The sequence below is a fragment of the Natator depressus genome, chromosome 11, assembly GCF_965152275.1.
Source record: "Natator depressus isolate rNatDep1 chromosome 11, rNatDep2.hap1, whole genome shotgun sequence".
Classification (NCBI taxonomy): Eukaryota; Metazoa; Chordata; order Testudines; family Cheloniidae; genus Natator; species Natator depressus.
In genome coordinates, this window is record NC_134244.1 from 42,841,989 (window position 1) to 42,912,589 (window position 70,601).

Sequence of the window (70,601 nt, forward strand, 5' to 3'; positions counted from 1 at the left end):
TCCACCTGTTTTAAAACAACACAGTGGGCATCTCTCTCTCTCTTTCTCTTTTTTAAAAGTCCCTTAAATAGAAACTTTATTTAAAAGACGGAGGAATACAGCCACATGCTTTGAAATATGGAAGTCACCACAATGTGCTTTTACTGTAACGTTTTCCTGTTTTATGAGCAGTCGTATACTCGGAGCGCTGGGATGTGGTTTGATTTTACAAGCAAGAATCTCCCCTTTCCCAGCGGGTTCTCTCGGCAGATTTCAGTTTAATTCGGAAGCCCGGGCTGCTGGGTTTATTTAAACACCCTGCGTCTCACTGATTAAGAAATGAATGGCAGAAATCACTCCAAGGAAGTGAAGAAATAGTTCCCGGCTGTCTCATTCTTGTGCTGCTGGCTCGGGCCACGCCCGCCTGGGATCCTGCTGGGACACAGGCGCAGCTGTCTCCCGGTGGGCTCCTTCCGGGCCGTACAGTTACAGTTTGGATTTCATTGTCTGTTGTTGTTATTGTTGTTGACGATTTTTTTTTTAATCACAGCAGCCCCAGTTTAGCGGATTGATTTACTAGTAGTATTGGTAAATATGATCACGTGGGCTCCACAACCAATGGTTGAGGGTTGCAGTCTGCAAAATACTACGATTGTTCTCAGGGAGGGCATCATACACAGTTAACAGAGTAACCTTTTATATGACTAAGAGGGGAACCTAAAAATGTCGTCTAGTGGCACCATAAGTAACTATTATGTCGATTCTCTCATAGGCCATGAAAGCGAAGAAGTTTACGGGAGTAGATTCGTCCAGGCAGGTCACAGTGCGTCCTCCAGGCCATCAGGTGTTGCAGAGAGTTCAGATTTTTCTTCCTGTAGCTTTGCACCAAAATCCACCGTGTTCTCCACTTCTTGGTCCACGGTCCATCCGCAGCCGTCTGCGGCAATGACAGGGATCTACCATCCCTACATGCACCAGCCCCACTTAGGGGCAGCCGAGACTGGCAGATACGTGCGCTCCTGGATAGAGCCCTTCCCCGGCTTCCCCAGCAGCAGCTCCAGCTCCTCCAACGGGCGCCACTACGGGATAAAGCCTGAAACGGGAGCAGCTGCCTCCTCTTCCTCCTCCTCCTCCTCCTCCTCCACCTCCAAAAGGACTGAGTGCTCCTCGTCCCGAGAGTCTCAAGGGATCAGTGTGCCCGAGTACACGTGCAATTCCTTCCTGCAGGAGACCCGGGAGAAGACGGCTACTTGCAGCCCTAAGGAGCCTCCAGGCTGCAGCCACAACCCCAGCCCGAGCAGCGATCTGAAGGAAGAGAAGCAACAGCAACTTGACCCAAGTAAGTAAAAAAGAAATTGCCCCTTTGATTTATTGCCGAAACCTGTAAGGCTCCAATGTGCAAAACTGATAGTTTTACTAACCTATAAAAACGTCTAGACGCCTACCCTAGCGCAAGCAGCAACAAGCACCCATAAAAGACTCCACATAACCACCTACCATCAAGACATGATTTGTACAGTAAACAGACTGGGGTATTAAGGCTTTTATGATAATTCCTACAAAGTTGTGAAGAGTCCATCCTTCGTTAAATTTAACGACCTTTCTTCCCTCACCCCCGTCTCCCCCTTCTCCCTATATACCTCCCTTTTTCCAGATAATCCGGCAGCAAACTGGATCCACGCTCGTTCAACGAGGAAAAAGCGTTGTCCCTATACAAAGTACCAAACTCTGGAACTGGAAAAAGAATTCCTCTTTAACATGTACCTGACTCGGGACCGCCGTTACGAAGTAGCTAGGATTTTAAATCTCACAGAGAGACAGGTCAAAATATGGTTTCAGAACAGAAGAATGAAAATGAAAAAGATGAACAAGGAGAAAGGAAATAAAGGAGACTAACCCCCGGGGTAGACACGCATTCTTCTTCTTCTTCTTCTTCTTCTTATTATTATTATTATCATTCCCCCTCCAGCACCAGATGCGTTTTTGCAGAACTTTATATCAATCTGATCTTTGAGGTAGAAGGGGAAATGTGATCTATGTCAGGGTTTTTGGGGGGGGAGGGGGGATTCTGTCTTGCTCGCCAATGTGTTTATGAAAGTTGCTTCATTTCCCTCTCTCCCTTTTCCCAAACTGTTTGGTTCATGATATTGTGAGTGCACGTTAGCTTTGGGACCTTAATGTTAAATGTTTTACATGTTTCTTAAAAGGTTATGTAGTGTAGATAGTCACTTTGCCAAAATAAAGGTAAAGGACATAAGTATAATTATGATAATAAATATATATATTGAAGTACACTTGTTTAAATCAATAGCAGTATTGTGTTGTTCATGACTTATTAAAATAATCTATTACCAAAACCTCTGTTTTCAGTCCTGAATTTTGTCCTTTGCATTAGGTGCCAGAGTGAGGCAATGAGAACATTCTTCTTCTTCTTCTTCTTCTTCTTTCTTCTTCTTCAGTGCACTATTAGGCGATTGTGTCATACCTAAAGCAGTTTTCAGTAGGCCTAACATTTACTGATGCCTTGCATAGTTGGAGTTCTGAATATTAGTAAATGTTGTATCAGCCATCACATGTTTCTAACTAAAGACCTGATGTAATTATTGTCAGTTATTCCATAATAAACTCCTACTTGATCAAATGAAATCACTGCAATTATATGCGCAACCCGTGTGCGTTCCTCTTCTTTTGGCACCGCATAATTAGCCGCAATCATATGAAAACAACAAATGCACTCTTTTCTCAGTGTCTGGTATATGCCCCAATAAGCATTTTTATGTATAATACTGGTTAATTTATCGTTAACGCGAGGCTTTAAAAAGGCAGTAGAGACTGTGATCTCTCGGTTATTTCGTACACAGGAATTTTGGAAAAGAAGATTGATGAGCACTGTAGCTCCAAATGAAAACTACTTCAACACAGATACTAACTCAGCCTTATATTTGTAGTTACCGAGATAAAAAAAGATTCATAATGTTTCTACTATAGTCAGCAACCGCCTTCTCTAAAAGTTAATGACAAGGGGGTTTGGCTTAAATTATATATTGTAGATATGCCTGCATCATTTTTCAGAAAACACGTTATACACAAATTGTCTTTCAAAAATCAGTAAAGTTTCACAGGTGACCTCTTGGAGGAATCTAGGAAATATTTGGAGCTCCAAAGCCAAATATTTACGATGATACCTAATTAATTATTTTTTTGCCATTTTAATCTCTGCGCTGTTTAATCTGAACACTAATAGATTCAGAATGGATTAATGCCACTTCCAGGTTATCAACTGGAGGAGAGGGGGAGAGTATGTAGCAACACATCTCATGCCTTCAGCATTTATAAACACACAGGACTTTATCAAGATAATTAAGATGAAGTTCATTGTAAAAGAACCTTGCTTTGTTTAAAGAGCAACCATTAAAATGAAGGATCTGTAAATGTTTATGAGCAGTTGTTTAAGATTAAGGAAAGAGTTGCAGAGACCTGGTACTTAATGTTTTTACCTCTGGAAAAAAAGTGGAAAGGCAGATAGTGCTAAGAAAAGGTGTTGCATTGCTTCCCCATTCATTGTCAACCCTATACCTATAATTCTTTTAAAGCAGGAAGAACCGAGGTATAATAAAACCATTGAGATGGCTAGACGTCTGGACCTAATGAGTTTACGATATGCTATGGCGCTTTTCTTTGAAACTATCTTATTTTGATGTTTGCGGTTGTTAGAAGAAAACAAAAATACAGACAAAACTCGGTCTTAAAATCTGGACTATAAATTGCAGTATGTCACCGTTGGGCCAAGACAACACAGGCAAGAAAAGACACTCAGGTCGAAAAGTTAACAGAGGTTTTAACATTTAATTTATTGTTAAATTATATTTGTAGAAGTGTTAGATGGTGATCAATACTGTTGCGAATAGGGTACATATTTTTGAAAGTAGCCGTTTTTACTGGCTGATCTAAGATGTAAGCTATATTACTGCAATCGGGACGCTTCATTGCATTGATGCCATTACCTACGCTGGGAAGAAACTGCAATCAAACTAAGGCGATATAGGTGGAACCTGATTTTAATATTTGCCAGTCGAAATGGCAGAGTTGAAGTTGTCCTGTTTTTTGGGGGTTTTTTTTGCGTTGTATTTATGTATATTAAATATTGCGTTGTATTTATGTACATTTATTTCCAAATGGTCTGAGGAAAATGAAGGCGTTTCGAGCCACTGGGTAGCCTACAACTTCCATTTAAACAAGGTGCTGTCTGTGTCCAGCAACACGACATTTTAGTTCCTATACGCTGACTGCTTTAAGAATGAAATATAAGAACTGTACTATATACCAATCAGTTAAGTGGGATGTTCGGGGTATTTGAGATAATCAATTGGCTGGATGGTGAAAAGAATAGTCTTTACTTAAGTTTACAGTTACAAAAATAATTAAATCAAAAGCAAGTTCAAGGCAGAAAAATTCTGAACCTGAAAATACCAAACATCTAGTATTACTGATGTAAGATGTCAAGTAACAGGACCAAAAATGGGAGAGCAACGGTCTTCAACATTTAAGCCCCTAGACGTCTTTATTGGCTGCTTTGTCTAAAGAAGACACTTAATTTTACCCGTGCTTAATTATAGCACGGGCAAAAATGGAAAGACTACTGTAAATGTGTTAAAAGATACGGTATTATAAACTATGAATAAAAAGCTTTTTGTGACTAAAGGTATAGAATTCAACCCACTCTATTTCTCAGTGTAAAGAGTGCTGTTCTCTACATTCCTTTGGTTTTGTATGCCTTGCTTAGATAACTTTAGATGTTGAACGTGAAAGATAAGAGCTGCTATTTATATAATTCATGGAAACCAGAGTTAAAACGAGTAAACTACTTTTAAATCAAGGTAGAGTAAGTATAAATAGAGAGAAGTTAAAGCGATTTGGTTGCTGATCACAATTTCAGTTGACCACTAGAGAGCGCTGTTGCTCCATTTTATGATTCTTGAGGTGCCGATGCTTCTGGCTTTCGTGCAGAATGTATTTTTATTAAAATATAGACAATCCGACTTTTAATCATGAATTGTACATTTGTAATCGAAATTAAACAAGTGTAACTGTTCTTTACTATGATCTAAATGGATAACTTAGAAAAACCTTGCGCAATCAGCAGTTTTGAGATGATAGAAAGATTCTCGCAGACTACACCGTATATTGCACAATATTTAATTATATGAAGCCATAAATATATAAACAGCTACGGTTTTTTTCCAGGAGGTTTCAGCTCATTGTATTATATTTAAGTTAAGACAATAAACACAATGATAAAATCCTTTACTTATAAGTTGTTCCCTGGAAAAAAAATAAAAGCAAGAAGTAATGCTGGCTTGTTGGGCCTATTGTCGAAAAATGCTCCCTGTATTTTCTAGGATTTGTTACTGAAACTATAAAATACTTGAAGCTCTTTATGGATATTAAGCAAATGTCTTGTGCATTCTTTCGATTAATTTACAGATTTCAGGAGTATGAACATAAACGTTATAAAGACCAAGGGTAAAAAGAAGGTAAGAAGTTAAGTTTGAACGATATTTCCCATTGTGATCTCTTCCTTGTGTTTTACAAACAAGACGAGGTTTATTAAGGTCAGAACTGGTATATGTTTCATTAAGATAAACCATATACCTATTTTTTCTCTGAGTGATCATCTGTGCATAATAATATTTATTGCTTCAGGGGAAAAAAACCTACAAATTTTACAGGGAATAAAACACATTTATTTTAAAGAACAGTTAGGGACGTAACAGACGGATACACTGTTATGAAATAATATATTGCTATATTTCACAGGCAATCTCTAGATATATTCCTACACCCAATTAGCATAGCAAGGAAAATAAGGTCTGTCTCGATAGCCATACATTTCCATCTCACAAAAGGAATCAATAGGACAATATTTTAGGGACTGACTCCGCTCCCAGTTGCGCTGGTGTAAATCCTAAACGGTGTAGCTCTTCTAAATTTTGGAATTTACCCTGCAAATCAGGTGTGCAGCCTTTTTCACACAAGAAGTATGCGTTGTCATAAGTAAGAGCTGCTCCACTGAATTGGGATTTGCAGGATCGAGACCTACACTTGTAGAATAAGCAATTCAGTATGTTTTTCGAACACACATACTCAGCTGAACACAAGATACTTGTTAGAAGCAATTACAGATTAGAAACCAGAACACCAACAATAATTTGCGTACATATCCTTTAAAACAACTGAGCTGGAAAATAAATTCTCCGGAATAACATTGTATATTTTATGACATTCTATTTCTTCCTTTCCGCTGAAAGATGTCTTAACGTGTTTTATGTTAAACTGGATATTCTGTCTCGGGTTTTTATGCATAGACAAGTTCATTTTGTGGAAGTTACCGCATGTTACCTACATAAACAGAAAAAAAATGGATGTTTATTGGACACAATAACATAAGGGAGAAGTATGTGTGTGAGAGAGACGGTGAAAGATGGGAAAGGATTCTGGAGTCTCTTTTATGTAACCACAAATATTTTTTTCGATTCGCAACAGACGGTCACACATGGCTCTGAGTGGATCTATATAATATTTCACCTAAACGTTATTGTATGTTTAAAACAGGACATTGAGATCATATTCATGTTTATCCTATAAGCTGACTTTTATTTAACGAAACTCTTTTGCCAAAATATGGGAAAATCGGGGGTCGATTCCGCACCGCTTGAAACCAGTGGGAGTTTGGCCAATGACTCCTGTGGGAAGTGGATCAGACTCTCAAGTCTTTGTTTGAACTGAATTTAAAGACAGAATCACTAAATTCGTAGGGAGGGACCTGAATAATCCCCGGTATTTCTTTGCCCAAATAACAGATTAATAACGCAGAGCTTCAGGTGTGGAACGTTGGAACAAACATTGACCAGGCTCTATAATCTATGAATTATTTGGGGGAGTGCTATGGCCTGTGTTATACAACAGGTCAGACTAGATGGCCAGGATGGGCCCTTCTGGCCTTGGAATCTATGAATCTCCCTTGGCATTCTGCTGCAGTGAATTCAGAGAGAGCAGCGTGTACTGTACACCGAGAAATGCAAATGGCCTGCAAGCCCTTCCTTCCTTCCCTGGCCCCTGAGAACCTTCCTACCCTATTTCTTATTCCGTCCCCAAGCGATGCTAATGCTCACCCACACATTCTTCTTTTCTTTTTTCTTTTTCCTTTTTTTTTTTTTTTTTTGCTTCGCTAATGACGTTCACCCAGGGTGAAATGATGGAAAGTATATTCATAGGCATGATTTCCATTCAGTATCAATTAACCTGGGAGTCGCAGCCATGCGTGCACTGCGTCAAGGGTAACTGTGCATCTCATTTCCAATCTATCTGCTGGCTTAGACAATGGCCTGATTCCTGCGGAGGACACCGGGGCCTTTCGCTGTGGCGTGGGTTTACCTGTAGAACTATTATCCCCCTGTTGCATCGCCAGCGGAGGCGGATGGACGGCTAGAGCTCCAGATGATCAGCCCGTCCCTGAGCATGTTATTTTGCTTCTCCGGGTTAGATGCCTTCCCTCGCTTCCCCGGGTCTCCCCTTTGGTTCCCTTGTCCCGTGTGTTAGACAGGCCTGCGCGTTGCACGTTAGCCCTACCATTGAATTTGGAAGAGGCACATTAGCCCTTGGCAGAGCTGCCTGTTTATGGCAGGCGTGGGTGTCTCTGTGTCTCAGGGCAGGCGTCTGGCCCGCAGCGCGCTCTGCCATTGGATCAACCCGCCCCGCAGTTATCTGGGGCCGATCTCGGCCTGCTCCGCGGGGTTTTAAATATGCGCTTTCCGAGCACACCCCGGGGGTGCAGGTGGCGGGGGCGAGGAGGGGGGTATTTGCGCTGTGCCTCGGGAGCGGGACGTGCCAAGCCAGGCCGAGGCTCCCCCTGCCCGGGAGCGCGTGTGCGTGTGTGTGGGGCCGCGGTGTGTGCCTGATAGGAAACCGTAAAAGCAGCGAGGCAGGTCATTCGGGGAGCGAGTCCGTCCCAGCCCGGGCACCGCCGCCGCGCAGAGCAGCAGCCGGACGGCAGCGGCGCCGCCAGCAGCGCGGAGCGGAGCGGGCCGGGGGCGGCCGCGGCAGCCCCTCCCGGGGCCTGGGCCCCCTGCGCCGCCGGCTGCTGCTGTGCTGGCCGCGGGCCCCTCCCCCGGCCGCGGGCAGCGCCCATGAGCTCCTACTTTGTCAACCCGCTGTACGCCAAGTACAAGGCGGCTGCGGCGGCGGCGGCGGCGGCGGGCGAGCCCCTGGGCCCTGCGTACTACGACTGCCCCTTTGCGCCCGAGGTGAGCGGCCGCCACGCCGCCGCCGCCACCGCCCTGCTGTACGGGACCAGCGCGGCCGCCGCCGCGGGCTTCCAGCCGCACCCCGGGCCCGGCGGCGGGGGCCCAGACTATTACCTGCCGGCCGGGGGGAGCCCCGCGGCTGCCTACCAGCCGCCTCCTCCCCCCGCTCCCGCGCCGCCTCCTCCTGCCCCCTGCGGCGGGATTACCTGTCACGGGGAGCCCGCGAAATTTTACGGATACGATAATTTACAGAGACAGCAGCTTTTTACGACCCAGCAAGAGGCCGAGCTGGTACAATATCCTGACTGTAAATCGTCCAGTGCTAATATTGGCGAGGAACCAGACCACTTAAATCAGAGCTCGTCTCCCGCTCCAATGTTCCCCTGGATGAGACCGCAAGGTTGGACGCAGGCAAAAACAATTTGCTTCCATCTCACGTCTGAGTTCTAAACTTCTTTTCCTTCTCTCTCCTCCTCCTCTCCCTCTTCCTGTCTCTGCGGCTCTGTGTGTGCTGGAACCGCGCTGGGGTTTGAGAATAAAGTAACTCAGCGAGGAAACCAAAGTCTGTGCAGTAGATGCAGGAGACACCAGGGTAGCCTTAAACTCTCTGCTCATAGGCATAGGGCGTAAATCCCATGAATACAGGTACACCCGTGTCAAAAAAGCTCTGTGCTTAAATGTAAATACTGGGTATGTTTTTCCAGCGATCAGATCATAAAGTAAGACAGTAAATTCTGATGTGTAATGAAGGCAGAGTAGTGTAAGAAATGTCTACAGCTATTTTTCTGTACCCTTGTACACAACTCCATATCTAAATAGCCACATATCTGTATGTATTCGTCTGTATGCACCTAGATAGTCTCCCAGCTGTATAGTTATATGTAGATGAACAGACACATATAAGAGCCCAGGGCAATGAGCTCTTTGTTTTGAAAAATACTGTGTTTTTGTTTTAATCAGCAGCGCCTGGTAGGAGGAGAGGAAGACAAACATACAGTCGTTTCCAGACGCTAGAGCTGGAAAAGGAATTTCTGTTTAACCCTTATCTGACAAGGAAGAGAAGGATTGAGGTATCCCACGCGCTAGGACTCACCGAGAGGCAGGTAAAGATCTGGTTTCAGAACAGGAGGATGAAATGGAAAAAAGAAAACAACAAAGACAAATTCCCAGCTTCCAGACAGGAGGGAAAGGAAGGGGAGGCCAAAAAGGAAGCACATGATCTGGAAGAAGACAGAGCTGAAGGCCAGACGAATTAAGTTTTGCCTTTAAACATTAATAAAAGACTATTGAAAATAACGATCCACGTATGCTGGGAAACACGGCCGGTTTTCTTTGCTGTAAAGGTCCTTACCTGTGTTTCAAGCTATCCTGTGTCTTTAGGCTTGACGTTTCTGTGCTTTTGGTTTTTTGTTTTGTTTTTACTGTATCAGGCCCAATCTCTAGATCACTTATTCTTATTTACATGGAAATTTGATACCGAATTTGTAGCAATATATTTTGATTGTAATATTCCAATGTTTAAAAGATGGTGATTACTGTCAGCGACATAAACTTCCTAATGATAAGTACCAATAAGCGAGACATATAAAATGCTTTATTAATCAGAACAAGTGCACTTGTACTATTTTAAACTTTTTCCTATATTATGTTGAGTAAGTTAAAGAAATCTAATAATTTTGAAGAAATTATCTTATTAAAATATTTACCTTCTATTATTGATATTGATTAAAATAAACATAATTTTATTCAAATGTAATACTTACCCGTTTTCTTATCTCCCTTTTGTAATTAATTGGCTCGATAACCTTCTGGACTTCTGCAATTACGGTAACTTTTTTCCTTTCATCGTTTCTCACTATATGTGGTATAGCTGGGAGAGCTTAAGTCAAAGACTTAAGGAGCACAGCCGAAAAACGGCATTCTTTTAGACAAAGAACAGGTGACCTGAAGTCTATGGAAACTGCGATAGCCATAAGGTTGTTGGTTGTTGTTTGTTTTTAAATAGGCTTTATCTTGTTCTGGCTGAGTCAATGGAAGCTTGTCATTGATTTCAATGGTAGCAGACTTTTACTTTTTTGCCACAGTTAATTTGAGAGAAAGAACTTTGTGACAATTAAATCGTCTATTGAGTGAATACTTGAAAGGCCGATGATATAATTCAGAAGGCCTGTTCCTGCATTTCTTTTATACTTAGTCTCTTGAAGTCATTGGGGATTTGGGGTGCACAGGTAATGCAGGATCGGGTCCATGCCCATTAACTCTCCAACACTGCTACTGTTTCACAGTTACTTAGAAACCATTCATCTCACCATGAATTTTCCTCGTATTTTCATTTTCAGCTGCTGTTGTAATTTTCATAAATTGCATGTTATTGGTCCATTTACCTTTTACAATATTTGTTTATTGCAGGGTCGCCATATTTATTCGTGTTACCCGTATGGGCCTAGTAAAATCGTTTGATCCATCTTGATTTTTTTCCCCCAGTGGTGCAGGTCCGTACGTCTTCATACTGTTATTCTTGAAAACGGCAATGCCTCTTGCAAATGAATATTGTGATCAGAACTCAAAATAGTAGAACACATCTCTGACTATTTCATAAAATGTAGATCGCTTTAATTAGGCATGTACTGTCTGCATTTCCACAATAATACGTCTTTGTAATACTACAGAACATCAACGGTCAGCAGGGTAATAAAGTTTATTTCCATTTTTTCATTTAGTAAGAAGGGGAATTTGTATAGACATATATATGATACTGCTAAATGACAATCCAGTTTTAATTAAGAGTTTTCAGGTTTCAAAAATCTTATCCATCAACTATTTCAGTCTCTGGCACATAACCGCACGATGCTATTGGACAGGTATACTTTTATTTTATTTTTAAAGGAAAACGCAGCCAAACACAGAACTCCTATCCTGCTAAACCTCACTCATCTGAGTATTCTTTACTCACATGAGTACTCTTGTGTCTACTAGGTTTGGAAGCATGAATAAAAGCTACTCAAGTAAGTAAACCTTTGCAGGATCCGGCCCTAGACCAGTGCAGATCGAGACAAGCACAAATGAAAAGGGAAAGGCCCTTTTAACCCCTAAACAAAGCTACCTGTATATTTCTGATTTTTGGTTTACTCTCATTTCGTGTGGGGCTGTTTGAAAAAAAAACCTTGGGGATTGGTATCGTGTAGTCTCATTAATTCTGAAATTTAGAAATATAAAACAGCCCAGAGGAAAATGTTTATATTTAGAACAGGCGATGTGAAGGGATCTCTCCAAAAAGGCGTAAGGTCCCCAGGATCTCATAAGAAAAGTATACCCCATGCTACTCGTGCTTTTGCTTGAGAGGCAGTTGCAAACTTGATCAAAAAGCAAGTCCCCCTGCTTTAGTATAATGCTTCGATATCTTTTTGTTCAGATAGAGAAAATACTATTTTTCTCCCCCAAGCATGATATTTCGCATGATCTGATCGGACCAAGTGAAAATAATCCTTGTCTGCTGAAGATTTCTATTTCATAGTCTCCATCAAGATTTTGCTTAGAACCTTCTCCTCCCCACAATCCCTCCCACATTACATGAATTATGTTTCGTGCAAAGAAACCACAGGAACGCGCTCAGTGGTGCAACAAATGGCTTCCCGCTCTTAAATTATCTGGTTGATAAACAAACGTGTCCTCGCGGAAGCAGAAATCTAAAATTGTGTAAATACCAGTTGCCTGTAATGTATACTGGGGTGGGGGAGGAGGGTGTAGTGGGTTTCGGAAATGGCCCACACTTCAGCCCAATTTGTGTGCAGCCCTGCGCTGCGCTGTTTGTTCAGACCAAACTGCTCGTTCAGACAAGCCCCGATCCTGCTCCCTTTGATTCAGTGGTGCAGGATCCGCCAGGAGTGAGAACTGTATCAGTGGGACAAATTCCAATCTCAGTTGCTCCGCTGAAAATCCATAGTAATTCCACTGAACGCAGTGGAGTTTTCCCGGATTTGACACGATCTAAGGAGGTGTGAAATATGGCCTAAAGACAGGCACTGGGCAAGGATTTTATAAAATTCAGGTTAACTGGTTTCTTTTACTCCAGTGCACTTGTATACTTCAGACTGAACCTCATCTAAAGAAAACAGCCTTGAAGGACGAGTGATTCAAGCAAAGCTATTGTTCTGATCTATTTTATAAAGGTGAAAAGTTTAATCTCCTACTTGGTTAAAACTCGTAAACGTGTGGAAACTGCAGAAAATCCATGAAGCAAACATTTTGCTGCATGAATTTGCATAAATACACCAGTACCCCCCTAGTGTCAGCAAAGGCTGTGTGATTTGGTAATGCAGACTTAGAGGCAACCTGATATTCGGAAACAGAAAATATATTCTTTTGTTTTTTTTTAATATCAGGGGTAAAAATATACTCCCTGACCGGAGACAACATGAACATCTTTCCTCCGGACCAAAACTGGCTTGACTAAATTATATGTAGGAAAATCCTGTCATAGGGAAAGCCATTTTGAAAGGCCAGGAATGTCTGAACTAGCGTACCAATGACTACCATAGTCTATAAACCCGAATCTTACTTTTTAACGTGGCTATTTATCCCACTGATATGTATCAATCTGGATGAAGACTTTTGTGGACAACTATTTGATTCTAAAATAAATCTATTTTTCAAAGCAGAGAGAATAAAATACAAATATCTATTACAAAATTGCTTGTTCGCATGTTTTTCTAGAGAGGTGTATAAACAGGTTACCAGCAAAGAAAAGGAACTAACGTCCACGCACTCTGTACAATTTATTTGCAGTGGGCTAGCAATATTACCCCCGAGTGTATCCATCTCATTCGTTCTTGGGGAAAGGGGCCCCCCAAAAACACTTTTAATTTTGGCTTTGTGAGTTTATAACGCTATTTCGTACCCTTGGCTCTCGGATATCAATGTGGAATTCCGCTAAATACATCGATGGCACAAAATGGCCCACAGTGTGACAACATACAGCCCCGTAAAATCCGGGTCCTGTGATTTACAGAGGGAGCGGCAACATTTGGAATGAAAAGTGTTTTTGATGTGCTAGTGGATGCAGCGCCAATTCAAACAAATCCCCAAGAGCAGTTTATGAAAATGGCACCTTTTATTTGTGCACAGGTTGTGCGATTTAATTTCAATTTTCAACATCTGTGCTTTACAAGAGTGAATTACAAAATATTACTGCTGTTGATACCTCTATGCATGGACGTTGTTGTGTGTATTGCACTTGCGTGACATTCATTTCGATGTCCCTTTGCTCACCTGTAATTCACTCATGTAGAATATTAAAGAAGGGGGTGTATATATTTCAGGATACTTTATTTTAAACTCTATTTTCCATTTGTGTGCACAATTATCTTGGATGCTGAGAGGGGAGGATTCGTAGCAATGTCCTAATGTCAAAACGTGAAGAGGAAACACCCAGGAATGTCTGGCGGTTTTGCTCCGATCTGCATATGTAGGTCCAGGGACCATTTTTAAGAAATCAAAGTTTTTTCTGAGCAGCAAATGTCATACACATGGCTGTTTTCTCCAAATACAAACGGGTTAATTAAACTCACATAAAAATGAAAAAAGCACGCAGCAGTTGAACAAAGTGGAAGATTCCACCTTCGAATTAAAGAAGCCACTGAGCAACCTGCGTGCATTAAAAATTTGAGGCTAGTTAGGAAGAAATTATTCCAGCTCAGTTTATTTGTAGGCTATCAGGGAGCTTGAGTTCAGTAGTGGGCGCTAAAGCAGTTCTGTTTCTTTTTGTTTGGGGAAAATATAAATTACATAAATTAAAAAACGGATTAAGAATAAATTCCAACACTCCTGGTATATGAAAACCGAGAAATTTAGATAACAGGTAGGGAAGAGGATCTCCCCTTTGTATAGCGCTGGCACCAGAACTCTGGGAGGACTCCAGAGACTATAGGACGCAGGCTTGTGTTTTTGTGGAAATAAACACTCTTCAAACAAACCCGGATTTCTTTTGCATTTTCTTCCATAACTTCTCTGCCTGGGAGTGCGACTCTTCGGCGGGGTTGATTACACGACCCAGTCAGATTGCACAGATGATCTGCCATGCCACAGAAAATAGCGGAAAGACAGGAAATAAAGCTAGAGAGAGAGAGAGAGGGAGAGAGAGCAGGCAAAAGAAACATGGCGCTGGTAAGCAGTATGTGCAAAATCCGCAAGGAATTGCAGTAAATTCCTTTTTGTTTGAAGAAAATTTACAACTTGGTAATAGACCTTTTTATGACCTATTTGGGCTCGTCATTGGCTGAGGCTGGTCATGTGCAGGCAGTGATGGCTTTCATGGCCTTTTTCCTGATTTCCCTGGCGAATTTCCCCCTGCATTCTGCCTTCTGAGAGCCTCAACCCCTCTTTTTCTAACCTTTGTCTCCTGATGAGGTGTATTATAGTCGCTATGATGTTTGTGTACTGATCCATTTTAGACCAGGGCTCTTTAAAAAAAAACTCGCCCGATTCCTGCGGGCTGCTACCTTGTCAGCCTCCAGCTATTTTGAGGACTCATAAGCGAGCATCTCGCTGCCGAGCGGCAAGGTCCCAGTCTGCCAGGCTGGCTCCCGGAGCTCTCTCCCTGTACCTGTTAGCCCCATTGTCTTTTGCCTTTTTATTTTATGCGGCTCGGATTGCTACCAACCCGTCTAATGGATTACAGCGATCCTCCTCGGCTCCCCTGCCTTCTTCCAGTGCAGCAAGCGGGTAAGGAATTCATTCATTTCTGCCTTATTACAGGGCTCCCCAGAACCCAGACGCCACCAGATGACTTGAGAAGTCATAAAAGAAAGTGTTCGGGACAGTAATAGCCGTCGCATTCATTTAGGCACTCAGATATCTTCGAGTCTAGGTCACTAACTGCACTGAATGTGGCTGCTAACTGCCCCTGCCTGTTTTGTCACCTGTCTGAGAGGCATTTTCTGATCCTTTAAGCCACAAGCAAGCACCACTTTCAAAACTATTTCTATTGGGGTGTATTTGGTCTTGTTTAAGGGCTGTCTCGAAGAGCAAGCTCTAGGAAAATGTGGCGAAGGTGATCAAAATACTCTGCTGACTGCCGAAGCAGGAAGTTTAGTTGAAGCAGAGTGTATGCTACTCAAAGATAGAGAACAGACATTTTAGTGTGTGTGATATTCTTTGCTTTGCTCCAAGAAAGGGCTTTTTGACGCATTGCTTAGTCTAATGATTTTGTAGTGTGCTCCAGATTATAGAATTCATTTGCATAACTACAGATTAACAGGTGTTTTTCTGACCAGAATTTTGGTCATTAATAATTTGCAACGCTGAATGCAACATGAAAGTTATCAGTGTTGAGCCTGGATGAATAATGCTATCGGTTCTCAGTTATTTTGGATTTATGCTGTTAGCAATTTACGAGTGACGTTGACACTGAATATAAATATTTTACGGCAACTCTTCTCTCTATGCTTTTAATTATAACAAACCATAAAGGATGTGTATGTGATCTGATTATTTCTTGCTGCTTAGCTTTATTCATCACAAGGCAGAATTTTATAATAATGAAAATATAAGACTCTGAAGTTAATGAATATTTCAGAATTTAAAGAAGCTTTGTAGTAACTGTCTACAGTGTGTTTAATTTTCCAGGGCTATCTAGGGCGATTTTTTTCCAGATCCATATTGTCTTGATTTTATTTTATTAATATATTGTATACCACGTATTATACTGATACAAGGAATACACATAAACGTACTCACGTATATCATTTCTAGAGTTGTAAACATACAATACAATACAATGCAATGCAGTACAACAGTTCTAACGGTACGATTTGTAAATGGTAAAATTACATGTATAAGTTAATTATACTTTTATAAACAGATTAATTTTAAAATATATAGATATTATACACAAATAATATATATTTTCTGTGTTATGCAAATATTTATAATCTACCTATTACAAACTAGATTTTGAAATGTATATGTAATAATTATGTAATTGTTTATCCTCAGTGATAGAAATGTTGTATTGCATCTAATGTTTACAATTCTGGAAAAAGGTCGAGACATGTTATATAATATATACACAGAACATTTTACAACAGCATTATTTAGGTGACAAGCAATCATTTATGATGTCAAATATAAGCATTGTATATAATATTCAGAACTGATTATGAAAATAGAAAGGATTCTACTGGGTTCAGGACAGCTATTTTGAAGCCTTCAGAATTAAATAGTGTTAATACCTCACTGTGTGTGCCTTCCAATAGGTCTACTATCCCATAAGCTTGCTATAAAGAGTAAAGTGAAGACTCTTAACTTTCTGGTGCTTTATATGTATCCTTTCGCAACACCATAATTACGTTTGATTTAAAATGACAGCTTGGGGAAATAACTTCTGACACAGCAACAATTTACAATATCAATTGGAAAAATATGCATTAGCTAATAATTTGTTTCTCAGAATGACTCCTCATGTGATATAGTTATTAGTAGAGGTAATATTATGCAGTCGATTAGTAATAAAACTCTAAAATTTTGCAAAATTCACTCTCTTAAAAATGTTTTCAAATTATTAGCAGCTTCTGCGTGGGTGGGGAGAATGCCCTATAACTTTGCAAGGGCGAATTTTAAAAATATGCTCATGTATATATTATATATACAGACAATGGGTTTGTATTTATATACACACCCTTTGAACAGTTTCTTTGGTATTTTGCGGCTTTTTCCCGAAAAGGGACGGCATTCAATTCTCTTTACCTCTCTCGATATATTTCTGTTCTTAAAATACACACACACACACATGCTCCTAAGTTTGTGTGTGTGTGTGCTTCTAAATTGCAAACATTTTAAAGAAAGTATATGTGTTTGTGTCTATTTATTTGGTTGCAAAGTGTTCTTAATGTAACATGAAGCAGGTGTGAGAAGTACAACGTGAATATTGATTTCTATAATTAATTTCATCTTTGAAAGGAAATAGAGGATTCATTAAATAGACGTTAATGGCGTACACTCTGCAAAGAATAACCATAATCAAGGAAACTGCAACCAGGAACCAGTCGTGCTATTCAGACCTCATTAACACTCGTTTAATATTTAAAGATAAAGTTATAGCCCATGCTTCATTTTTGTAAGTAAATTCCCTCACTTTTTGTCTAGAAGAAAAACACAGATGAATGAGCTGAGTGTGTGTCCGTAAATGCTTGGTGAATATCCTTGGGGGGCGGGGGGATGCGAACATAAAGCACCTAATAGGAAAAATTAATACAAGATTTTTTCCCTGAGCCTTAGAATCCAACGATTTGTTTATTTTCCAATCATGTTTTCTCAAAGAAATATATTTCTCATGGACTGCTTTATGAACTCTTGGGGCAGAAAAAATCAGAACAAAGACAGTATTTCACTCCTTGGCTGGCAGGCAGCTGTTAAAGGTATTTACTGCTCTACTGCAGTGCGGCAGTGAATGCTGCTGGCAGTGTTAGAGGAAAAAAACTGGAAGTTAAAGGAAAAGATGAAGCACAGTAAACATTTCAACCATTCAGCTCGGTACAGTTTGTACTAAGAATCACCAAAGTAGATACGATACAACAAAAATATATTTCATTGATGCACGTTGTCAATTTTGCTTGTTAAAGGGAGAAATCTCAAATCTCTAATTCTAAAAGGGGAAATAACAAAATAATAAAAGCGTTCTACATTCTCCAAGAAACATGTGATTTCCAGTGTCTGAACTTAGTCTGCCAATCAGAGGGAACCAGTGATTATATCAGCTCCCATGAAAAATGGTTTCAAGTGCTTGCAAAGGTGAAGGTGGGAAGAACAACAATTTATTTTAATGAAAAGGAAAACTGCCCAATGTTTCACATCTATGTATGCACTCTTACCTGTTTCATTATTAGGAAAGATGTTATTTTTCTCTAGTTCTCTCTCTCTGTGCATACATACGTGCATTCTGATAATGGGTGTTTATAGTGTATGTGTAGAGATAGATAGACAGATAGATCCATCTACACTATAGGCAGGTATTGGCTAATAAATTTTAAAAATTGAAAAATAAACCCAAGCAAGTTGAAAAAAAAATGGAAAAAAAGCCCAATGCGCTTTTGATTCTATATTTGCTAATGTTGGACATTCTTTCATTTTCGCTGTTTCAAAAGGCTCCCATTATACCTGACATTGGGCCAGAGAGTGTAATCACCTTTAAAGCAGCATCCCGCACTGCCTGCAATGGGGAGGTCTCCTTCAGAGTAGCTGGCAAAATGTGCCCCAGCGTTTACTCCTTTGTCAGGAAAGACACAGGTTTATTTTAAACATCAGTTATCTGTTATTTTCAGTTCTATGCTTTTTTCTCCTCCTGGCATTTTATTAGGCCAGAAATCAATAGAACTACTCGAAGAGTAAGGTGCCACTCAAAGTGAATAAATTGGCAGAGTCTGCCCCTAAGTACAAGGAAGTTTGCTTTTTTTTTTTTTTTTTTTGCAGATGAACATATTCCTTCCATATGTTTGATATTTTTTTTGTCTTTCAAAGCTATACAATCATATTCTGCCTTTTGCATCGGCTTTCTCAGTTTTTGTGTCAAAAATAAACTATAATTCCGATGAGTGTTGGCATGCATAAGCATTGGGACCCCAGAAAACAAGGGCAAGAACCCGCCCCTGCGGGTTATGTGATCCCTGGACTCTTGCTTATCACTTCGTTTGGATACAGCATATAGAAAAATCAAAGAGGAGGAGAGGTCGTATCCCTTGATTTATGTGGTAATGTTGTAAACCATTTGGAGAATTGATATTTTTATGTGTTTATCTGTGTAGTGCGAATTAACTCATCAGACTTTATCTAGGCTACGTCAAAAAGGCCAAGTTTTCAGAAAACATTTTCCCCACAGACCCTCTCCTTCTCCCTCGGTGTCCGCCGTCCGCCCCCGATCATTCAAAGCTGTCTCACTGGGGAACCTGTCCCTGAGAAACCAGGAGGCCTTTCTCCCTGGGTGTGTGTAACCACTTTGTTTTCCGGCCTCTCGTCCAGGAGAAGGCGCTGTAGGACAAGCCTCCGTTTTCTGTCTTTAAGAATTGCCCTTAGCTTAGCCAGAGAGTAAAACTACTGCTATTCCGCAATCACAGGGGAGACCACCTTCTACATGAGCTTCCACCGTGCCTGAGCCTCACAGAAGCATTGCCAAGTGCATATTACGCTCGCCCACGCTTTCATCTGGCAACTAGCAGAAACAGCCATCAAGATACAATTCCTGATGACTATTTACTGTCGGGAAAGACTCAGATGCGTTTTTCCCTTCCTTTGACCCTCCCAGGGAATCGTACAGTGTGCGATGCAAACCTTTTGTAAATGGGAAAATCCGTTTCCTTTATCATATCCATTTTGTCCCCCTCAATCCGGTTCGACAGTGGGTTGGTAGGACCACTGTGATTAACGCTGAGATAGTCACTGATGTAATGAAGTTGTACTGATCATCATCAACTGAGTCATTAAACTCTTGATGCTGACCTTTCTTCAAGCTACACTCAGCCTCCCTTCCCACCCTCCAACATACACCTCAACAGGGGGCCCAATTCTCTGAGTCAAATCTACCTAAAGGATATGAGAAGAGCACTATACGGCCCCATACAAAGAGCTATTCACTGTCTTGCTAGCGCTGCTCAGTCTGCTGCAGGCCACTGACATTTAAAACACTACCAGCCTCCACTATCATCACGTGCTGTCCTCATTTATGAGGGTGTATAGGCTGCCTTTTGTACTATGATTCACCAGTGCTCACGATTAGCTGCTCTCCAGTGTCATCAGCCCGGTCTTTGATGTTGTTCAGTCACCGTTTCCTTTGCTCTCCTTTTGATCTCGGCTACAGCACCCCCTACTGCATTTCCCCTTCATTCTCACTTTGCGCTAGTACCCCCACTTATCTGTCTACCCTCCTCTCTCTGACAGTGGGTGGTAAAAGCCCATTCACCCACAAATCGCCCTGTCTCCTTCTCGTGTGCATCCTTCAGGGTTCAACTTTCACAGTCATGCCACAAGTATTAGTACCAGCACGACCCTCCTGGTCACTTAGCTCCCTCCCTTCTTTCCTCAGTGCCCTTCAACGGTATAAGCACAGTACATGGTGAGCCTGGTCTTCTACAGCAGCTCTCACACCCTGTGGACTCCATGTAGAGCTCCACCTCATCCTCACTGCTAACCCTTACACCGGTTCGGATGTTGAGCCAGAGTCAGCGTGTTTGACCTTTTGATCTTCCTACTCAACTCACTTTCCCCGCTCGCTGGCACTGTTCGCTTTACTTGTTTCCAAAGGCTTGCTGCTGGGGATGAGGACCTGTACTTTCATAGGCATTCATTGAAAGCCCTCACATCTACATTCAAGAGCAGCACACATTCCTATGTCTGGATAAATGTTGATAAAATAATGTAACCTAATTTATTGGCCATCATAAAAATCGCACAATAGGTTGAGCTGAAAGCTTTGACGCAGGTGATATAGTAACATCACAGTTCCTGGTCGCATTTAGATTGTAAATTGCTCGAGGTAGGATCCTTGTCTGTATGTCCACCAATACCATAAACGCCAGTCTCACTCTATACAAATCATTACAATAATCCCACTCCTTTATCGTTACTATTTCCAGTGTTCCATTTTCTCTGTTCCATTTTAAGATCAGCAACATCCGTATCTGAAAAGCAGGTACTATTCGGAATCCTCCAAAATCCATTTTCTCATTAGAACAACAAAATCTGTCTTCCGTATTCACTGACCAGAGCTTTAAAGACACACCAGCATTTCATAATGAGTTCGGCAGGAAGAACATCATATTTCCCTGTTTAAAATCTGTGGACTGGAGCTATTCAGCAGCATGCAAAGTATCTCCATACCCCAGTTAGTAAGATTTATATTCCAATTTACTCTCTGTAGAACTTCTCTATGTGCGCCACCTCCTATCCCCAGTCTCTCCTAGCTCCCAATTTTTCTGGATCTTCTATGCGTCTTTCAGGATAGTTGAATCACTTGATTGTATCCATGCCTAAAATTGTTGCCTCCATTCTGATTTCTTAACTGTTAAGGCTAAATAATGTATGTCTTCCAGCCTTTGCACGTGCATTCTGTCTGCTACACCTTTTTAGCTGCTTAATAGTGGTGTGTTGCTTTGAACGGCACAATTTTTCAATGTTCTAATATTTCACTGAGAACCGTCCAGTTGTGCCATGTTTTCTTCCTGATGATGTTCTTTGCCATCTTAGTGAACACACGCGTCCTGTCCCACAGCTTATTTGGTCTTTTTCCTCTCTTTATAGAGCCAAATTCCACTTTATACATTTCTCTTATATTGTCCGGGTTATTGCAAAAGTAGCTAAAGTGCTTGTCCATGCCGATAGGGAAAATCTTACACTGTTAATTTGTTACACTGTTAATAAATGAACTGAGTTGACTCATGATCTTAACCTGCCAGATTTTTCAGTTTAATACTGTTTCCCCTCTTTTCTGTACCACAGTGATCTCAGTGGATCTCTGGATCTGGCCAGCTCCAAACGCATTTTTCCCTACTGTATTAAGAAAATATTTCCTCTACAACATGATTCTCAGACTCCATGAGTTGGTGCTTTCATTTTTTGACCTGCCTAGACAATGACGGTTCCCCATTAGATTCTGATCTACAATCACTTCCTCCGCCCTTGCATGGAACTATTTGTGATTAGCTCACTTTTGCCTTCAGGTGTCACTTAATAATTACCTGTAGGACTTTCATGTAATTAGCTTTGGATGCTTCAGTTGGTCAGCACTTTTGACGCTTTAGCTGCTGTGCTTTAGTAGGAAGGCTGAAATAAACTTGGTATTGATTGTATTCTTCTAAATCATGTACACAAGGCTCATAATGCTATTTCAGAATGTGTATACTCACAAATACACTGATACATCTCATATAGGGTGTGTGTGATAGTCACTCACCATCAATTCATTACATTGCAGAAAGACCCATAATGTTACAGTGCCCAAGTTATAGTAAGACAAGAACCTGCTTGTACATATCTGAATATTTTGTAGAGATCTGCATTTGTTTTGCTCCCTACAGTTAGCTTTCTGCAATCCCATAGCTGGTTCGATTCTCCATTCCCCGCACCCACAAATCCACTTGCAGTCATTTGGTTTGTTAGGTAGACAGGCGATGTAGCTTCTGGCCTATTCTCAGCTAGAAGGGCTTTCTCTAGGATTTTGTCCAATTCCATTCTATCGGTCTGTCATTCTCAAGGCTGTTGCTCACAGGGTACGATAGTGCCCAGATGAAGATCTGGAAGAAATAGCCCGTGAAGGATATATTTTCTATATGGTAAGCGAAGATTTAACCCTTCCTGTCCTTCTCATGTTAAAACGATGAACATAGCTAAAATCTCACAAACTGTACTGGCTAAGAGTTTATTCTGAACTTCCATTGGTCCATAGCTTTCTTGGAGTAAGATAATATGGTAGTTCCTCTATAATTCGGCCTATCCTTGAAAGTGTGAATATAGCAAACCATCCAGAAGGCTCCTTTGGTCCAAACACAGATAGGATCTAGAAAAATATTATTTTTGGAATGCTTGCTTAGATTTCATTGGTTGATTGATAACGTTTCTTTTGACATTCATTTCTTAAATGCATCATTAAATAGCTGAATGTAATACCAAAAGTGTCACAGTTCTCTCAGGAATCAGAGGCAGTACAGAGCATAAAAAGAAACAAACTATTTCACAGAGTTGTCCTATTGATGAATACACGAAAACTTTATATTTGAATCCAAGTTTTTACCAGGCAAAAGCAGAACAGCAGAGTGCAAAATAACCAGGTGTCAGAGAAAGGAGGCAAGAGAGGAACATTATTATAAATAAAAAAATCAGGACTCCTCATACTCTCTACCTAGTGAAAGACAAATTGTTAAGCCATGATTAGAAACATAGAGACTATTGAGGAAGGTAAGATGTAAATATGCCTTTATTAGGCATATTGAGGACTATGGCACTAGGTTTTGCTTACAGACTATTGGGTTTCCTGACAATAACAAATACTTAATCATTCGTGCTAGACATTATTCTACCATCTTGAATCTATAGCTGAATAATTTTTGATAATATATGTGGCTGCGATGAGGTTCAAATACGCATATGCGTGATTCGGGGAGAGAGGAGCTCCCTTCTCCATTCAAACACTTTTACGTCTGTTGCCTGTTTCTTTTCAGATCTAGACTTTACTAAAGAAAAGGCTCCAAGCCTCTGCCACGAATCAGCAAACCTCTCCATTTCACCAACGCTGCTGTACTTACTACCTGACGTTCTAATCTGAAAAGGACGCGGTAATATATTATTAATTGGTGCCCAGCTTCCCTTATGCAAAGGGAGGCTGGGGGACTGCTAGTGACATTTGACTTCCTGTGCTTAGAAATCCTCATTTGCTCACTCACACCCTGCTCCCTTCACACCAGAGCTGTTTTATTGTTTTATAGCCCTCCTTACAGCTTCAGTTATCAAAGATTTCATTGTGGCAGGCTTCGCGATTTCTCACTTGAGAAAGCCCCAGCCCCTTGCTGTTTTAAGCAGTTTGGTCACTTGCGAACGCCTTTCAGACAAACGTTTCCTAGAAGCTTCATGCATGTGTTGGGAGACTTCAGCCTTCTGGCACCAATCCACAGAGAAACAGTTTAGCAGATTAATCAGTCAAAACCATTTTCCATGGGCGCTTGACCAAAATGCCATAAACTTCCGGTTAAAGAGGGTGGGGGAAAATCCCCTAAATGAACTACGTCTCTTTTCTCCTTACGATTTGCTTCCCAGTCCCTACGCGCTACATACATATTCAAATAAATGTTTGAATTGATACTCACAGAGAAATGTTCCTTCTCCCAATAGCTATTTTGGAGAGCTAACTCCACTTTTAAGTCGTATTCCTTGCAACATACTATTTTAAAGGCCGTCATATTGATACAGCTATGACCTTCCGTGCAGCCTTGATATTTTGAACTATTTACATTTTATAGAACAGTTTCAGCGAACCTTTATTTAGTGAATAAAAGTTTAAAGCTGAAGGTTATTTATGGTTCCATAGAGATAGGCCCTGAGTGGCTATTTAGAGGCACGTGATTCCAATAAACTTTGTTTTATGGTTTGAGAGTTGACAAGCCAAAATATAATTCCCACCATAAATTAGTTTAAGAGCATACAAGTGCAGATGCTTCGGTTCCTGGAAGCAGTAATAGGGAAAGTGTTAGCAGGGAACATTCAGCTTGAATCCGAACATCGAGACATTTCTTCTTTCAGGTCCCCCACTTCCACTGGAAAAGCACACAGTAAGTCCGTTATTACTCTTCGTACAACCAAAAACGTGATCGAGAGGCTCCGCTGTTTTTATGCCTCCTGAAACTAGCCCTGGTATTATAAGGATTGAATCAGATTTACAGTAAACATGGACGGGTACAGTTCCAGTAGCTAGGACTAGGCAGAGAATGGAATTAGGTTGCTTTTCCATGTTTGAGATTTCTGATTATAATGTAGTATCTCATTCTGAAACTAACCCTGTTCTACCCCGGGAAGGTGTTTTTTTAGTTTTTAGCTGCCGAGATTCCACTCTTATTGCAAGTTCTAGCTGTTATGCTTGAAGAAAACCGAGTAGTGCAGAAAAAAAAAAGAGGCGCGGGGGGGGGCGCTTGGAAAGCTATATATAGTGAACTATTATTACCAAGTTAATTGCTTTGTATATTAATAGAACACTTCTCCAAGATGGGATAGCAATGCAATGGATGATGCAAAATAGTTGTTAAAAATAAAACCAGATCGACATTTTCTCCTTAAGCATATATGTTTTAATGAGCATCAGTCTGAATGCACGTAAATTTTGGTTTAAATTACTGTTTAACTCTATTTAATTAAAAAAGAAAAGAAAAGTGAAGGTGAATTCTACTAAAATATACCCTCTGGTAATGCAGACGAAGACACCTTGGTTAATGTTTGGATAATTACTGGCGGTCTTAAAGGGTATTAATATTGGAGTAACTCCTGTCATATTGAAATAGAATTATAGTTCTTTCTAGACTCAGAATGGATATGATGTTTTCGTGACGTGTTGCCACACGTTATAGTTTGAGTTATCAAAGGTGGACCTGAATACCTCATTTGAATGTGAGTGAATTACAAAAGAAAAAAAGGCCTTTGTTATTCTTTTTCCAGTGGTGAAAGTAGAGGGTTTCCTCCCCTTTCCCTCTTATCTGAAATAAAAAGTATACAATATGAACAGTAAATGAACAGTGAAAGTAAAACCAGCACACTTCAGCCATTGGAGAAAGTCATAAAAATCTGGTTGAATATTATTCTTATTTCGAAATGGAATTCCTTTCTACTAGCCTGTTCTCAGAATTTGCCATCACCTTTTCTGCCTATTTACAAGCCTATTTACAAGTATACAAGTCATATGTTTCCATAAATGTTGTAAAGAAATATTATTAATCTATTAAATATAACAAAACCAAACCTTTTTATTGCAACAGGTTCGACACAATGGAAAGACGTCAACAGTAAGTAACTCCTAATTTCTTACAAAATTAGCATCGCGTGAAAACACTGATTCTTTTCCTTAGACTGGGAAAATCAGAGAAGAGATGCCATTTTTACGTGACTACACAGTTGTTTTATTTGTATATAAAGACTCTTGGGCTTCAATTTATTTAAGCCTGTCCTCGTGCATGTTATAATCACATACAATATTAAAAGCTGATGGGCAGTTTCTTTATAGATAATAACAGTGCAGTCCAGGTGCTCGGTGTCATATTATGCTGCTCTTAAGTAGCATAAACTAATTAGCAGTCATACCATTTTAACGTGCTCGAGCTATACAGCGCCTCCCTGTGCAAATCCTGAATGTATCATGTTATACCACAGTTGCTCATAAGCTTGGCTACTCCTCCTCTTTTTCCGGAAAGGATTCAAAATACAGTTGCGTTTGTTATCTAATTTTAAACTCGTTTGGAATGGCATAATTAATGAATGGCATAATGGCATTTGTATGTTGTTAGCATTAGTGAGCTGAGTTGTTTGCCTAGTGATGTAATTATATTATTCTAAGTAGTATCACTGATCCTTTAAATTAAGTCTTTTTGAGCTAGTGAAAATATGACATTTATTTAAATGACACGAGGAAGTGGAATAGAGCTAATATTTGAGTTCAGTGGAGGAACATCAAACGTTATGATTTTCCAATCTTTGATCATTCAAAATGAAATGAAACACAAGGGAATATTAGGGGGGAAAATCTCTGACGAAGACAACAACTAAATCTAAAGTAGAAAACGCTTGTTTTTTGACGCTTTATGACTGAAACAATGGCAAAGGTCTTAGTTAAATGCATTTTAACTTCATGCTTCAGTGGAAGATTGACTTGTTTTTCTAAGAGAAAAATAAAGTCTAAGATTGCTGAGGATTCATTAAACTTAAATTTCCTACCATTTCTGCAAAGCGTGAACGGAATGGGGTAATGTGCAGGAGTGGAACTGTGCTTATTTATATTTTTCTCTGCTTCCTTTCCACGCAATCTGACCAGCGACCTCTTTTACTTCTTAATACCAGGCTGATCGTTCTGATGTTGATTTTTCATGGCAATATCCTCTGCTGTAGGGTTTTTAATTCCCTTCCATAGGTAATTTCTCTTATATAGCTCAGCCCTGGGTTGCATGAATGCTCTTGCCATATAATTCTGTGGCCGACCCTAAATCTATGGATTACTTTCTTTTTACAAACCTACATTTAGCATACTGATTATGAACCAGAATACAAAAAGGCTGATAGATCAAAAGCATTTGTATGGGCAGTTGAACAGGAGGTGAATATTTAACGCTTTTGTTCATCAATAACTCTTTGGCTTTGACCTGTCTGAGCAAGTCGTGCAATAAGGTGAAACGCAGGTCACAGCGTCTAACAAATATGAAAATGGGCACTATTTAACAGAATATGGAGGTGGTTCTTCCAACGCTATCGATCCCTTCTGTTCAACACTATACACGATTTTCGAAAACCAAAACTTTCTGCTGAGCCGTGAACCAGATTCTGGAGCGTTGGCTTGTTGAGCATATTGAACTGTTAAGCGTTTCATAGTTAAGCACTATTAATAAAAAGAGCAAGCAAAGAAGCTATATTAAAATATTTAGATGCAAATATCAGCAATCCAGAACAGTTGATTTTGCTCAGAAAAGCGTTTGGAGTTGCACTTGCTGTTGAGTGCTTAGCACCGCCATAATTAGAAAGCAGATGTTTAAAAATATCTTCCCCAAACACATCAAAAGTAGACGTTAAATGTATCATCGAAGCAAACCTTACTTTGATAAACGCAATACCCCCGAAATATGCACGCACACTCTTGTTTGTCCTGATGTTCCTTGTATTAAATAGCTGAAGGAGAAGAGGTTGACCACAGGACAGCACTGAGGAGCTGGGTCAGACACAATTCATGAACTTTTGTACTCTTGTGTGCTGCTGTCCACAACGTAAAAATAATGAAACTTTGTGATATGTTTGTAAATGATTTAGAATGACCTCTCGCCCTGTCCTTCACCATAAACGCTACCGCACGGGAAACCTGAAGAGAGTGTCTAAGCTGAGAATTTTGATGATAGGTTCACATTCCGCTAACAGGAATAATAGTTAGAGACAGCATAATGTGATGGAGATAAATTTGGAAACTATTTTAGTAAAGCAAAAAAGTTATCATTTAAATCTCTTTTCACCCATTTCTCTCTCTGTGTGTGTGTGTGGGTGTTTCTTCCTTTTTTATTCCTGTTTCGATTAAAAGAAATCCTTTGGGGGGGGAAAAGTGATCAAATTAGGTAAAATTTCTTCAGATCCATAGCGTAAATGTATAATTCCTCTTTATTTTTCATTTTAATTTTTTAAAATAGCTTAATTTGATTAGTAACATCCATTGGCTTTAGTGGAAATTTAAATGACAGAGCATCCGATGCAGTGGGCTGTAGCTCACGAAAGCTTATGCTCAAATAAATTTGGTAGTTTCTAAGGTGCCACAAGTCCTCCTTTTCTTTTTTAGAGCATCTAAAGTCATAACCAGATCTCACTGATCATTTGTAATAATGTTAGTAGAAATTCGTGGCTACAAATTCTTACAAAGTTATAAAGATCCATTTCATCAATAATAACATACCTGAATCTTTTTTGAAATCACACCCTTCATGAAATCCATATTTCAGAACTTTATCACAACAGAATAGTTTGCATTCCTCAGAAGACAGTAAGGAATAAGAAAATTGCAATGATCCTGGCTATTATATTGTAGATGAAAACAGAATGTTATTACGTTGTCTATATATACCCTGTAGAACCGAATTTGTGTGGTATTCACATAGTCACAGATTCGATTCTAGGGGAATATATGGTCGATGCAAAAACTTCACCTTTCTGCAAATGGTTAGAAGTTTAAATATTGAAGGTATCAAAAGACGTGCGTGCTGAATACTGGGAACGCTAAAAGTTTTGCTGCCTCTATCATATTTAACTACTCAGTGGAACAATGCTTAATATCTATTTGTGTTGTTCAGTAGTAACTATTACTAATAGGCTGTTACTTTAATAAGTTAATCACATGATCAGTACAAATTTTCTGGAAAATACCAATTAACTAATGAATCATTTAAAAGACACTTAAAAAGTTAGTTTGATATGCCAGATGTTAGCAAAATTTTCATATCAAGTATACAGATTTCATCCAAATATTTATGACAATAGCATCAGAAGGATTCGAAACACTGAAAGGTATTTACTTGTATCCCAAGAACGCTATTGATGAATGAAGACTGCATTTATCTAATTACGTCTGTGAATTTTGTATATAAAGTTAAATGCCATCTCGAGTTCAATTGATTGGACTTTAGTGATTAAAAATGAATGTTTCCTGGTTATCTGCGTGATTTTTTTTTAAAATATTGAGACTTGCAAAGTGAAGTAGAAGTTACTGATTGCCTAATTTTATTCAACAAAACTAGATTCTGGTAACTTTTGGATGACCTCTGCAAGACAAAGACAGGACAGGTCTATTGTACATCATATTACCCTCTTCTTTGATGTCTTTTCTTTTTCTTGTTTCTTTATCAATTTCCTTCCCCTTAATGCTATTTTAGCTTCTCGGTCTTTATTTCTTTCGATATTTTGTTTGACAAATGTAACAAACCATGTTTGAAATTATTGCTGGTGAATTAGACTAAAGGGCATCAAAGGTTAGAAAAGTCAATTCAGACAAAAAGCTTGATTTACCTGAGGGTCAATGAAGCGGTCATCGCTTGATGAATATTCTTAACATATTAATATCTGCTTTTGAAAATAAACTATATTGAATTATGATCACTTGATTACACGTATATTTAGTTAAATTGGTGGAAATTATGAGATGCACACAAATCCGGTGATAAACTCCCTGCCTCCCTATTGGCTGAGCCAGTCACATGGATGCCTAACTTTATTCAGTTGACAGCAAGTAGGAGGGCTCTATGGAAGGAGAAAAAAAGACAACACGAGAAAAATTAGTATTTTCTACCTTCAGAAATTAATGGCCATGAGTTCGTATATGGTGAACTCTAAGTATGTGGATCCTAAATTTCCTCCTTGCGAGGAATATTTACAGAATAACTACTTAGCTGAGCAGGGCTCCGACTATTACAGTGCATCGCAGGGCGCTGATTTTCAGCATCAGGGAATCTATCCACGGTCAAACTACAGCGAGCAGCCCTTTAGCTGTACCAATGCCCAAGACTCTGCAGTGCAGCCGCGGGGTCATGGACAGGAGCAATCCGGCCCACCGAGCCACTTCCCCGGTCAAGCAGAGCATTGTCTGCCGCCTCCAATACCCAACTCGCGAGCCTGCAGCCAGCAGCAAAACCTCAAAACCCCAAACGGGTCAGCAATTAAACAGCCAGCAGTAGTTTATCCCTGGATGAAGAAAGTCCATGTTAACTCGGGTAAGGATTATCTTCCTACTTCGCTCTTCTACCCCGATTAAGCTAATCCGGTTAGATGTTTACTAAAGTCCTTCCAAGACTAGTACGAGCTGAGGTTTTTAAACTGAGGTAGCCAATTATACTCGTCATAAATTTTTATTGCAGAGGAAACAGGCCGTTGGCCATGTGGCTCTTTTCTGTGCAGGAGAACTCCATTTTAGGAGCATGGTAGAGATTTCCAGAGTATCTATCTATATAAAGACTGAGGAAACATGCACGCCTGTTGTAGGGAAATGTGATCAGACATAACAGCCACTTGGTAGCCTGTGAGGTTTGTTTTATGAAGTGTAACTAGAAAGCCAAGATTAGATTGTTTAAAGTTATACGTATTTTTTCCTCAGTGAATCCCAATTCCACCGGAGGGGAACCTAAACGCTCCAGAACAGCTTACACAAGGCAGCAAGTCCTAGAACTGGAAAAAGAATTTCATTTTAACAGGTATCTGACTAGGCGTCGTCGTATTGAAATAGCCCACACTTTGTGTCTCTCTGAACGCCAGATCAAGATCTGGTTTCAGAACAGAAGAATGAAGTGGAAAAAAGACCACAAACTGCCCAACACTAAGGGCAGGTCTTCTTCCTCTGGTTCAAACCAGCATTTACAGACTGTTTCCAAGGACCATCAGACGGACTTGACAACTTTATAGAAGAGGTGAAATTTTCCATTTCATCCTTTGATTCGGAACTGTACTGTACATAACTGCCATTATCCAAGCAGAACCTGCATGTAGCAGCTAAAGACTCAAGAGGGTCATCTTGCTTTAAGGTACTGTTGTACAAAGGAGACAAAATGACAATACTTCGGACTTTATTTGAATTACCTACGTTAGCACAGCCTAAAAACTCTTCTTACAGGTAGTGGGAAGTGGAAAAGTATTACGTGAGATCTTCGGTCCATAAAAAAGTAATAAATCATTGAAAATGAAACTGTGTTCAGTTTTGAATTTTAAAGTTGAGATTTGATGCTTTATTCCGGTATTTTGCTTTTGTTGCCTTTTCTGCCCCATACAATTTTGGGATTATGCGTTTGGGCAAATTCAAGACAGAAATCTATGGCTTAGTCTTTTATTTAAACTAGGGAGACTAGTATTTGTGAACTTTTTGTGCTGCTTTACATTTCATGGTGTGATGAAAACACTTGCTCATTTCCATAACACCTCAGAACAAATGCATAGACATGAAGTGAAAACGGGTTATTTTTTTCTGCTTATGTTAGCGTATTTATTTATTGTTAATTAGAAAGAGGAGAAAGAAAGAAAAGAAAAACAGTCAAACCAAAAATACTCAAGAGGAGAGGTGAAATCCAGTATTCCTTCTTTTCTGTATCTATATGCATCATGATCAGTTAACCTGAACATACAGAACTTTTCTGTCTCTTTTACTGATTTCCTTTTCTGTAAATAGGAAAGCGTTCCTAAATCTTAAAAATGTATCATCAAGAAGTTACATTCTTTATATTGTATTTTAAATGCCTGCTTTATTCAGCGCTATACTTTAAAGCAGCGTTTCCTAATTTAAGAAAAAAACAAACAGAAAGCTGTACAATAAATAAATAAACATCCAGAGTGAAAACCAAAGCGATTTCTGGCATTATTTAAGCCATTCAATCTTCATAATAGATGACATACTCTTTGCTTCATGTTCTATTTTTAATTAAAGTATTGTTTTTAGGAGAGATGGGAAATATGATTTGGGGAGGGCTGTTCGTTTTTAAGAAGAAAAATGAGCTTGGATTGAACGTTTAGAAATGAAATAAAGTTATTTTCAGGGGAAAATGTAACGTTTTTATAATAACTGAACAAATCTAATGTACTTTGATTTGTTCGGGGATGTCTTTTGCACCATTGAAAAGTTTTTATCAATGAGCCTTTCTTATTTCTTTTCTAAAATGTTAATAAACTGAGCAAAATCAACTTGCCCTCTTAACTTACACCTTAATGTAGACGGATTTAAAGATCAGTCCATTACTCTTGCACTCTGAAAACAGTCAAGAGGTTATACCAGTGCACCAGCTATTTTAACTGGACATAGCTTCTATTTTTAACCTAACCTTCTTATTTCTATACAAAGATATAAAAGATAGCCATTTCTGAGTTATTTCGAAAGTTCAAAAGTGTATTCTAGTTGGACTATGTTGACAATAAACTACTATCTGGACATTTTACTTGAGAAAACAGTAGGAAAAATGATTTAATATAGGTTAGAAATAAAAAGGCAAGAGCTTCAAAAATAATTTAGTTGGCAAAATTAACTGTGGTCAGGGATTAATTTCTGCCCTTTGCTCATCCCTAGAATTCAGTAAAGTATCTTACGAGCCTTGGTCTTTTGTATTAGAGCCTGGAGACAATTCTTTGTTCTTCCTTAGGGTTAGCCTAGTTCTCAGACTTGCACATGGCCATACTTGAATCTCCACGTCGTGATATTAAAGATGGATATTCTTGCATTATTCGCATCATTGTTTCTAATACAAAAAGCACAGAGTTCATACATAGTAAAGACGTCTTTTTTCTGAAGCTTTCACGTTGAGAAGCTGAAAAGGTATTTTACTGAAGTTCGGCTAAATTGCAGAAACAGGTTCATCCAGAGGACAAATTTTCTATTCGATTAGCTGTATTTCAGCCGGGAAGAGTGACCTCTAAACCCTTAACCTTTTGGACCCTAACTACTCTTCCTTTTTTCTAACATGGAGAGCAGTTAGATGCAGCCTTTGGGAAGGGCTTTCCTCAGACAAGTTTCGAAGTTGTTGAAAGCAATTCTTTTTAAAATCAAGGTTAACTCTACACAGTTGTCACAAATCATGTATTTTCTGTCAAAATTAATCTGAAAAAGAAGCCCCGGTTAGTCTGATTTAAAATAAATCCTGCTATTGTTTACCTAATGTCTGTGCTGAGCACATTGTGAACCATGCAGGCATGTTATTTTGCGGGGGAAGCCCACAACTTTGGCTTCCTTTCTGTAATATTCTTTACAGTAACTTGCTCAGAGAAACAAATTCTTGTTTTGTATGTTTTAGGTTGAGATGAATACCAAAAGTGAAAGGGTCAAATTCTGCTCTCAGGTGCAGCCTCTCTCCGCTCCCCCTTTGAAATCTACTGAAGTAACTGAAGTAAAACAAGGATATATCTGAGAGTAGAAGTTGACCCATTGTCTTTGGAATTGTTAATATCTTCTGGGCGAATGTTTGGTTCAGACACAGCTCTTAAAATCCTATGTGCCAGTCCAGTTTGAGCAGGAATTTAAGTTTACTTGGTTACAATCACATTAGTAAACTCTGAAAATACTTGAATTGAGGCACCAGCGTACCAAAATATATTATTTATATTTCTGCCAGTGTTCTGAAGGTTCAGGGATGTAAATTTCTGTGTACCGATGACTACAAACACTAATTTGCTGTTATCCCCGTTTTACTCCATAGAAAAGGCAGAGGTGTTTTTAACTCTCCGGAGAGGTTAAGTTATATAGCTTAAGAAGTAAAGACGTTTCTTTTTGCTTATCACGGATAGGATGTTGTGTAACCTTTTGTTATAAGAATGCATTGTCCAACAATACTATGATATCTGTCAGCGTGTGAATCTTTTTATGGACTTTATCAATGTTTTGCTGCCATTGATTAAAGTATTATTTATACTAACTGTCTCCTGTAGTTTTGATGTAAGTCCTCCATATATATATTTGAAATAATAAAAGGTGTAGAGAAACATATTCTGTTTTGTACCTTGGCCAAATTGTCCTTATCATATGGATCTCCATTCTCTAATCATACAGGCCCTCCCCTGCATAATATAGTAAAAAGATGGAAGCTTATCTATAATCCCGAAGTATTATATTCAACTGTCCCTTTGAACAGTTTTTCTAATGACATTGACTAGAATGGTGTGACTTTGGGACAAACTGAAGTTTGTATTTACATTCAGGCCGCAGTGAAAGTACCCATCATCCATTTGTTAATGTTTTACATTTAACAAGCCACTCTTAAGTGACACACGGATGCATGCACGCTTGGTAAGTATTAAGAAACCACACCTGAAGTTACCTCGAACCCTACACAAGTGGCGTGTACTTTAGGTGGGTGATGACGTAAATTAATTTTAAATTAAAAATCGGAGTGAAAGGGGATAGGTTTTTTTAAAATTAGAAGTAGGTTTAATTATTTCTGCTGATCTCAATACGGCACAAATAAAAGCCAAATATAGAGTGTTGAACTTTCCTATAAACCTGTAGCAGACTCCTCCTTTCTTTTTGATATAAGCACCTCAAACAACAACGACAACAATTTCTTACTACAAGAGGTCGATTGCACTATTTTTAGCACAGATATATGTCACATATGACTTATCTTTTCTTGAAGAGTGGCCAAGGCATGAGTCCAAAAATAGATTATCCTTCTTGGAATGTGAAATGAACATCATACAACAAATAAGGCTTGTGCCCTGAACACAATGGAATGCAGGGGGGGAAGATGTGCGTGCACGTGTATTTTTAAGTACCCAGACCTTAAGTTTAAATATTCAGACACACATTTTCTGATTATACTTTGACCCTCTTGTGTCTAATGGCTCCTCCTGTTACTACCAATACATCAATACAATTCTGTATATTATATCACCACTAGTCGTTAAGGTAAGAATGAGGAGCAAAGGCAGAGTCAATAGCAAACACCACTCACTGTACAGTACAGTAAATAGGGACCTTTAATGCAGAGCCACAGAGCTTCCAACGGCCATGTTTGTTATCCTTCCCCCCTGATTTTTGTAACCGTATAGACCAAAACGGTCTTGCTAGGAACAGTCATAACAGGCAGAATTCAAAGTGCAAGGAAGATGATAAGAATAGATTTCTACAAGTCCTGACCACGTGATTTACGAAATAATTAATTCAGCACGTCCCTTAAGAAACACGGAGTCGTCATTAATCTGCCAAGCAAAGGACTCTATCAGACTTGAAAACTGAAGAGATCCCAAGAATATAATATACAAAGGGTGCAGGCTCTTTCCCTGCGCACCTATATCTTTGGTAGCAGCCGAAAAAGAGAAGCTTGGTATGTAAACATTTTACTTTTTATTCCTTCATATTTTAATCCTTAATGAACTTAGCTGTCAAATGCTTGACAAATAGGACCCTTTGCTTCCCGATTTGGAACCATGCAATAGCCAGAAGTTGGTCTAGGCTTGTGTGGTGACCTTAGATTCAGAGGAAAAGATTTACACTTTATGAAAAATTATGATGTTGGGCAAAGGCTCTCTTTTTGTTTGTGTGTGCGTGTATACGTAGAGATAACAAGAAGGCAAAAGAAAAGGAAAGGGTTTACTAAGAGCTGTATGTGTGGTGAAATGGGAGAAGATTTACTGGTTGCTTATGTCTTACTGGGAACAATACTGGCTGTCAGGGCATCTGCTGCCCATTCTTAAAATGGTGAGAAAAGGCCCTGAACTCCTTTTCAAGCAAGGGTCGTAAATTTTTCTTTGCGTCATAATAGAAGGCTATAAAACTGAGTTGAAATTTTACCCAAGGCAGGTTTTAAGCAGCAGATAATGAATTCCGAGCTTGCTTCTCCCCCTCCCCCGACATTACTGCTACCGTTACACAAAGGGAAGGGTTTATTTTTATTTTTATTTTCGTCAGATAAATGCCCAGTTTTGATCTGGTCCTTTTCGGTTTCTATCTGAAATGATTAGCAGAGCATTCGTGTGTGTGTGTGAGAGAGAGAGAGAGAGAGTGGAGGGGGGGGGAGAGGATGTTGAAAACAGGGGAAAAAACCCTATGAAAAGCCCCCAGTCTTTAGGTCATTTTGCGGGAGACACACACTCTTAGAACTTTGAACCGGTAGTCCACGCTGAAAGAAAATTGAAGGTTGCAGTTTTTATATAGAAACCATGTTTCCCCATCCTATAAAACACAGACCGCAAGGCTGAGATTTCTCTGTTAAACCCCATAGTCAGTTGGAAATACTTTCTGCGAACAGGATATTCTTTATTATCCCTCGCTGGAGTAATTTCTAAAAACCCAGATTGTAGCTTTTATGACTTCCGTTTCGGTGGCAGGACAGAGGCAAAGTTTCCTCTGTTATGAATTATACATTCAAACAATAACACATTAATTCAATTATTCAAAGATGACAAACGCGTATGCGCGTTGGTGGTGACTAAAAACCAGCTTTGCTGCTTCACGATAACTCCTCTGTTTTCATTAATGAAGTTTATATTATCCTCTTTGCCCAGAAAGAAACCAAACTCCATAAAGCCACGCGGTATCATGGCCCCGAACATAAATTGAAACCCTTTAATAATAACGTTTATTCCTGTATATAGCCTGGGATATTTGATCAGTTTGACAATTGCCAGAGTTGTTGTTATAAATCATTGTAAGTAATTCCTGAAAGGGTGCGAGGCTGCTGGGGGGCGGGCGAAGACTGTAAATCTTTCTGTTTTATTGCTCTATGAACATATGCTCCGACTGAAGAAGTCTTCAGATCCTTTACTGGAGACAAATTCACTCAAAGCTTGAGTCCTAGTATGGCTGGAGTTTCACACTTCTTTATTGCTTTGGCGGTCCCCGCTCAATGTCTTAATTTTTGTTGTTCTTGTTCTTCTTGTTGTTGTTGTTGTTATGTTTATGCCGTATAACTTAAATGAACCCGTCGGTGGCGTGTGACTTTTGCTAAGAGATATTTACAAATTAAGCATAAAAAGGGAGATTTTTCTTCTCAATCCCTCCTCTTGATCTTTACTTGATTAATGGCGCACTTTGCACTTTCACTTTTGTGTAACGAGCAAACGAGATTTTCGTCATTAGAAAATGTGTGAACCTATTCTATACATACATACATACCTCTATATAAATACAGATAGATAGATAGATAGATACACTGATAGTGAAATATATGGCTGACAGAAAATGATGCAAAGAACAATTGACTTTTACGTGATGCAAGATTCAAGTACATCATTTCCAAGAAATACAAGATTACAAATCCGGAGTCCGAAACAATAATTTACCTTGAACGCGTGCTTCAGTAACTGGACTGCAATCTTTTTATAACTTGTTTGCAAAGTCAGGAAAAGCAAAGTAATTTAGATAAATGTTACAATACACTTAAGGGTAGTATTGTAAGGTAATACGTTACTGTCAGATCTCCATGCTTTGGATGGTAATGAAATCTTAGTAGATCCTAGATTAGATGTGGTGTATTTATAGCTACAGACACCTTAGAAAATCAAACAAAGGAACTAAAATACATTTTTACAGCATTTGAGCTGTTCAGGACATTTGTATGCACTCATTACATGTAGAAAGAGTGTTCTAACTCTGTATACATGTATAGGTATTCATATATACATATAGTGCTTTTTCTATCTCTCTGTGTATATATGTGTGTATATATATATATACAGAGAGAGAGAGAAAGAGAGAGCGAGATCAGACTCAGTGCACAAACAGAAAAGTAAGGCGATTTTTCTAAGGCTTCTTTAGTCTTCCGATCTGGAAAATCCGAATTTACCTAAATATTTCCTCCTATAGAGAAGGAGAAGACAAAGATTAGTGCGTACTAGTAAAACCTAGAACATTTCAGACAGCTTTGTAGTGTACATTTGTGCTTCAGAGTTTTTATTAAACCATATTTTCGGTTACATAAAATCAAAACATTATTTTCATCTTCTATCGGACACTTCTGATTTAATCATGTATTTGATCGGCAATGGCTGAAAAATCTACCATTCAAATTAATATCTTGTGTATTTGTTTTACTCACAAAGCAAAAAGATTGATAAAATAGCGATTATAGAGTGTTCATGGATTAAGGGATCCTTCCACTGAGGGGTTGCTGTGGTAGTTCAATTTGTCCAGAAGCTCTAAGAATGCTTGATTTATCTAGGAAGAGAAGGTCTTCAAAGTACTTTACTTAAAAGATCAATTTATCCAAAGGGATTTGTAACACGTCAGGAAGGAATTGTTGCCATTTGGTACCTAAAACAATAATACAACCCAGGAATGTGAGACGGATTTGCATTGGACTGCTGCCTTGCTTTCATGTGAAGCTTATGGGTGCTTTTGGATCCCTGTGTAATACCCCCAGACATGTGTATTCTGGGGGGTTTAGAGAGGACGGACATTGTGAAAGTTCCAGCCTCAATCAGAACAATCTGCTCTCAGGGTCACGTGAACAAATATGCTTGTATTTTAAGGCAGCGCCTATATGTCTGATTATAAAGGGGTTTCTGTTGCTCTTCTAAAAAAAAAAAATCATAAATGGCCGCACGATTTAAAACCAAAACAAAGCACTCTCGCCGGCCAATTGCTGACTTTTATTCCTTGGGGTTGATTGCCAAGGACTGTTGTAATGAATTAAAAACAAAACAACAACAATAACAACAACAGATTCCGAACTCCACTCGCCCTCGTTTATTGGTAGTTGAGGCTGAACCTCTGTTCATTCTATCGGGAATGCTGGTGTATGAAAATGCCTGTCACACCGCAAGCCCAGGCTTAGGACAGGACTGTCTGCGGACAAAGGGTGAAGGGTATATTCTAACAACTGCAAGCACAGATATTGAGACCGAGGAGCCCAGGTTTATGATAAATTGATACACAGGTAAGCAATTGCATGACAAAATGGAACCTTTAACCATAGATCTGCATTATCGCCTTTAGTCCGAGACTAAATATAACTGGCTAGTAATCTGTGATCTGACTGAAAAATTTGTATAGAAATATGTTTCCATCTACGTTTATAGCAGTATCGTCTTAATGATATGTGTTTTTTTGTTTGTTTGTTTTTTGGTTTTGTTTTGTTTTGTTTTGTTTTAAACGAAACATTTTACAAACGTTCAGGAGAATATATTTGCCCCGGACCTGTTTTTGGTGGTTTCAACTATGGAATGACAATTGAACAAATAAAAGAAAGAAAAACTTTGTCATGTACTGTCACTGCCAAAATACTATAGAGCACCCTATTAATTCGCTGACTTGGACTGCTGGGCAGGGTGTAGCCGGGTTGATCTTTACTGTACGATTTGAAATAAATTCACCGGTAAGGGAGCCTCCACATATGGTTTCTTGAATGCTCTTCGCAGATCCACTCACATACTCACGTATGGTTAGCCTTTGGTTCATACTTATCATTTGGTGCTGTATTTCTATCTGAGCTACTGGTTATTTATTTATTTATTTATTTATTTCAGTCACACATGCTGTTGAAGTACTATTTGCTATTCATACACCAAGAAGCTTTCTTTAAACCTATTTCCATAGTTTGATCAACTGATAAATGAGAGAGCGTGGGAATATTTAGTGGAGGGTTTGGGGTCTAAAACCAATAAAATACAAACAAATTTCATACCTATTTTGCTTAATAAAAGTAAATGGATCTCACAAAAATATGTGTAAACCTTAACTCAACTTTTTGCTGTTTAAAATAGCCAGAACCTCCCACTAAATGCAAAGTTCGTGTTTTAAATAACTTGCTACCTTTTAAAATGTATGAATTATGGAAGATCTTTCCCGATTACACCTATTGAAATGAGCATAATATAACATCCAACCTTTGTGTTGGGTACCAGAAACTCAGAATAAGGCACAGTTGGACAAAATCTGAACAGAAGTCTTTATATCTCTTAGGCAAATCTTCCTTCATTTTAGATGCTCATCCATATTTATGCAGAACAGTGAAAAGACTGAAAGAAAGTTGTTTTGTCAATTGCGTGTGCTCTGCTCGATCAGAACTTAAAGGCAGGGAACATTTTTCTTAGCTGGATGCCTCCAAGCTGCTGGCCTGCCAAGTTAGTCAGTTGAATCCAATTACTGCAAGCAGCATTTCATTTGGCTCGATGGAAGCACTCACTTATAACTTCACCTAAAATTTCAATAATACCTATATTGGGTCCATGCCTGAATAGTTCTAAAGATTTATCCCTGGCAACTTTTTATCAGAGCTCAGATCTCTTTCTTTGACGAAGCTTCGGTAAGATGGTATAAAGCCAACGTCTTTAACCATCAGATGCTTAGAAATACAAATTTCGGATGTTGCTCGCAGTTAGGGTAGAAAATATATCTTTGCAAAATTGGTTGCAAAGTAACCCCTGTCTAGAGTAAGGATGATATCACTGAACTGCTGAAGTGCTGCTGCGAAAAGGATCAGAAGTCGATAATTAATTAGACACAAAATGAAAACTTACCGTATTAATCAACAGCGGATAACAATGACTTGATAACAATATTATGATCTCTCCGGTCAAGAGCTAAGGGGTACCGAATTTATGCTTTCTTCTTACACACTGTAACGTACTATTCTATTTCTAATGAACTCCGTTATAAAAAAAAAATAAGCACTTAAAGTTGACGTACGCCCACGTGAATATATTATATAAGACGTTACCGGGACAGGCCTTGGACCAGGAACCTGGTAGAACATCGTGTGTAATCATGAAGCTCCACTTCCCAAACTCCAGTTTGCCAGCATAAATTAAGGTGAATTGGAGGGGGAATGCTGCATCATATTGGGTTTGGACAGGAACAGAGAAGATTTGGTGGAAAGTTGCAAGCTCTGTTATGTTGTGAGCTATTGGAGGCGCTTCCGTTGGTTGTTCATTAAGTGGTGAGTTATTGCTTTACAAGCCAAAGGTCATTTCAAAGGCTTATGGTTGCTAGATATCGTCTTTATAATGACCTGGGGTTTTTTTGTGCGGGATTTTCTGACACTCTTCATGTTCTCAAATTCCTTAGTCGACACATTATAGAAGGAAATGCAAAATGTTCATTTTGATCCACAAATATTGGTTGTGTGTGTACAGCAGGCTAAATTTCTATCTTAGTTTTCTATGTATCTTAAATAGGGAATTTAAAAGGTAGTTCCAACTGGATTTTTATACCTCTTTCCTAAATTCGTAGATCAGAGCCGGGGGTGGCAGATCTGTACACTAGTGCTGTGCCTTGTTTTTTTCTTAGTGTGACAAACCCGAGATAACCACAGATATACATAATGTATGAGCGCCGTGGTAATGGCGCTGTGGTCCTTCTAGTAAATTTCCATTCTTCTTAGTGTGATGGCTGGACCTGTGCATGCTTTTCCTTACCCATGCGAAATGCATGCAGTTATCACTTACACTGTACAGCGCTAGATGGATTTACATCCTTTTGCGGGGGGGGGGCTACAATTCATAATTGCCATGTTTGCACTTCCTCCCCCTAAGAGGCAAAGAACGTTGGTACAGTAGCTAGTAACTTGTGGAGGTGCTGGAAGCATTAAAGAAGCTATGAGAATGTGGAACTGTTTTTTATTTCGATCTGAGTTGGAGCTATTTTATCAAATGTTCCGCCAAATGGTTAAAAAGCTTTGGGGCTCTGATTACGTGAGCGCTAGACTCACGCCCTGTATGTACTGTATTGTCTGGAAAAGTCGAACAAGGCCTCTGTAAAGTTTTGCCGATGAATCGTATAAAACAAAAGGCTTCTTTTCAAAGTGGTGTTAGTACAGTAAATACATGTGAAGCACCTGTTATCTGTCTAGTAAAAGAGCTAATGTGGAGTTGGAGTCAGAGAGAATTGCTACATAAAAGGCGTGAACTTATTATGATATTTATCAAGAAGGAAGTACAAAACAAAACAGCTTCCACTGAAAGTTCCCACTTTTGTTTCAGGTACGTCCCAACGGATTATCCAAAGGAATCCGAAGATCCTACAAAAAGAGTTAAAGTCAAAAATCAAGAAAAAACATAAGTGTGGTGAGTTTTTACTTTTGTCTCTATAGATTTGTCACCTCTCTTGCTACAGAAGTAGTTGCCACGGATAATTTATCATATGTAAAGAACAAAAATGCTTGAAAGTTTATCTCCCTAGTGTAAGCTAACATACATAACATGGTACCTGATGATCGATTTTCAAATCTATTACTGTTTAATAGCGTTAACCCAAAACTTCAAACACGAAGAATGTTATTACTGTAAAAGCTATTTCACCTAAATAACATTCTTTAAAATGCTGTCGCCCCATTTAAAGTAGCTCATTCCTAAACCTATTTAAACACCAATGGAAAACAAAAAAAGCATTTAATAGAACCACATTCGGACCGATCCTGCTCCCACCGAATGGGAATTTGTCACCATCTTCAGTAGGGCTCTTTAAAAGCCAGTAACATTTTAATGCTGCTTTTATGTACCAAAGGCTGGTTACAAATAGTAATATTAAAGCTCCAAAACAATGTTTCAGGAAGACCTCTGGTTCGCTCAGAAGAACTCTGAAATCGGTCAGATAGAAAGACCAGCATTATGATCCTGATTTACCAATGTTATCAGGTGGCTCACAGAGTCTTAAATCACTGGAAGAGAAACAGAACATACACCTATTAAAACGCGGCTCCCTCTGTGAGCCATTGTGTACAATCTATAACACGAATACATTTCAGTATCAGTGGCAGCCATGGTCAAATTACATCAGTCACTCTTCCCCCACAAAAATTGGGGGGAGGGAGAGTTAATTTCCTGGAAGTCTTCATGTTGCAGTCTATCCGTCCGTTTGGTAAGCTATATTCCAGCAAATCCAAAGACCAGTACGTGATTTGGGGGAGGTGGGGAAGCAGGGTAAAAACAATAACAACAGATAAGCAGAGAGGGGTTCAAAAGTCCCTGGAAACGTGAAGGAAAATAGTCTGTGCTCTGACAAGAGACGCAGTAAAGAAGGAAACTGTTTGACTACTTTATATATATGTCCCCTTCCAGGCTGCAAATAAGGAAAATTTGCGGAGTAGGGAATTCTTTTGCTGGTCTTCCTCCTACGCGTAGCCTGTTTTACCCTTCTGAAAGTGCTAGGTCTTGAGAAGTGTTTTCCTTTTCATTCCTTACTAAAGCGTTTACTGCCATAGTACTAGCAGTCATAAATTTTGTTACAAACCACAGTGACAGGTGCATTGATATGCACCGTGAGAGCTCCGGCTGCTTAATAACCACTCCACTGGCCGCTCTTACTGCCTGTTATTTATTCCGTATCATATTAGATATTGATCCTAAGCAGAATTAAGTGTAGTGGAAGTATTAGTAGAGAACTGCTTAATATGAATGTGTTTGGGTGTCGGATCGAACACAATTGTGAGACTGGAAACTTGTCAACATTTGAGGTTGTTGTATTTTGTGCACACACGTGGGGTGTGTGTGTGTGTAAGTGGAAGAATGGGGTATTTTGTCTAACAATCCTGCATCTCTTATATCTAGTCTGATTTCCAGATATAACTGTATGAGGCGTAGTAGCTTCCAAGCGTTTGGAAAACAGAGACAGGACAAAGAGCGCCATTACCATCTGTAAAGTATAACGGTTCAGATGAGGTTAACCTCTCCGGATAGTAGGAAGGGAAACTCGAAACACAGACATGGGTACTTTGTGGTTGCCTAGCCCTACTGCATTTCAGTCCACCCCCCACAACGCTAGCAAACCATTTGGAGGTTACTTTGCTGCAGACTGTCTTTGGCCAAACCAAGAAGTGTTGAGCCCGTGCTTTTGGTGTTACATACAAAAACATCGCCTTATGCATTGCTCTTGTAAAGTCAAAAAGTGTAAAGATTTAAAAAAAAAAAAAAGATCTAAAAGATGAGCCACCAAACAGTTGAGCATTGTCCGTGTGATTTATGGCCCATTGCCTCCTTTTTAGGTTCAAGCAGAGTTCACAAGTAGTTGGTATTTCAGAAAAGAAATAAGGCTTTTAACAGTTTTTCAGTAATATTGTTTCTTAAGATTCTATGTATTCTTTTGGGGACTACATTTTATTTTGTATATAAAAGAATAGGCACAATCCTGTGTTGTGTTAACAAAATGCTTCAGTCCAGACTATGCCTGAAAATGTAAATGATAAAGGTAGAAAATTATTAATTGAGTGGATTATTTGCAAAAAGTAAATTATGAAAGACAGTTAAACCATAGATAGCCTAGTCTGGATCGTTGTATTTTCTTAGCACTCACAATAATCTTCACTTATTACTTCTTAGGCCTCTGGTTACTGCATTCTTCAGGATGGGGTTGGGGCGAAGCCGCAGGTTTTCTGCCCCTACCAGCTTCCCAAAGAGTTATCAGCCCATGTTGATGAAAGAAAAGAACTCCTCTGGTGAAGCTGTATTTAAGATCAGATGGCAGGATAAACAATTTAAAGTGACCTCGAATTTTCGTTATTTTAGTTCAGAATAGATATTATGGTAACTTTTAGAAAGAGAATGCCAATGCTACTTAGTTATAGCAATTACTATTGGGGAAGCAGCAGACAAATAAAATTAAAGGTAACATATTACTAAAGCTTTGCATAAATATTGACTGAAGAATAACAATTAACAGAGACTGCTTTAATATTTTAGAAACACTTTCCTGTAATATGTTAATATGTTTATACAATAAAGAGAGACGCCTGAGATTTTCTCAAATACAGGCTACATTGTCAGGTGAAATATTCCCTACTTTATTTTGCTAGACGGGATAAAAGATGCAATTTTAAAAGAAGCATAAAAATACTAAAGGTACCAGTAGAGAAGTTGTATCAGCCATATTATAGCATTTATCAAAACTACGTGTTAATTCCCATCTTGTAAGCTATAAAATACAGATTTACATTCAACAAATTGTATATAGCTTTTGTATCCGAGTAAAAATATTGATTATATGGAGAACTTTTCATTTGGCTACATTTTCCAGACCCAGCAGTTTGATAGGAAAATACTGAAATCTGAAATAAGTTTTGCATGCTAGTACATAAGCAAAACATGGTTTGTAATGAAAGCCAAACCATATAAATGGTCTCAGATTGATTCGATTGACAAGAACTAACAAGAAACGTTGGGTGAAAGATTTTGAGCAGGGTAAAATTAATCAAAGAGTTAAGATAGGGTAGCTGACCTAAGCGTTTTTCTTTATAGTGCAAACTTAAGTTACTGAATGGTGTTAGTTATACTTTAACTTCCTAGGAATCTTTCAAGGAAAAAAGAGGCAGAATTTACAATAGAGATGGAATTTTCTATTTTTTTCAGGTTCTAATTCGGGTTCAATCCATCATGTCATCTGGGGCTCTTTCACACTTTTGCGCCTGCGTGCCCAGAAAAAAAAGGGGGGAGGGAAAGTAGGGAGTTGGGTTAATCTTTATACCAAAATGGTATAGGAGGGTCACCAATCATGCATATTATGGATAAATATATACACATATATGATAACAAAATAAATGATAATATGACAGTGCAGCCGGAAAAACAAAAGAGAGAGAAAGAGAGAGAGGTAAATGTGGTTTTAGCACACATTCTGGGAAACACAGGGAAGGAAAAATGTATAGATATAATACACTAAAGAAATACAGTAGTTAATTCATTTCCGTATATCTGGGATTTTTAAACGCTCTAAAGTTATACTAGAATGATACTGGGGGACAATGTAACCGCACAATTTTCACTGAAAGCCTAACACATTTATTTTTAATGGTTCAGGTGTATTGAGGTAAACGTATTAAGCGTCAGTTCAAAGTTTAAAAAAACTAGAACAAGAGGAAATTAAACACATCCTGAAATATGTTCCTAACGTCTGGGCGATTGTTCGCACATTATATCCGCCATTATCAGAGGATCTGTTCAGATTTTAAAGAGATGGGGCCCAATGCTCATCCCTTCACTTAGGTGATTTGATCTATGCTTTTTGGTTAGAGAGAAAAAAAGACTTTGAGGCATCTGTCTGACTATTCAACTAGATTAGGATTCTTTTAAAAAGTATTTAATGTATTTTTCACCCATTTTATGTTCAGTGTAGATTCTCAGTCAAGTTAATCCATAGTCTCCCTCTTTCTTGAAGATAAAAGATCTGAAAGGAAAGCGTGTGCAATTTACAGATGAAGGGTCTGAAAGGAATCTGTATACTAGCCAAATCTTAGCATGTCTGAGTGTCAAAGTATAGGATGAGTGAATGAGTTCGTGTATGTGAGTCTCTATGTAAGCATGTGAGGGAGTGTGTTTGTAAGGGGTGTGTGTGGCTAAAGGAGATGTCTGCCTTCCTGATACTAGGGAGGGTTTTACAGCCTTCCTCTGCATGTGGAGCGGTGGTCACTTGCTGGTTTGAACTGGAGTAAAAGGCTGATTCTCTGTAACTTGAAATCTTTAAATCAACATTTGAGGATTTCATTATTCAGCCGGAGATGATGGGCCTGTTACAGGAATGGGAGGGTGAGGTTCTGTGGCCTGCCATGTGCAGGAGGCCAGACTAGATGATCAGGATAGTTCCTTCTGGCCTTAAAGTCTACGAAATCACACCAGTTCTTCTCAATTAAAGTTTCTTTTGTCTCTCGCTGTTTCCCCATAGGTGGCTTCCTAGGCAGTGAGTGGCCCAGGCCGACCACGTGAGCCGCTGGGACCTAGTCAATGTTATCTGAGCAGGGTCCCCAGGCCTTGGTGATCCCAGAGAGAAAGATGCAGAAAACCGCTTACTACGATAACTCGGGGCTCTTCGGGGGCTACACGTACAGCAAAGCCGACGCCTACAGCTACAGCTCGGCCCACCAGCCTTATACACAAGCCGCCCTGGACACAGACTACCCGAGCTCCGCCTGCTCCATCCAGAGCTCGGCTCCCATCCGAGCCCCAACTCACAAGAGCAGCGAGCTGAATGGCAGCTGCATGCGGACCAACGGCGGCAGCCAAGCAGGCAGTCAGCCCCCTGGTATAGGCGAGCAGCAGCAGCCGCCTGCGCTGCCGCCTTCCTCCCCACCGAACCCCACCAGTGCGGCCCCCCCGAAAAAAACCAAAGGCGGCCCCAATTCCTCCAGCTCTTCCACGGCCACCATTAGCAAACAGATCTTCCCCTGGATGAAAGAGTCCCGGCAGAACTCCAAGCAGAAAAACACCTGCGCCGCTTCAGGTACCCGACACGCTCCCCTCCCTGGGGTCACCCCTTCACGTCCCCCTCAAGTCCAGCTGTCCCTGGTTCTGCTAAGCAGCACACTGATCAGCCTGGCCAGAGCCCCTCCCCAGCGAGGCAGAGGGGCCAGTGAAGCACGGGGAAAGAGTGACCCTAAAATCTTTGACGTGCTCGACTCTGTGGCTTCTGGCATAGTTGAGTGAGGGGCTCCTAAGCCAAGTCCTCTGCAGCTGGGGGCCTGTTTCACTGTAAATAACAACTCTGTCCATTAGAACGCGAGTTCGCGGGATGCTTCGGTCCCCTGCGCTTTGATCGAGGCTTTTCGGGGAGGCGATGCAGTGCTACAGGGAGGGGCCACTGGACTTATGGTTTGCAGTCCCGCTGGCCATTCGAGCCCGTCTGACGTGCAGAGGAAAACAGCATTTCCTCGCCCTCCGTCTAAACGCTTCAATTTGTCCTTTCTCCCTGACTCCGAAATGGCTTCTAGTACGGAGCCTTTAGAAATGTAGACAGCACAAGCACTGAAAACCACGTACTCCTAACACTCATCCCTGGAAAGGTCCCCAATCTTTTTTCCAGTAACGGGAGCATCTCTTCTGATTTGAAAGCGATAAAGCCAATCCCCCGTCTGTTTTACTCTTGCTAGCAGTTCTGCTGGTTTAAAATCCTGCCATTTGGCCTTTGCTCTGGTTTGGGATAAAAGAAAGGGGGACCCCTCATCCCTCCCCCTCTTTCTCCATTCAGCTAAATTGAGACTATTCAGAAATCCCCCAATGTCTAATTTACTTTCACCCCTTTTATTATCCACTATTGCTAATTACTAATGACTTCCCCCGCCTCTGGTGCTTCAGAATCCGGATAAAGAATTCGGATTAAGTATCCGGGTAAAGTAGCCTGGCCTGCTCCCATTTGAAGCAATACGAGTTTTGACGTTGTGCAAATTGGGAACGGGAGTTGGGTCTAGTAGTAAAAAAAAAAAAAAAAAAGAGAGAGAGAGAGAGACCCGTGGACAGAGGGACTTGGATATGATGCCACCAAAGTCTCTCTGAAGGGTACCTCAGGGTGCTCATACTCAGGGCATACTTATCAAAAGCTGGAATAGTGTGTAGCTCATCGTTAATTAATGTGATATGAAAGGGGGTTATACTGAAATCATCAGCAATCTCTGACACACTCTTTCCCTTAAAACGGTCAGTACTCTGCCCATTAAGTCTCATTTTACTTTGAATTCCAATTTGGTAATATCTGAAGGGCTATGTTACATCAACTACGCATCGGTGTGGTAAATATACACCCTTGGAAGAGAGCAGGGGAAAGCAAAACCAAAGTACACGGGATTTGATCCGTTTCTAGTCAAACCACTGGCACAGGTTCGGAGTGACTGAGTCTGCATAGACAGGACAGGCACACAGCTCCAGTTCCTGACAAGAGCCGGGTCATTTACCTCGTCGGAACTGGGAGAGTGGCTTGTGTTGGTTTGGTTTGTAAAGAACGAGCTTTAGAGCACTGGCCCGTCCTTAGCGGGCTGCTGTGTCAGGGTCTATACAAGAATCACCCTTTCTTTGTTTCTCTTCCTTCGGCAGGAGACAACTGCGAAGATAAAAGTCCCCCCGGCCCGGCTTCCAAGCGAGTCCGCACCGCCTATACCAGTGCGCAGCTGGTGGAGCTGGAGAAGGAGTTTCATTTCAACCGCTATCTCTGCCGCCCACGCAGGGTGGAAATGGCCAATCTTCTGAACCTGACGGAGCGCCAGATAAAGATCTGGTTCCAGAACAGGAGAATGAAGTACAAAAAAGACCAGAAAGCCAAAGGGATCATGCACTCTCCTGTAGGACAGTCCCCTGACCGAAGTCCACCCTTAAGTGGCCCAAATCACGTAGGATATTCCAGCCAGCTTCCAACTGTAAATAGTCTTAGCTATGATGCTCCTTCGCCAACATCCTTTGCCAAATCACAGCAAAACATGTATGGCCTGGCTGCTTACACAGCACCTCTCAGCAGCTGCTTACCCCAGCAGAAACGGTACCCGGGAGCAGAGTATGACCATCACACCATGCAAAGCAGCGGCGGCTTTGCCAATCCCAATCTGCAGGGCAGCCCCGTTTATGTCGGCGGTAATTTTGTTGATTCCATGCCAGCTCCTGGCCCAATGTTCAATATCGGCCATCTTTCTCATCCTTCATCTGCTAGCGTGGACTACAGCTGCGCTGCTCAGATCCCAGGCAACCATCACCATGGACCTTGTGACCCTCATCCTACATACACAGATCTTACTTCTCACCACACAACTCAGGGAAGGATTCAGGAAGCACCCAAACTAACGCATCTGTAGTGGACCGGGACGGATTGAGGGAGCGAAATGTACTCACGTTTAAATTACCTCACTTTTCTGACGTTACAGTGTTACTTTCCTCTGAGCGCCAACAGTATTAGTGGATTTCTCTCCCCTAACAGCCACATTCTTTTTTTGCGACTCTAAATAAGTCAGTGAAAAGGATCCTTTCTTTTGTAGCTGTTTAAAGCATGACAGTGCAATATACTGCAAACCAAGGGGCTAATAATCTGGTAATGATGTACTTGAAGGTAAGTCTTATAGATCAATTAGTAGTAGCAGCGCGTCATGCTGAGGTGTTTTTAGACCAATTGTGAACGATGGGATCTTGCCTGCATATAAACTTATTTCAGAGAAGTTAATTTATGAATTCTTCAGTAATGTAAGGATTGCATTGGACTAAATGATATGTATTTATTGTTTTAAGCGAGACTTTTTTTTGTATCACTGATTATTTATCCTCGTCTTACTGTATTTATGTGGATATTTGTAGAATTTATTCACCATAACTTCGGGAGATTGATTCAGGTCCCTGGTGACTATTGCATTTCACCTATTTAGTATATTTGGTCTGAACTAGTTGAGAGAGTAGTTTTGAACAGTTGTAACAGTGGCTGGTGTTTGTAGTTTATGTAAGGATTAATTAAGACTGTAAGTCTTTAATAGAGTAAAACAAACTGTGGCATCACACAAATAGCCCTTATGCATTTTTATAAAGTGTATTTATTTCAAATTGTCTGGGGCCGTTTGAACATCTATTTAGATTTAAAAAATAAGCCACTTTTTAAAGTTGGAAGTGTGTCTGTTTTAATAATGCAAGCTGCAAAGCGGAACACTCGGCCATTTTGTTTCTGATAAACTTCTACATACAAAAACCTCCGAGAGGTTGGCATTTATTTATTGATTCGCTATCTCTTGCACACATTAATTCGGTGGGCTATTTTGTTGGTATTACATTCTAACTATCTGAAATAGAAAAAGCTTAGAATGCAAAAACAAAACAAAACAAAACAAAATAGAAACCGTCTAATAGTGATAATTTAATTAGGGTTTCCATAGCAATCCGAGCTGCAGCTGCCCGTCCCCTTTGTTATTTATACTGTTGTCTTTATATTAACCATAAATCAATTTTTTTAGACATCATTGGAAGCCCGAGCTTAATTTCGCGCATTTAAAAAAAATGAAAGAAAATTGACAATCAAATATATACAAATGAAAGGAAGCCGCTAAGTGTAGAAACTGAGGTACAGTAGTAGGTAAACAAACTATTCCACAATAGCTTTCAGTTAGGAAAGTTATCTCCATCCGCGTAATCTTCTGTAGCAGACACTGATACATTCCTTGTGAAAACAAATCTTACTGCCATTAACAGAATATTTCATAAAAGAAACAAACATCTTGTTTCCTCCTTTTTATTTACATAACGGTGTTTAATCTCTTGCCGGATTTACAACGATTTTGTAAACGTAGAAATGGTATTAGCAAGGTTAGTAACCAGACATGTCCTTCCAGGAAGACGTTATTCTTACCGCCTTTAAAAATGTTCAGTTAAGATTCAGATCTTCTGTATTCCCAGCAAAATCGTCCCGACGCATCACTTTTTAGTTTGACAAGTAACTGCCGCCCCTGCGCCATCCCCTGATGACAAGACCTGGAATTCCTAGTGTGAGAAATATTTAACTCCGAGAGTTCTGGTCAACACGGGAAATCTTTATTTTCCCATCGTTGTGTTTCGCTGGACAACAATGCTTCGAAATATTATTTAGTTTTCCCTCTGTGTTGTTTTTAAAATGTCACGTTACGCTGAGAAAAGAAGTGTATCCTTTTGTTACGTTTCAACTTTTACCCCAGCAGATTTGAATATACGTGTTGTAGATCTGTAAACAAAACAGAATAAATTACTTTGAGCGAAGACATATTTTAACCACTTCGAGACCTACCATTGTTTTCTATGACACACACATCGATTATTTCGTCAGAGTTAAGCTATTAATATTTTAAATAAATAATCAATAAAATAAATAGTAATGAACTCTATTCGTGAATTATACAGATCCAATGCTTTGTGTTACAGTTCGCAGGGAATAGATCAAAAACTGAACTGGTACATGTAGATTAGTTTTATGTTCTTCAGGCTAAAGTATATTTCACGTCATCCGCCTATAAATAAAAAATGCATAATCAGTGTATTCCAGTTGGCATTTTATAGTATCTTATGTTACTCAACGTGCATCTTCTGAGTCTGCGGGTGTCTACAATCCAAGTGTTGTCTACTGTTTAATGTTTTATGGGCTAGACTTCACATAGTGTCTGGGCTGGGTTATATTATTATTAGTTCATTTAAAATTCATGTAACCAGGGAAATTATTATAAATACACTTCCCCTTTAAAAAAAAGGGGATTGAAGAAATTGCTTTAGAATAAAAACATAATGTTACCGGTGAGCACTGGTATATCATATCTTTGTATGTCCTGGAGGCAAAGCTTGCAAATCTCTTTCTCCGAATGTTCTGACTGTTGTGTGTGGGAGGTGAGGTGGGAGAGGGGTCATGTGATAAATAAATTCCGTTTCTTCTGGTTTATTCTGGTAGAGGCAAATCTGATGCAACTGCGATAGAACCCCATGGTCACAACCTAATTATGGGAAGTAATGTTACCTTGTCTAAAGTGTTGGCATTTTTACAGTGTTTGTACAAGCACCAGCAATCTAAGAGAGAGACACTTTGGCATAAGCCCTCCTTTTCCTTGGCCCGCAGTTTAAACCTTCATAAATTATACAACCCGCTTTCACTTTCAACATGCATTCAGTTCCCTTTGAGCCTGCAATTAGTTTTTTGAGCCATGGTAACCTAAATGAAACAAAACACGAGTGCAAGGGCTGAGCTGTGTGAGGCTCCAAACCTTCATTCATTTCCAGGAATGAACCCCCCTCCCAACCCCCCGCGAAAGCAATAGCCTAAGAGCAGCAAACCAGGTCAGGAAGGCTGAAGTTGGTCTTTCAATTCCTGTCGGCATCATTTCAATAACGCCTGGTACAGTGACAGTCACAGACAATTCATCAGCCCTGAAAATTCATTTCTAAGCGGGGCCAAACAACCCCTTCTGACGTGCTACTGAGAAAGAGACAAAGATGGCTTCGTTGTATGTCAGGCTACTTAAAGTCTGACCCGAAGCCCATTGAAGTCGATGGAACGACTCCCATTGACTTCACTTGCCTTTGGATCAGGCCCCAATGAGTTTATTATAATAGCGCTTGCTGTTTATTTGTTTCATTAAAAATGGCATTCAAAATAACAACCAGAGAAACTGAGAGTTTTAAACAAATAACCCGAACCTAATCAGTGACTGTGCCTGCTATCTCTGCTGGGGTATTCATTGAGCGAAGGGGGGCGATTAATTTGATAGGGATTAATTCCTGCTAAAGGAAGATATTTAGTGTGGAGCTGACGGAACAATGTGACCTCTATTTAAGCGTTTTGATTGTGGAGACCTCTTGTGATTAGTAATAAACTAAAGTAAAAGGTTTAGAGCCAGATCCTAGTCCACTCACCTGGGGAAATCCTGGCCCCACTGAAGTCAATAAATGGGACCTAAAAAGCTCCTTTATTTTTGAATGTAAGAAGCAGGTAACCTTCTGTCCAGTATAACCCACTTATTATTTACCATTTCAAACGAAGCTGTGCACTGGAAAAAGAACTCCGAAATTACACCTTGAAGTACCTCCTCCCTGGGTGGTTTTTTTGATTATTTGTTTTTTTGTTTTTGAATTACACACTGTAGTTAGGTTTCAGAGTAACAGCCGTATTTAGTCTGTATTCGCAAAAAGAAAAGGAGTACTGTGGCACCTTAGAGACTAACCAATTTATTTGAGCATAAGCTTTCGTGAGCTACAGCTCACTTCATCGGATGCACTGTAGTTAGGCGACCTCAGTGGTCATAGAAACACTGAACTGAATGGGATATTCCTGTATGCTGAGGCTGACTTAAAGGCTGGACTGGTGCTTATCATCACTTATTATGCTCAATGCTCTTTTCGCTGTAATAATATTTTCTATCGGTACAAAGACTGCTCAGAGTCCTGATCGCCACAAAGCTACAGGAGAACGATCACGGAGCACACGTAACTAGTTTGTACTATTCTGATACACAGCCATCCAGTTAGACCCCGAAAACTCCATTAGCATCCACAGAACAAGGTAAAAGAAAACGAGAACCTGCCTTTAAACCATATCATGGAAAAATAAAGACAGATACCCTTTGTGCGTTACCAGCAAATGCCTTTGAATGTAGGGACTGTAAAGATCAACTCTCTCTCCCCCCGCAAAGATCATTTATACCAGAGAAAGAATTGGTGTCTGAGGCTCTACGGGCTGGTAATAACCAGTCACTCTGCAAGATATTTAGCATGCCTACTGACCACCTTCACTAAGCGTTATTCCCTTCGTCCCACTTGATACGGCTCCTACGCAGCTCACATTCAACAGAGGGACCCTTGCAAAAGCAGCAGACTTTTCTGCAAAGCCCTGGAAAGCAGCTAGTTAGTTTAAATGTCCTCTCGGTTGGGGGACGGGGTAAGGGTTAGAGAAAAATTCTGGAGACTAAAATTTCTGTAAATGACCACATGACCTATCTGTATTTGACAAAGCTCGGAGAAATACCTATCTGTATATCCAACCTTTTGGCTGGGGACTTTGTCATAATCTCTGTGCTAATAGCTCTACATCGTTTACTTTAATATTTTATAGGCACAATTCCTGTAATTTGTTGTTTGGAAATAAATGTGGAAGTGGTATTCTTTATATCCCGGTATCCTGTCTGTCACGTGGTCCTCTTCTTCTGGAAACCCTTTCTTTCTGTTTGTATTTGGTAGTGCATCTTAAAATGGTCAGTAGGAAAATACAATGCAAGCCCATAGAAAAAGAAATAATGCATGAAACAGTTATCTCATATAGGTGACGCGGGGAACCTTATTTCCCCCCAGATGATTTTATAACCGGTGTCTGATGCCTGTATCTGTTTTAGAAACATCACTAAAATGTCTACAGTTGCAGGGTTCATCATACTTTGAGTCTCCTTCCGATGTATTTATGATTAGCTCCCTAGCTTGCTCGTTAGGAGAACGCATCAGTAACAGCCTCACACTAAAACTGGCGGGAGCTCTCCAGATTTGAAAGCCCTGGCTTTTCAAAGCCATTCTGCCACTCCCGCATTATGTTTGCACACTCTCTGGCTTGCAAGCTGCCGTTCCTTTTCAATGCTAAGGCCCCGTGGACTGCTGGAACTGGCTCCTCTGGTGCTGGAACAGACTTCGCAACCCTCTGAAAAGGCTGCAGCAGATTTGGCACGGACTCAGGTCTAAGGGATGGACGTGGCAAGTTTTGGCGAATGGAGTTAAAATAGCAGGAGGGATCAGGGTAAAATAAATATCAAATCATTTGCACAGCAGCAACATAAAGAGGAAGCTGGAGGGAGACAACCCTGCCAAACAAACAGTCTTAAAAATCTATCTATTAAGAGTGTGCCAATAAGGTCAGGGTTGCAGAGCTGGCATGCAAATCGCTGTAAAACCCTGCAAAAGTTATTGATGTAGAAGGGGCTAATTTTAAAACCCCGGTAGTGAATTGTTTGTAAGTAATAAACCAGCGCACAAAGCAGACTTCCTTGCACTCAGTCAGCCCGGTGGAAAACCAAGGAAACCATCTGACATTGATTGGAAGGTAGATTCATGAGCAAAAGTTAATTCAGCGAGAATTAAACAAGAACAAAGGAACATATAGCAAAAAAGGGTCACTGTTAGGGCCCAATCTTGCTCTCCGGATTTATGCTAATAACTCCACTCAATCCGCTGAGCTCAAGCATGATTTGGCCCTGGCTGATCCACATTCTGCAATATGCAAATTGTTGAAATTCTGCCTTCTGGTTCAAATTCTGCAACAGACTAACTTGGCTCTTGCTGGTAAAGAAAGATGTCTGAGCAGTTAAATAAAAGCTGGAAGAAGAAGAAGAAGAAAAGAGACAAGGACACTCAATTTTAGTTCCTGTCTCTTTATATTTCCAAAGACTGCCAATAATAAGACACAATGAAAGCCACCGCAAATACTCTATAGTCTCAGAAGAACTGCAGTAACGCTGGGTCTATCCAAGGGAACGTTGGAAATCCCTCGCTAGGAACAATAGCTCTGTGGCAGACAGGCGGCAGGAAAAGCCGGTTTCTTCTACTTGTACAATTAGCGGGCCGTGTTGGTTGGCTCTAGGACCACGTGCTATTATATATTTATGAACCCACAACCTATATTTTTAAAAGTCGGGAGATGGGCTCGCCCAGAGTTACGTTGGCCCCTGGCACTTCTGGAGACTAGATATCAATATAATCACTGAACAGACAACAACTCTCCATTACCAAGCGAGCAGTTGCAGTGGGCAGGCTGTGGTCCTTGCTGGGAGCGGGACTGGCGGGGGAGGAAGGGGGGATTGGTTCTATTAAGAGTTCATCAATCACACAATGTGCACTTTTCACTCGACAGCGGTTCCTCCTACTTCAGCTCGAGTCTGGGCCAGCTGGGATTCAACCAGAAACCGCAGCCGGAGGAGACAGAAACCGAAGCTCAGAACACCGCAATCTAATATTCACGGGCTGACGCTCGGCATTCAGCTTCCAGCAGGGAGGATGCAACTGAATCCTTTAGTGACAAAAAACGAAATGCAAAAAGTGACCCTGTGGTCGGGGTAACAGCCTCCTCAGACTTTGTGACCCCTCCTCCCCCCGGTAATCTTGCCCCTGAAGGCAATACACAAGTATGCCCAGGATAAGCAAGATGGGCTTTGTCTACTTTATTTCGATTCAAAGCCATTATAGGTTCTATGAACTTCTAAGTCAGTGATTCTCAGGCAGGGGTACAGAGAGGTCTTCCAGGGGGTACGTCCACTCATCTAGATATTTGCCTAGTTTTTCAACAGGCCACATGAAAAGCATGAGTGAAGTCCCTACAAACTAAAATTTAATGCAGACAGTGACTTGTTTATACCTATCCATATACTATACACTGAAATGTAAGTACAATATTTATATTCCAATTGATTTATTTAATAATAATAAGGTAAAATGCAAAAGTAAGACATTTTTCAGTGATAGTGTGCTGTGACACTTTTGTATTTTATGTCTGATTTTATAAGCAAGTAGTTTTGAAATGAGGCGAAACTTGGAGGTACAGTAGACTGGAAAGATTGAGAGCCACCGCTCTAAGCGACAGCTCTGAGAACATCTTCATTGGTTCATATTTTCCTGCCCCCCATCTCACCTACAAAAACAAATCTGGAATTCAGCCAGAAGGATTTAGCACACACGATTTCATTAAAACGTTTTCCTTAATAAAACCCCCAAACTTTTGGGTACTTAATTAAGGGGCTCACATTCATGTACAGAAGTGAAAACGCTTAATTAGTCAATTAATTAATTAATTCTAGTTTTGCCTCGCAAGCTCCCTGGTGGAAAAATTGTAACTGGACTTGAAAATAACCATAGCTGTTAAGAGTAATTTAAAAAAAATCTTCCCTAGAGGTACAGGCTCTGTGCTATTGCTTCAGGGCAGGGAGTCCCACGAATCTACACCGGGGCTTGGCTCTGATCAGCCTAAAGTACTTTGTGGCGTTTCTTTAACATAAAATAAAATAAAGGAATTTGTCAATGTAGGAACAATCCAACAAATATGTATATGTATATGTATATGTATGTATGTATGTATGTGTGTGTGTGTGTGTGTGTGTGTGTGTGTGTGTTAGCTGACCATTGTAAAGTGAGATTTTTGCATTATCTCACTGTCACAGGGTGACCTGTTGCCTTTAAAAGGGAGGGGAATCGAGTGCACCTGTGACTGGTTACCTGCTGTCCAGTTGGGCTTAAGGGAAAGCACCTGGGCCTTATAAAGGGGGAAGGGGCATGGGGGTGAAGAAGAGGAAGACAGTAGAAGGAAACAGGAGAGGAGAACTGCGTGGTACAGTGAAGTTGTAGAGCGTTCGAAGTCTTTTCTAGGGCTATAGCGAATAGAAGGTGGTAGGAGAGTCTGGCCTTTCAGGGACCGAAATATACCAACCAGGTAGGCTGGGAGTGGCTTCCCAAAGCAGGGAAGAACATGGGTGTAGCTCGAAGGCTTGGATCCCCTCTGGGGGAAAGAGGAGAAACCCTAGTCTGCGTTGAAACAACAGGGGGGAAAGAGGCTGGGTGGGAAGGCTGGAGAATGGAGGTTTCCCATCTGGGTGTAGGGGAGAAGCCCCAGGATTTAGTGTTGGTGTGAACAGTAATATAAATAGATTCAGTAGGGGAGTGTCTTAAGGCCTCTGGAGTAGTGGAGTTTATTTAAGGAGCCCTAGAAAGGGTAAACCGAAGTAGGTGCTACAGAGTCATGCTTGGCTAGCAGGGGTGCTACAGGGCAGGTGTGCTTCTTAGCACTCCACTAACAGGACTCTCCCATGTCATTAAGCCATTGGTTCCCAGGACTTGCCCCACTTAATCTTTCCTACAGATGTTTATAAAGTCCATGTAACATGATGAAGGAAAGCAAAGACTCCGAGTCACCAGCCCAGGTCTTATTTCAGTGACACTGATGAGAATTACTGGGACTTTCCCTATTTATGCATAACAGGATAGTTTCTGAAGACAGATTTTCCATCTATGCGTGGGAGGTTCTCCGTTAATCTTCCCATTTCACCTTCAGCTGTCACATTCAGGGGGGAAAAATCCTCTCCAAAGCCTATCAAAACGGCTCAGAAGGTCAGCCGAGGGAGACTGATACAACTTCCTCAATCGGAAGAAGTAAACTGCCTTCACAGGGCATCCATGTTTTTCCTGGAGCTGAATTTGGATTCCACTAGGATGACTTCATCTTTGCTAATGTCAGTTGTCCAAATGTAGTCCTTACTTTATCCAAAACTTTCCGAAACAATCTACCGCCTCCACTGCGTTTCAATTTCTTTTCCCAAATACCACTATTAACCTTCACAGGCTGGAACCTATAATGTGCTTGTACACCAGCGCCACAACAATTCAGAATATCGGCAAATGTTGCTGAAATGTTTATCATTAGCTTTTCATATCTACCCCTCATGAAACGTACATGGTCAGTTTTTCTGGAGAGCCACTTGAAAACATATTCCCAAGAGTATTTTCAAATGAGAATGTGTGTGACACAGTATAGATCTAGATCCATCAGTAACTGTCTCTAATAAACAACTTCTGTAAAAATAAAATATCAGACAGTAAGCTGGGAGAATCCAAGTGCATATCTGGACTAGGGCTTTCACTTCCTAGATTTCATGGAGAATCTATTGTATCTACGCTAGTGTGGTGTAAAATTTCCTCAGCGCTTTTCTAGGTCACACTTAAATAATCATAGTGTCAATATAGGTTATGATATTGGAACCATCAAGGATGACAGGGCAAGGAAAGCACTTTTCTTTCATCTGGCACCTGGAAAATGTAAGTTTTCCTCTGGAGAAAAGGATTCAAACAGTCATCCTGGAGGGGGAAAAAAAGGAGAATGGACAAATGGGTCAAATTCTGAAGTCCTCTGACTCTCCTTGGGAAAGCTACCTTTGACTTTAGTGGAGGTGTGCTTGAGCAGTGCCAACACTTTTTATATATGTGCCTTCACTCCAACGGTTTGTCAGACTTTCTTTATTTTATGTTACTATTCATGAATCCATCTTGGCTTTGGAGTGAATTCCTTTACGTGACTTGTGTTTGAGAAGACTACTGGCGCCATTGTTCGCACCCTTACCTAACATAGTTTGGTTTAGGCTAGTTCTCTGCGTGGGTGGTGCAACGGCGCACTTGAAGGCCAGATTCCACCTATTCTGGACAAATGCCAGGACTTCACCCAAACGGTCTTCTCTGGGCTGTGCCAGCTACTCAATAAGCCTGCCAGAAACTGTGTGCCCAGTGGCTTTCCAAATCCACACTCTTAGCCGCCCTAGCACTCCCTACGGACACTTCCTTTCCCCCAGCTGTAAGATTCCCTTCTCCATCCCTGAACTTCCCAGGATTCTTTTCCAGACAACCCCCTTTTAGGAAACCCCCGTGCTTGCTTGGAGCTGCGGAGCACCTCCGACTCCCATGAAAATGCCTTTTTCCAAAAACTCTTTTGATCTCAGTGAACTGTGTCTGGGAAGTTTATACCAGACAGGTGTGTTGACCCTCATTGTCACCACAGTCTGGATTTGAATGGACACAAAGCCAAAAACTAAATTTCCTGACCACACATCAGCTGGTGGCCTCAGTTGGTTAAATACATTTTTTTTCTCGGCTCATAACGATCGAGTTCATAGCTGGATCCGCTTCAAACTGAAATATGACACTCTCATTATGGTAAATCACTGACAACACAGTTTGTAACTGTTAAAAGAGGACTGTCAGTGGGTATTCAGGGAAAATCTAATCCACGAATGTGTTCACAGTAACCAAAAACTTGGTTGGTTGGTTGGTTTTTAATGTAGTTGTGTTTTTTCTAACTGCAGTAACTCTTGATTTAACTGCACCACAAAAACGTTGATCAACATAGTGGTCCAGTGTCCCTGCAATATTTTATTTTAGAAAATGTTGACTTAGGAAAAATATAATCCAAAACACTTCTGTTTTTCTGCCATCTGTGCATTAGAAAAGGACAAAACTGATGTTAAATAAATTTCAGCCCCAACTGTGATTGAGTTGAAAGCTTAAAAGCAAAGGTTTGTGAGAGAGAATGGGGCAGAGCTCTAACTGTTCTACTGTTAGAATGGCCAGCTACTGAACAAACCCAATCGTTCAGGTGAATGGATACTGGGCCTTTTGGGGGGAGGGGGGAAGAGACAAACTCTTTGGGTTGTTGCTGCAAATCGCAGGAATTTTCCTTTTTATTGAAGAGGAAATAATAAAGTCCTTATTTTGAAGGGTTGAAGTTGGCTAAGCTTTTCAATGGACATAAGCAATGGCTAAAATGTCTAACAGAAGTTCCTAAGCTTAAAAACTTGTTTATTATTAAATTAAATGCTTCACTTGTGCTGCCCTACTAATTCCTTCTCTAAGACCATGTCCCACATCCTGCCTTCTTTAATGCAATCTGTTCTTTCATCAAGGTACAGAATGCAGGATTGGGCCTGGGGTCTACAACTTCCACTGAGAGCACTAGGATAAAAGTTTGCAACTTTGCTTCATGGGAATTGCAGGTGCTCTGCTGCTTTGGGGAGTAGATCATCATTTGTGTCAGAAGCAAGGGGTCAGTTTTAGGCATGACCCCTTAACTCTAAGACCCATGAAAAATCGCTGGGATAGGGCCCGATTCTGCCTCGATTACATGATTTCAGTGGGAGCTGCACCCTTTTAACTGAAAACAGGACTGGACCTTTGGTAGAACTGAGTATTCGGTGGGAGGTGTATGTATCCAATGGAGAGTGTATTATTGTATTTGGGGTGAGAGTAGGACTGAATTATGAATGTGCTTCCCCACTCTCTTTTAAGGGTCTGCCTCTGAACTTTGTAGATTTCTCTTATAGAGAAGGAAGCATATTTCAAAACTTTAAACCGTAGCTCCGTTCCCTTTCCTCCCATGGGCTACATGACAGGTGCCACCTTTTCTGTCATGCGTCTTGAACTCCAAGGAGTACTCAAAATATTTAAAATACTTGCCTTTTTAGTGTGTAGTGACTTTGTTTACTAGACTTGGATTGGAATAGAGCCCAATAGTTAATGAGTCAAATTTTGAAGTACTTTCATTGTAACACTTTAGGAAAACACCATCACTTGCCTTGTGGAGTCTAATCTTTCCCTCCACGAGGTTAATTCCCTTCTGCCAAAGGGAAACGAAGTTTACAAAGTTAGAAAGTTTGGTAGAGCAGTGAGACTTACTCTAATCTCTTTCCTGTTTCCTTTTATTTATGTCTGTGCCAGTCATTAACACTCAGTAAACACTATTGTGTCACCCTGGGGAACATGAGAGCCCATTAACGTTGTGAGCCCTCGGATTCACTTTCAAGAGACTACAAAGCACTTATCTGATGGAGCAGGTCCATTAATTGCTGTGACGTGCAGTAACATCGAACCCCACCCAGATCTGAACTGTCTTCCGGATGCATTTTAACCTCGGATTTCTTAAAAACTCATCTGCATATATGAAGATCCTCTCGGAGAGGAAACACAGGTGCAGCTGAGGATGAGCTCCCACAAAGTTGGCAAAAGACAGTTTTCGCCATTTATTGCAAGCAAGGCTAGATTAAACTGCGAAGGGAAACCTAGGAACACCTCTAAAATACATGATACACTACAACGTACAAGAAACTTCCGCCTTTCACTGAAATACATAAAACGTTACTGTTCTATCCCACCTAAACTGTTGGAACAGTCGACCTAGGCTTGGCCAGGTGCATTAACGTAGGAGTAAAGCTTTCTGAGCATTTACTTGGCACTTGAAAGCCTCCTGGCAGGGCTCAAAGTGACTGGGATTTCAGTTTAGGGAACTGCCAGCCCCCTTTGCCTCCCGAACTAAAACTGCAGACGGTACCGAGCCAGGCTCCCTATAACCACAATCAGGATTATAGCGGTTTTGCCAGGCAATGGGTAAGACTCAGGCCAAATGAAAATAGGAGACTTCCCTGGGGCGCGCTGGAGAGGCCCGCGTGTGGTCTGCACCCACAGCACCAGCCGCCTTTACCCCACTCTTCCCAGCTAAGCCCAGTGGCCAGCGCCTCCCTCCCAGTCTCACCTTCAGCTCCCTCCTGGCCCTGGCCCCGAACCTCTGCGGGGGCAGCCCGGGTCGGCTCAGGGCGGTGCCCGGCGCTGCCTCCTCTACCTTACCGGCGCTGCGAGGTTCCCCGGGTGCTGCGCGCCGCAGCCCGCTTCTCCCTTGGCGAAGTTTGCGCCGGGGCAGGCGAAGGCAGCCAGCAGCACCCAGCATCCCTGAGGTGGGCTCTCCACGGAGGGCTACGATTGGCCACCGGGCGGCACGTGCCAGCCCTCTGGCTCTATATTAGGACAATATTTACCTCCGCCGCCGCGATGGCTCTTGGAGGTGGAGGGCAGGTCCAGAGAGCGGCCCGGGCAGCATCCGCGGGCAGCAGCGGGCTCCTGCCCCGCGCCCCCGGCCGCTGGCCCAGAGCCGCGCCAGGACATGAACTCCTACCTGGAGTACCTGGCTCGCGGCGATGCCCTGCCCGCCCCGCCTAGCTTCTGCCCTGCAGACCCCAGCGCCGTCGCCCTGCAGCCCTCGTGTCCCCTGGGCGGAGAGCGCGCGTACCTGGGCAGCCGGCTAGTGCCAGGCGCGGGGACTGCGCCCGGCCCGGCCCAGCGCCCTGCGCAGCAGCCGCTGCCAGCCGCGGCCTCTCGCTTTGCTGCCTGCGCTCTGGCGGGGGCTTACGACTCCGGTCCAGCTGCTGCTGACTTCAACGTCCTGTCTCCGGGCTCAGGCTACGTCCTGCCCTACGGAGCCAGCGCCCAGCTGGAGGACGCTGGCGGGGGCCACCTGCGCTATGCAACTTCCATCTTCTCCGGCAGCGGATCGCCGCTCCCGGTGAGTTACAGCGCCTTGGCCGGGCAAAGCCACTTCCACCCCTGCCTCAAAGAACCGCCTGGCGTCCAGCCGGGGGGCTTCCAGAGCGTCTCCCCCTCCCCGGGGACCTACCCCAAGCCCACCTCTCCGGCCTCAGGGGGCGCGCTCGGCACCTTCGAGTGGATGAAAGTGAAAAGAAATGCGCCCAAGAAAAGTAAGTGTGAACCTCGGCGAGGGGGCTGCATGGGCACAGCTCGCTCTTAGCGCTTATGGAGGAGGAGAGCGGCGCGCCCTAAGCGCTAAGAGCGAAACGAGGATGTGATCGCTTGCAGGGTCACTTATTGTTTCCTTCTCTGGCCTCAAATACCCGTGAGCAACGGGCGCCCGCGTGAGACGTTCATGCAAAGCGTTACCTCTTCGCCCTTGGAGCAGGCGTAATGCCCAGAGAACCGGCTCCCGTGCGCTGTGCCCAGGGCTCTCACTTCTACTGAACAAACGTTTTGTGTTGCAGGCAAACTCTCCGCCCACGGGGTGCATGGCCCCCCCAGCACCGTGCGGACCCATTTCAGCACCAAGCAGCTCACAGAACTGGAAAAGGAGTTTCATTTCAATAAGTACCTCACCCGGGCCCGCCGCCTTGAGATCGCGCACTCGCTCCGCCTCAATGACACTCAAGTGAAAATATGGTTCCAAAACAGAAGAATGAAACAAAAGAAACGGGAAAGAGAAGGGCTGCTGATCCCCTCACCTGCCGCATCCCCCTCCTCGCAAAGCCCCGCCAAGCCACGCAGGAATTCTGCACCCTCCTCGCCTGCCAAAGACTCCTGCTGATCGCGGCAGCGCCAGCTGTTGTGACAGCTACTTGCGAGGAAAGGAAGGCCGCGTTTCAGACACTTTACAGAATGCATAAAGCATCGCTACAGTGTTAATCCTGCACAACCCGAGCCAAAAAAAATAATCATTTCACGAAGACTATCACTGCCAATGAAATATTTGGGCTGTGTCTACCTAAGGAATTAGATGTAGCTAATTTTTTTTTTAAATGCCGGACTGTAACAATATACAATTGCTCGTTATTGCAACTTGTTTACATTTTATTTATGGGTCTATCAGGGAAAGCTGACGGTCAAAACACTCTGCTAATTTCCTCATTGGCCTTATGACTTGTTTGGTCAAGTAGCTGGCACACGCTGTGCCTGTGTCTGTTTAAAAGGTCAAACAAGACCACGCAGAGTCCTCCAGCTTAGTAATATATATGTAACGAAAATAAGTTAAAGGAGGATTATTGCTATTAGTAAGAAAGCCAAAGAAGATGCAAACTGGCTGGTTCAGTTGAGTTTCTGCACTGGCAGAGAAGTTTAACATTTGCACTACAAGGTGTTTTAAATTGCTCCTACTTTTCAATGTGCCTGAATGGGGGGGTGGGGGGCGGGAGACAATCACCATTGATATAGTTCCAGTGCTATCAAGGACTAACTGACCTGTTAAATGTCAAAACTCCGAGTGCTCGAATCGGGGTCCTGATTTGTATTGTATTTATATTTTGTGAATAACAGGCTTTGTCTTGAATAATTCTGAATTTAATTAAGTGCTAGAGCATGGTTATTGGGTTTTATTGAAAAATAAAATACACAATCACCCAGAGTTGAAAATTAGTCAAAATTAATACATAGCTACAGAACAGATTCAAGTGAAATGGATGTGGGAAAGTTTTGGTGAACGGTAATAGCATCATTGCTATCTTGTCTTTATGCCTTCTGCCAGGGTCAGACTTTGCTTTAGTATGTTTGACAAGTTATAACAGTAAATACAATGCTTTTTGTCCCTTTTCCGATGTCAGGGGCTTACAAAAAAGATTCTGATGCAATGTGATTACGAAAACAAGAGGCACATATTGCCTGTTTCCCACCTTTACAGTGCAAAAGCCTAAAGAAGCGTGATTTGCAAATAGGGTAGTTTTAATTTAAAAAAAAAACTTTTAGGGTGGTTCGCAGTAGGGTACCCGCACATCAAAGGGGCGCGAAGGGCCGAATTCACACTTCCAAAGTCAAGAATCACAAAAGAGAGTTGAAGCAAAAAGGAACACGTGCATGTTCTTGTTTCCGAAGTTCAACGGATGACCTTCAGTCTCGAATGGAACCAAGAGTAAGACTCACGCTAGGGAATCTCCACTTGTTTTTCTAGTAAATCACTGAACTACAAACCTTTGAAAAACATCCTAGTATCAAACCACATGGATGAAATATTTTAATTACCCAGGACATCACAATCCTATTTAAAAAAGCCTAAACCACTTGGAAATATGTGCATAATACTCTCCTGATAAAAAAAGACTACTGAAAAGTCAGTCACCCAAAAGCAATCACTTGTATAAAAGCAGAACCCTAGCAATAGTGAACTCAGAACACATTCAGGATAAGTTTTGTGGAGATCTCTTTTAACCAAAACTCACAGATTTTAAGAATATGGAGAAATAAAAAATTAAAAAATAACCTGATTGGAAAACGACGTCACACTTTTCAATGTAATGTTGTCAATATTATTCTTATATATTGGGGCCATCTGTCTTTCAACCGCATAATGCTAATTAGCTCTCGGTTAAAACAACAGAGGACCCACAGTGATGTGTCGGTATTTCAAAGGGTCTCCGGGCTGGACGCATTTTCAGTGACCTCCGGTCTCTCCTCCAGAAGTCTTTGATATGGCAATGCACCCTGCCTTGAAAAAAATCTGAAATCTACACATATGCAAAGCGAAACAACTTCACGGAACCCCTGATCTATATTTCCTTTTCCAAAGGGAACTATTTCCAAAGGGAACTACTCGCCTGCCCATTCAAACACACGTATGGAAACACCCGGTGGCTTCACCTTGAGGGAGGAGTAAATCTGATCTCCTCCAAGTTATGGTGTCTTGCCTAGCAGTTCGGCTCATTCAAAGCCTTTCGCCTCAGTGTAGGAATCCAACGGCCAGATTCTGCTCTCGTTGATCACACAACATCACCACTGACCGGACTGGCAGTTAGCGGGAGTGCAGCAAGTTTTGGTCCCCTAATTTCATTTTTAACTGAACTTTTAAAAGGGGCGTGGACCGCTCTTATCCCACCCAAAGACCTCCAAGGAGAGCAGGGTCAGAGAGAGTTCAGACAGAGACAAGGAAGAGTAGAAAATACTTGATCCTTTGCAAGGTATCTGTTGCCACCTCCAAAAAGACCAATATGTCTAAAAGGTCCCCATTTAAACAAAGGTGCCCGTAGCAGCTTATCTGCTCTCCGCAGGTCCATTGCAAGAATGTATGCCGGTGTGTAGTGGACGGCTGTAGCATTTACTGGATCCCTACTTTACTTTCCCAAAGGGGACTGGCTTACTCCAGAATCCGTACAGTAATTCGAATAAATGTTTGAAAAGACATAAACACAGTACCGAAGAGAGAGGCTATCAGGCGAAACTAAACAAATGCAATGACATTAGGAAGCGGCCTGGAGTTTACGTTGTCCCAGCCGTAGGGTTGCATCGCAAGCTCCCATTCTGCTCTGTTTTGTCCGATTGATTCTTACCTCCTGCCCTCTCCCAGGGGCCGTTGGGCAAGAATGGTAAATACATAGGCCTCACACAGCACTTGCAGCCTGATCTGGTTTCTTATATTATCTTCTAGTTCTCAGATTCTTGATTATACCGTATGGATAAATTAATGCCCCATATTAAATTAGTTTACAATAAATCTTATCAAATTTGAAAACCTCTGACTGTTAAAGTGCAGAAAGATTTGGTTTGCCTGCAGACATCTCTTTGTGCAAAAGACCAATGGGATTGATGGTTCTTTGTTGTGCAGTTCCAAGTTCAAAATGAGGAACAGCCAAGTGAAGTTCATCCAAGTGTGAACAAGGCTGATCTCTCTCATCTGATTTCTGTAAGTCAGTGCTTGTAAAATAAAGAGCAAGGTAAAACAGAGCCAAAGGAAATCTCAAAGGGTGGATTTTACACTGATTTCCTGCCTTTCTGGGTTTAGTTGAGAAGTCAGAATAAGCTCATAACAGAATTTTAAAATAGAAAATGAAACTAAATAGATGTTAAACATAAAATCCCAGTTTAAAGGGGGATGAATGTCAGGGGATTTGTGACTTTAGGGTTTCTGGGTAGAAGCCAGCTTAGATCCAACAGTCATTGTCTGTTGTTGGCAGCTCGCTGGCCTATGTGAAATAGGTGTAGTGGTGTCACTGTGGTTCCTAGTTGGCAGTTGTCCACATTACATGACCACTATCACAACTGGCACTACTTTTCATTCTGTTGATAATCTTGACAGAGAGCTGAGGGGCTGATGAGCCTGGAGACTGAATTGCTCTGCAGATGAGGGCTGAAGTACATTGTCTAGGTAGCATGGGGAAGCTAGCACTTCTCCTGTTATGCCAGTTCTGTGGAGAGAGAAGTTCAGTCTGCTGGTCTGCGATTAGCACTACACCTCACCTGAAATGTCTTTTTGTGGCTGGCAAAGGGCTATAAATATTCCAACAGCTGATTTTAAAATTCCATTTTAATTTTTACCTTCAAGTATACTCTGTGGCATGGCTAACACTGTTGTGCCCCAGAACACATTCCCTGAAAGTTGTTAATGTTCACAATTATGTCTTGGATGCCCAAAAGCAAGCCAAATCATACCTTGAATCTGCCCCATCCTTGAAGAAAAATGGCTGTTGTTGTTGTTTAGGTCCAAGAGGTAGAAATCAAACCAGGACTGGGAACTAGACTGGTCAGATAGGCTGTGAAGTTGCAACCTGTATGGATTATTACTCCATGTTGTATCTTCCATCCCAAGGTGCCCTTCAGAATAAGGTTGAAATAGAGGCCTTTCCCTTTTCACTGGAACTTCTCTTCCTCTGAAGCATCAAGCATAATCATCACCAGTGGCTGCTCTGTTGATTGTTGCTAACACAGATAGAGAGATCACAGATGGGAGATCACAGGAAACAGAATTTTCCCAAACAGTGTAAAAAAGAGACCAGATATCTCAGGCTGAATGTTGAGGTGAAAGACAGATGGCTGGGCTGGGGGCACATCAGGGATTCTTGTCAATGAGTATGGTGTAAGTATCTTTAGTACTTGAGGGATGTGACCTCCCAAGATTGAAGTGTTAGGTTACGCATTGTATTTTACTTGCATTTGCAAAGTAAAATGAGATTGTAAGCCCCAAATTACACATACTTACAAACACACACATGCACAGACACTTCCTCTATGACGCATAATGTTACCATTTATCCGTAAATAGCTGATTCACTTCTTAGGTTGCCATTAAAAAAACATAGTAATTGGATTACCTGCATGAAACTAATTGCAACCAAAATAAATGTTTACAGCTTCTTATAAAATTAATGGCACCAAAAATGAATGTTCATAGCCTGTGCTGATCACTCACTAAAACACTAGGAAAATAGCTACTGACTTCTGACTACTCCTTTAAAAGAGAAAATAAATAAAAAGGGAAGATCCCAAAAAAGTGAAATACAACAAGCACTGGAGAAATAAATCCAAATCAAAACTTTTTTTTATCCAAATATTTAAAATGACTTGATTCCTTTACAAATAATTTCTATTGTTTTAAAACACATTTCCCCCGCCAAGCCTACTGTTAGTATTCCTTCTATTTTAACTACCAATACACATACACATGCAGCCACAGTAACATATTTTCCTAGCAGCATGTGGTTCTCACGCAAACTTCAAAACCAGCTGTTTTTGCTTCTGCCTCTAACATTGTCACATGGCTTAGGGGTTAGTGGTTTGTCATGGTTTTCATTTTCGTAATGGTTTCCATGTTCATGCCAGTCACTTCAATTTTGAGGAATGTATCAATTTTATAAAAAGGCCAGGTAAATTCCTCATTTTGGGGGCTGCTCCTGTTCCGTTGAAGTCAAAGGAAAGATTCCAGTGAGGCCATTGACCACACCAAGCCACTTACAATGAATTGTCTTATGCCATATATTTTCCTGAATAAATAAATACACATTTGCATTGTAGCAGTGCATGGCTCTGTATCTATCAGAATGACATAGTCTGAATATCGGGATGTGCTTGCAAATTAAGACTAAACCCTACAACTCTTCTACAAGAGTCAGAAAAAATTTCATGGGAAGGAACATAATCACATTCTATGCTAAAACCTAGTGCTTATTTTAAATATAGTTTTTTCTCAAATGATATGGACAGCTTAATGACACCGTGGATCCCCATGAACAATCTTAACTGTACACATGTTAGTTCCTGTTCTTTTGCATTATTCTGTCAGCAAGATACCCAGAGGAATGAGATAATGCAACTCATGTGCCAATTCCTGAATAATTGAATAAAAATGTCTGTAATACACATGGGCGTACACATGAGACAAATAAATGATAGATAAGGTCTAACATTTATTCATTCAACATTAAACCCAGCAGTTGGGTGTTGCATATGTTCACTTTGATGCCTAGCAGTTGGAAACAGGTTGTTGGTTATGCTAATAGGAATAAAGGCACAGTTCGTAATTCTCATTGGAATTAGTACAGTATTCCAGCCTGACCTTAGCAAATACTTACCATGCTCTGCATTATTAAGAATAATTAATATTATGGGGTTTTTTCGCTTTATTTTCCCCCCAGATGTCATTAAAAAAGAAACCCAAAAAGAAATGACTATATCAGTCATAGACTACATTCTACCTAGATGCTATTGGCTTAAGCCCACAGTCCACAAAAGGATCTCCAAAAAAAATTATATATTTTTGCCAGAGAAGATGTAACAAAACCATTGGCTTGGAAGGCTGGAGGTGCATTTGTCATTTTCTATGGAGGAAAAATGGCATGCAGTTGCTATGTCTGAGTGGGATAAATAAACATTTGGATAATGTGCGCTTCGGCTATTTAAATAATCATGGAAAGTCTTGTTTCCTTGGAAATCAGATGCAGGCAATAAGAACACATCAAGTTTGAAATGGTCACACAGAATTGAATGTGTGTGGGCCACTTGCACTACAATACCACAGACCTTTCCTTTAGGGTCATCCCAGACTACTTCGAAATATACTGTTGATTGCATAAATAGCTCTGTTTTCAGGATCAAGGAACAAAATGGTAAACCAGACAACAAACATACGGACTATATTATTATCTCTTTTTAAAAATGTGAGCCCTCACTCTATTTTTCAGTAAAAATTGGAGCAATAATTTACACATGAAAGGGTAAAATAAAACAAATTATTAACTGTCCTCTCACAAAAATTCTTATCAGACAAAATTACAAATGGAAAGACCTGCTTTGTGGTATCAAATATTTTCTCATAAAAGCTTAAAAACCTTGGATGATTTTTATACCTTTTAAACTATATTCCCCTCTTAACCTAAATGCTAAGTAAATACTTATAGTTGTTACAAGTCCATTTGTTTGCTGTGCAGTGGGCGATAGATATGGGAAAAACTACCCATAAGCCATATACATTGTCACAATGTCATTAATAGATGCCTTAAGTTTAGAGTCAACTGTTTCTTCATTTGCATTTTAAACGTAGGCCTTCCATTTTGACTGATTTTTCCACTGCACATACTTATAATTACTGTGGTTTTTAACTGGAATAAGGCACCTTGT

General features: G+C 40.8%; 5 protein-coding genes across 14 annotated transcripts in view; all 5 read left to right on the forward strand.

Moving 5' to 3' along the window:
* Window positions 1-2,625, forward strand: part of HOXD9 (homeobox D9) — a 3,205-nt gene extending 580 nt beyond the window's left edge. The window contains exons 2-3 of one of the 2 annotated variants that reach the window (XM_074967631.1): window positions 752-1,318; window positions 1,634-2,625. In XM_074967631.1, coding sequence (XP_074823732.1) covers window positions 752-1,318; window positions 1,634-1,875 — 809 coding nt within the window. In that variant the 3' untranslated portion in view covers window positions 1,876-2,625. Of the gene's footprint in view, window positions 1-619; window positions 1,319-1,633 lie in introns of those variants that run through there. The other variant, XM_074967630.1, reaches the window with a different exon arrangement.
* Window positions 2,626-7,354: 4,729 nt separating this feature from the next.
* HOXD8 (homeobox D8) lies at window positions 7,355-9,945 on the forward strand. 3 transcript variants are annotated; one of them, XM_074967636.1, is made up of 3 exons: window positions 7,355-7,517; window positions 8,535-8,682; window positions 9,243-9,923. In XM_074967636.1, exons 2-3 carry the CDS (start codon window positions 8,658-8,660, stop codon window positions 9,536-9,538), a joined length of 321 nt encoding a protein of 106 aa, XP_074823737.1. In that variant the 5' UTR covers window positions 7,355-7,517; window positions 8,535-8,657; the 3' UTR covers window positions 9,539-9,923. The 3 variants fall into 3 exon arrangements, with proteins under 3 accessions (XP_074823737.1, XP_074823736.1, XP_074823735.1); XM_074967635.1 differs by lacking the exon at window positions 7,355-7,517 and having other exon boundaries at window positions 8,166-8,682; window positions 9,246-9,945; XM_074967634.1 differs by lacking the exon at window positions 7,355-7,517 and having other exon boundaries at window positions 8,166-8,682; window positions 9,243-9,935.
* Window positions 9,946-14,867: 4,922 nt separating this feature from the next.
* LOC141996006 (homeobox protein Hox-D4-like) lies at window positions 14,868-33,725 on the forward strand. 3 transcript variants are annotated; one of them, XM_074967644.1, is made up of 3 exons: window positions 14,868-15,002; window positions 25,781-25,807; window positions 30,628-33,725. In XM_074967644.1, the coding sequence occupies exons 1-3, from the start codon at window positions 14,918-14,920 to the stop codon at window positions 30,930-30,932; spliced, it is 417 nt and encodes a 138-aa protein (XP_074823745.1). In that variant the 5' UTR covers window positions 14,868-14,917; the 3' UTR covers window positions 30,933-33,725. The 3 variants fall into 3 exon arrangements, with proteins under 3 accessions (XP_074823745.1, XP_074823744.1, XP_074823743.1); XM_074967643.1 differs by lacking the exon at window positions 14,868-15,002 and adding an exon at window positions 24,295-24,586; XM_074967642.1 differs by lacking the exons at window positions 14,868-15,002; window positions 25,781-25,807 and adding an exon at window positions 29,473-30,247.
* HOXD3 (homeobox D3) lies at window positions 14,873-51,906 on the forward strand. 4 transcript variants are annotated; one of them, XM_074967638.1, is made up of 6 exons: window positions 14,928-15,002; window positions 25,781-25,807; window positions 41,919-42,002; window positions 46,588-47,142; window positions 48,726-49,725; window positions 51,051-51,906. In XM_074967638.1, exons 4-5 carry the CDS (start codon window positions 46,647-46,649, stop codon window positions 49,472-49,474), a joined length of 1,245 nt encoding a protein of 414 aa, XP_074823739.1. In that variant the 5' UTR covers window positions 14,928-15,002; window positions 25,781-25,807; window positions 41,919-42,002; window positions 46,588-46,646; the 3' UTR covers window positions 49,475-49,725; window positions 51,051-51,906. The 4 variants fall into 4 exon arrangements, with proteins under 4 accessions (XP_074823740.1, XP_074823739.1, XP_074823738.1 ...); XM_074967637.1 differs by lacking the exon at window positions 14,928-15,002 and adding an exon at window positions 24,495-24,586; XM_074967639.1 differs by lacking the exon at window positions 25,781-25,807 and having other exon boundaries at window positions 14,873-15,002.
* A 10,594-nt stretch (window positions 51,907-62,500) lies between these two features.
* Window positions 62,501-64,285, forward strand: HOXD1 (homeobox D1). 2 transcript variants are annotated; one of them, XM_074967641.1, is made up of 2 exons: window positions 62,501-63,199; window positions 63,497-64,285. In XM_074967641.1, exons 1-2 carry the CDS (start codon window positions 62,608-62,610, stop codon window positions 63,814-63,816), a joined length of 912 nt encoding a protein of 303 aa, XP_074823742.1. In that variant the 5' UTR covers window positions 62,501-62,607; the 3' UTR covers window positions 63,817-64,285. The 2 variants fall into 2 exon arrangements, 1 of the variants encoding a protein (XP_074823742.1); XR_012641458.1 differs by having other exon boundaries at window positions 62,896-63,006; window positions 63,497-63,633.
* Window positions 64,286-70,601: the final 6,316 nt, after the last annotated feature.

What these genes read in the sequence shown, in the direction of transcription:
- HOXD3 (XM_074967639.1), top strand. Translation starts at nt 46,647, where the DNA reads ATGTTATCTGAGCAGGGTCCCCAGGCCTTGGTGATCCCAGAGAGAAAG. An exon ending in AAACACCTGCGCCGCTTCAG is followed by an intron (nt 47,143 to 48,725) that starts GTACCCGACACG and finishes TTCCTTCGGCAG; the next exon opens with GAGACAACTGCGAAGATAAA.
- HOXD1 (XM_074967641.1), top strand. Translation starts at nt 62,608, where the DNA reads ATGAACTCCTACCTGGAGTACCTGGCTCGCGGCGATGCCCTGCCCGCC. An exon ending in AAGAAATGCGCCCAAGAAAA is followed by an intron (nt 63,200 to 63,496) that starts GTAAGTGTGAAC and finishes TTTGTGTTGCAG; the next exon opens with GCAAACTCTCCGCCCACGGG.
- LOC141996006 (XM_074967642.1), top strand. Translation starts at nt 29,839, where the DNA reads ATGGCCATGAGTTCGTATATGGTGAACTCTAAGTATGTGGATCCTAAA. An exon ending in GAAAGTCCATGTTAACTCGG is followed by an intron (nt 30,248 to 30,627) that starts GTAAGGATTATC and finishes TTTTTTCCTCAG; the next exon opens with TGAATCCCAATTCCACCGGA.
- HOXD8 (XM_074967634.1), top strand. Translation starts at nt 8,166, where the DNA reads ATGAGCTCCTACTTTGTCAACCCGCTGTACGCCAAGTACAAGGCGGCT. An exon ending in CCCCTGGATGAGACCGCAAG is followed by an intron (nt 8,683 to 9,242) that starts GTTGGACGCAGG and finishes TGTTTTAATCAG; the next exon opens with CAGCGCCTGGTAGGAGGAGA.